At 40.1% G+C, this 72,089-nt stretch overlaps 2 protein-coding genes across 3 annotated transcripts in view; one reads left to right on the top strand and one right to left on the bottom strand.

Annotated features, from left to right (window-relative positions):
• tbc1d24 (TBC1 domain family, member 24) overlaps nucleotides 1-11,520 on the bottom strand; it is a 12,722-nt gene extending 1,202 nt beyond the window's left edge. The window contains exons 1-6 of one of the 2 annotated variants that reach the window (XM_034193183.1): nucleotides 11,501-11,520; nucleotides 6,692-7,771; nucleotides 4,552-4,710; nucleotides 2,986-3,049; nucleotides 958-1,053; nucleotides 1-121 (exon numbers count right to left, since the gene is read on the bottom strand). The exon at nucleotides 1-121 is cut by the window's left edge and continues 126 nt beyond it. In XM_034193183.1, the coding sequence (XP_034049074.1) occupies nucleotides 1-121; nucleotides 958-1,053; nucleotides 2,986-3,049; nucleotides 4,552-4,710; nucleotides 6,692-7,668 (1,417 nt within the window). In that variant the 5' untranslated portion in view covers nucleotides 7,669-7,771; nucleotides 11,501-11,520. Of the gene's footprint in view, nucleotides 122-957; nucleotides 1,054-2,985; nucleotides 3,050-4,551; nucleotides 4,711-6,691; nucleotides 7,772-11,347; nucleotides 11,423-11,500 lie in introns of those variants that run through there. The other variant, XM_034193184.1, reaches the window with a different exon arrangement.
• A 4,749-nt stretch (nucleotides 11,521-16,269) lies between these two features.
• Nucleotides 16,270-56,372, top strand: LOC117530940 (alpha-1,6-mannosylglycoprotein 6-beta-N-acetylglucosaminyltransferase B-like). The gene is made up of 17 exons (XM_034193905.1): nucleotides 16,270-16,295; nucleotides 20,744-20,856; nucleotides 28,909-29,038; nucleotides 32,329-32,474; nucleotides 37,057-37,121; nucleotides 39,058-39,231; nucleotides 39,360-39,527; nucleotides 40,673-40,842; nucleotides 41,000-41,131; nucleotides 45,477-45,610; nucleotides 48,864-48,994; nucleotides 49,185-49,340; nucleotides 49,434-49,580; nucleotides 49,733-49,849; nucleotides 55,374-55,448; nucleotides 55,902-56,062; nucleotides 56,178-56,372. The coding sequence occupies exons 1-17, from the start codon at nucleotides 16,270-16,272 to the stop codon at nucleotides 56,368-56,370; spliced, it is 2,238 nt and encodes a 745-aa protein (XP_034049796.1). The 3' UTR covers nucleotides 56,371-56,372.
• Nucleotides 56,373-72,089: the final 15,717 nt, after the last annotated feature.

Genomic DNA, 72,089 nt, shown 5'->3' with positions numbered 1-72,089 from the left:
TGCTGTTAGCGCTTTGGCCTTCGGAGGAGGCCGCGTCCTCCTGGCCCTGGGCCTTGATGGAGGAGGCGAGCTCGGGATGACGAATCACCACCCACTCATAGCGCTCCATCTCAGGTTTTAGCTAGTGAGGGAAACAAAGCCGGAACAGTTCAATCAGGTAAATTATATGCAACTAGAAGCTTGGTGCATGGATCACAGTGTCACTGAACCGTTAGCCATTCGTTTTTTGCTGTTGTTTGCATTTTGTTAAATGGACAAAAATGGTTTTTGTATGTTCAAATAATATGAGAAACGCTGACTAAAACACAATCTGTGAGCTGAAAATTACTTTTCAAATTGGGCAGTGTTACTAACAGTATGACACCCAACAGTGGTGGAAATATTCAGATTTCAAATTCATTTTCTGCACTGATGACACAAATCTCTCTGTTTGTGTCTTCTGGTGTCAGCTCCGAGCCCGGTCAGACACTTCTGGATCAGGTTGCATGAGTTTCCGATCTGTGGGTGGTACGAGTGTGTGTGATGACGGTGTTTTGTAGTGAGAAGCCGAAGAACACTCCCGGCTGTAAATCAACAAGAACAGCCAAATTAATAATTCACGTGCAAGACAGACACACAGGACCCGCTTTGTCATTTATGTCAAAATGTTTGTAAACTGAAACTGACAGTGCACTGTGTCACACGCAGGGATTTTCCCTTTAAAAACACGAAACTATTTAGTTCTTCAAATGGGAAGCAGAAAAACCAGTATTGGCCAACTGACTGACACCAATAACTTGCGAAACCAGAGTAGACGACCCCCTCTAGTGGCCATACTGTGATACACATCAATATAGAAATATTTTCCCTGCAGTAATCAACTTGATGTATCCAAATTTATTCTCTTGAGTAAATAACTAAGAAATAAAGGCAGTTTCTTGCACACAAAACAACATAAGGCACAGATAATAAATTCACCCTGAAGACGAAGCACTCCCCCGTGCCAAAGAAGCTCAGTTTGTTGCCTCCTCTCTTACGTTCTTCCCAGTCTGTGGACAGAAATGCTCCGCACGCCTAAGGAAAAAATAACCAACATTGTTGCATCAGTGGGATTTACGTCAGCAGTTTGCTCAACAGCACGTTCTTATGTGTATTTCCTAAACTAAAATAAAAGAGTAAAATTGACAAGAAATTCCATCTGCTGAACAACTGGTGTGAGTGAACTGGAAACATCAGTCTTGTGAAGACCAGGATCTTGTCATAAGACACTTAATGCAATAGAGTTCGGTCCACAGAGTACACAGTCAGAATAAAACCAGGATTTATAATGCAAACTGCAAAAGGCTGCTACAGTTCTTTTTGGATACAGGAAAAATGTATCAACAAGGCATCTACAGTGTCTCACGGTCGCTAGCTACATTTTATGCTCCGTATTGACATCAAGCCAAAATTTTATACTACAGGATCGGCAGGAACAAACTAATCTAAGGTTTGCTCAAACTGTCAGCTCCTTTAAATCTGGGCTAAAAACATTATTATTTACTGAAGCATATTCTTGGATTAAATATTAATTTTAAATTATTTATTTATTTTAGTTTTTAAAGTATAAATTGTTGTTTTACATTTCTCATTGTTGTACTTTTTACTTTGATCAAAGTCTGTTTTTATTTAATGTTCTGTTACTATATTTCGCAATATTTCTTTTTGTTTTTAATCTTGTTTGTTTTTAATGCCTCTGTAAAGCACTTTGAATAATTTTGTGTCGAATTGTGCTATATAAATAAATTTGCCTTGCCTTACCTTACATATTGACGTCAGAGGTCTGATACATTTGTTAGCCCCCGGAGAGCAGAGGTTATGAAGAAACCCTGTTTCAATACATTTCATCTAGTTCCTGAGATATATCCAGTAATGCATTCTATATGATTGCCTGATTTGACTTTGACCTTACATTTATATTGTCTGTTTTGAAACAGGATGGCCCACCGAGTTTATCCACCAACTTTGACTGAAATTGCTCTATGCGTTTTGACGATATTGCCACTGACAGTAAATGACCTCTGATCTGACCTTGACATGACCTATTCTACAAGAGGATGGTTCAAAGACTTTATCCACCCAATTGGAGAGAAATTTCACTTTCCCTTTTGGAGACACTGCCATGGACAGACAGACATGGCCATTCAAATATCTCCTTTCCAATTTGCAGTGAGATTGGTAATAAGCTCGATCTGCTCCAACAAAGTCAGAAGAGCTGAACCACGTAGATTTTGCCCAAGAGCATTGTTTACAACTACACAAGCCATTTATTAAGAATGGCCTCAATTGTTCAAGTCTAAAACAGCCTAAATAGCTGTACATTTATGAAAATTGTTTATTAGAGTAATTATGATGCGACTCCACTTTGGCCAGATTATATGTAATTATTTAATGGCTATTAATGCATGAAATAATTAATAAACATTGAAATAAGCACGATGAAAGAAGCTGAAGATTTGCCATAAAATGACCAACACATATTTATCTTTTCCTTAAATGTCAAGACTCATCTGAGCTGCAATTCACCATAAGAAAATTTTTCAACAATGACAGCTATACAGCTGTGATTCTATTCTATGCATTTTTAAATGACTCCCGGCATCCATTTCTTGAAACAATATGAAACACTTCCATGATACACTCTCCTTCTTATAATGTATGATTATGTGTGGAAAGTTAGCTTTTACATTACACCACAGAAGCAAGAACACTGCTGCCCAACATCACAAATATTAAATAATTCAAAGTTATATCATCTCTCAATAACTTCATTTGGTCTCAGGTGACAAGTTCAGAGTGTTTCTTCTTATAAGCAATTAAAATACAACAAACGTAGGCAGACTATTGTTAAAAAAAAAAAAACTAATGTAACCAGTTGATGAGGTATCAGAACTGTGTTAATGTCAGGTATGTGTCATAAATGGTTTGGTGATTCACAACACAATCTGGTGTGTAGGCGTTGTTTACATCGCCATCTGTGGTCCGGATCAGGAGCAGAGTGGGTTCATAGCCTTCACAATGGGAATAGAACCTGAAAGAAAATGAAAAACTTGATTTATTAAAATATTAATAACATTCAACACTTAATCCAAGTATTAACTGACCATTTGTTTGTTTCTGTTTGGGTTTGCTAAATGTACACACATAATACGGAGGCAACGGTAACAATACAAAACAGACTTTCTGCCTGACAATAGAAACAGAATCACCAGAGGCAGCAATTTAAGCATTAAGAAAATAGTTAATTTTGAACACAATCAGAACCTCTGGGTTCCACACAGGGAAACAAATTTATGTTCAACTTTCACACCATATTTTCTGGACTATAAATTGCACCAAAATATTCGCATCTGCCCCCCCCCCCCCAAAAAAAAGACAAGGGAAAAAAAAAAAAAAAAATCTGAATCACATCCGTATACAAGCTGCATTTATTTCTGAAACATGGTGTTTCCACTTTATGCAACAAGAAGCAAAATAGTTTTAATTGGGGCATTATTTACTTAAAGTGCAAGCATTTCATTAGCAAGCAGAAACTAATGGGCTAATTAACACGAGGCAAAAAGAACTCCTTACCCTGAACAAACAAAAATAGCATTAGAAGTCCCCGGATGCACTAATTGTGTCAATGTGAACATGTACTTATTTATCTCAGTAAATGTAAATTAACTTTTCAAAATGATGATTATGGTTAACCTCGCCTTCACCTAGCTTTCCTCTTCCTTTGCGAAGTCTGCCGAGTGAGGACTAGGGACTCATCCTCCAAGAGCCCCGACCCCTCATTCAAATCAGTGTACAGGATCAACATTCAGTTGCCACTTGGGCAGACGGTGCCATCCTGTGGCCGTAAGGTGATAATGCAGAATATTTTTTTTTGACGTAGCTTTGAAAGACAAGTCGTACGATCAGCCAAACAAGTTTAAAAAGCACACAAAGCATGACTTATAGTCTGGAAAATGTGTCAGCTTAGGTGGAATGGCTACAGCATGTGAGCATCTGTATCTGCTTGTCACCTCAGACTGCAAAACACTCACTTCAGAGAGCCAGACATTATTAATAGCAGCACTCAAACAAATGAGAGAGAGAAAAATTACATACGTCACAATTAAAAAAGCTCAAACTTTGTCTACATAGGGGCAATTCAGTCAAAGGTCAGTGCATACAGAGCGAAAACCCCTCTGAGGCACCACCTTGGAAATACAGTTGATTAAACATTCAGCACAAACGTCCAACGAATGCTACTCTACCTGACAAGAATATGTCTGACAACAGAATCTCATGAAATGTTCTAAAACGGACCAAAAGTTATGAAAATGCCATTTCTACCCTACAGGTGTCTGTGAAGGAAACGCCTCATATAATGACTGAAATTTCAAGACAATAAAAGGTAAATATGCTGACTTCGACACTATGTACTCTGCAGTAAAATCATCGTCATCAAAGCACGTCACAGATAAAAACAGACTTATTCTTCAGCCTTGAGGAGCACCTCGAGGTGCAGAACTGGAATACTGAGATATGGAGTGACTAGTCTACCTGTTCAGGCTGCAGCCGTGGGTGGAGGTGGTGAAAAGGAGCTGTGGTTGGCACAGGGCAAACCTCTCCGGGATCCATGACCAGATGTCTCGCATCTCCTTGGTGCTGACAATTTCGGAGGAGAAGGTGTCAGGGTTAAGTGCCAGCTGCACATTCCGCCTGCAGACGCCAGAGCAAGAAGCACAAGCAGAGACGGAACAGTAAAGGTTAAGTTAGAAAGTGTGACGGCACAGTTAGCAATTAGGTGTGTAACGATACATTGTGTATCTTGATAATCGTATCAAATCGTTTTTTTTTTTTAATTAATGAGTATCATGATACAACTACACTCAACAAAAATATAAACGCAACACTTTTGGTTTTGCTCCCATTTTGTATGAGATGAACTCAAAGATCTAAAACTTTTTCCACATACACAATATCACCATTTCCCTCAAATATTGTTCACAAACCAGTCTAAATCTGTGATAGTGAGCACTTCTCCTTTGCTGAGATAATCCATCCCACCTCACAGGTGTGCCATATCAAGATGCTGATTAGACACCATGATTAGTGCACAGGTGTGCCTTAGACTGCCCACAATAAAAGGCCACTCTGAAAGGTGCAGTTTTATCACACAGCACAATGCCACAGATGTCGCAAGATTTGAGGGAGCGTGCAATTGGCATGCTGACAGCAGGAATGTCAACCAGAGCTGTTGCTCGTGTATTGAATGTTCATTTCTCTACCATAAGCCATCTCCAAAGGCGTTTCAGAGAATTTGGCAGTACATCCAACCAGCCTCACAACCGCAGACCACGTGTAACCACACCAACCCAGGACCTCCACATCCAGCATGTTCACCTCCAAGATCGAATGAGACCAGCCACTCGGACAGCTGCTGAAACAATCGGTTTGCATAACCAAAGAATTTCTGCACAAACTGTCAGAAACCGTCTCAGGGAAGCTCATCTGCATGCTCGTCGTCCTCATCAGGGTCTCGACCTGACTCCAGTTCGTCGTCGTAACCGACTTGAGTGGGCAAATGCTCACATTCGCTGGCGTTTGGCACGTTGGAGAGGTGTTCTCTTCACGGATGAATCCCGGTTCACACTGTCCAGGGCAGATGGCAGACAGCGTGTGTGGCGTCGTGTGGGTGAAGGGTTTTCTGATGTCAATGTTGTGGATCGAGTGGCCCATGGTGGCGGTGGGGTTATGGTATGGGCAGGCGTCTGTTATGGACGAAGAACACAGGTGCATTTTATTGATGGTATTTTGAATGCACAGAGATACCGTGACGAGATCCTGAGGCCCACTGTTGTGCCAGCATCCAAGAACATCACCTCATGTTGCAGCAGGATAATGCACGGCCCCATGTTGCAAGGATCTGTACACAATTCTTGGAAGCTAAAAATGTCCCAGTTCTTGCATGTCCGGCATACTCACCGGACATGTCACCCATTGAGCATGTTTGGGATGCTCTGGACCGGTGTATACGACAGCGTGTACCAGTTCCTTCCAATATCCAGCAACTTCGCACAGCCATTGAAGAGGAGTGGACCAACATTCCACAGGCCACAATTGACAACCTGATCAACTCTATGCAAAGGAGATGTGTTGCACTGCATGAGGCAAATGGTGGTCACACCAGATACTGACTGGTATCCCCCCCCAATAAAACAAAACTGCACCTTTCAGAGTGGCCTTTTATTGTGGACAGTCTAAGGCACACCTGTGCACTAACCATGGTGTCTAATCAGCATCTTGATATGGCACACCTGTGAGGTGGGATGGATTATCTCAGCAAAGGAGAAGTGCTCACTATCACAGATTTAGACTGGTTTGTGAACAATATTTGAGGGAAATGGTGATATTGTGTATGTGGAAAAAGTTTTAGATCTTTGAGTTCATCTCATACAAAATGGGAGCAAAACCAAAAGTGTTGCGTTTATATTTTTGTTGAGTGTAATAACAACTGCATGGAAAAAATGACGACTTCTTGAAGACTAATAGTGTAAGAAACAAAAATAATAATACTTTGTTCTGGGCTCTGGGTTTGATGCTGCATAAACAGCCTGTTAGATGAAGCAGCCAAGTTTCTATATATAGTTTTGAGATATGAAATTAGCACAATTCATCATCTTAAAAAAAAAGACCATACCTCTTCTGTTTGACCGTAATTCCCTTCTGCTGCAGAGACTTCTCATTCGTAAGCTGCAGCAGGGTGATCTCCTTACGGCTGAACAGACGGATGGAGAAGGCCTTGTCTAGTAACTTGTCAGGTGTGATGGTGGAGGCGATGTTCTTCACAAATGTCTGAATATCAAGCCGGACTTTTGCAGAGTCCTGCTGCTGCTCCTGCTGGGCCCCTGCTTTATGTTTACGATAGAACTTGAGCAAGGCTACAGCCACGCGAAACAGAACCTTGTAGCCCTCCACCAGGTAAACATCCAGCACTCTGACAACATGGCTGAAGGGAAGGTCACCCAGCACCCAACGCTGCCAGTCGGAGTAGACTTCCATTACATCCTGGGCTGTGGCCACGATCAGTTTGTGGGCAGCAGAGCAGTATTTATTGGCCAGGTCTCCAAATGTCATGCTGCTGGACTCATAAGCAAGGAAAGTCTGGTCCAGCAGTCGTTTACCTGGCTCATTGCAGGACAATATACGGCTGACGTGCTCAAAACATTGAGCTTCATCGCTACTGAAATGCAGGAGTAACGCTGTGATGGCTGGCAGCGACGGACAGTGAGAGATATCTGGAAACTGTCCAGCTACACAGTTGATGATCTGATGGACTGAGCCCACTGCCTCTGATTTTAGGCAGTAGCGCGGCACAGGACTTCCATCCACAAACTCTGGTAACGGGACAAGGGACGAGGGCTTCTTAGTGGCTACATTTCCCATAACGTCACGATATACTTGTGCGTCTGGAGTAACTGAGCGACAGGGAATGGCTTTGATGAGCTGCTGGTACACTTGTGCCCGTAATTTGTGATTGTTGGCCCAGTGGCCCTGACGAGCCATCAGTTTGAACTCTTTCAGGTCCTTACAGTCAACCTTGGAGGGTCCAGTGATCTTGGCCAAGTCCCCCATCTGGGTCCAGTTCACAAATCTACCATACTCTTCCTCGGCCATGGTGCTGGGAATTTACAAGACACCCAGAGTGGGAAGAGACAAAAACACTCTGGGGATTCACCAACCCTCCAAAGACTTGTTTATTAGCCTCCCATTGTGACTACTGCAGAAACAGAAAAACGCATTGCATTGCAACATTACTTACAATGCAATGGATTCATACAAACACACAAAAAATGCGCAGTTACATGAAGAGATGTATTACACTCAGCATGTTTAAGATTTAAGAGCTACACAGTGAAATCTCATGCAGAGGAGACCTGCATTCAGTTAGCACTTAATGGCATACCGCCGTCAATCTCTTACAGAGACTAAACATATCCATTAACTAAGGAGTTTATATAAACATGCAATTAGTAGACATGTTTATAAATACAGTACATTTCCGTAAGAACTGACTACAAACAAGTGCTCTGTCCATCCCTAAAAACAGCACTAACCAATTTCACTAATCAGATTTTTTTTTTTTTTAAACCCAGTAAAGAGAAGCACGTACAAACAAACAAATCAAGCAATGCCATTCCTGAGTGAACGGTAAACTGGCTGCCTTAGGGAAGCCACAAAACAACTTCAGACAACCTTTGATGGATAAATATATCTTGTCAGACAGACTTAAATAGCTCCACTAAGCCTGATAATAAACCCAGTACACGGTAATGCGTCATCAGCACAAATAAAAATCTGGTTGTGGCGAAAGCTTGACATACAATCGTTATTTCAAGTTGGAGTTTTCCTAAATACCTTTTATTAAAGCAGATACTAACAATGTGTCAGCCTGATTTCCTATACTTTGCCAAGAGGCCACATGATGAAACACGACCAAAGACCAACTGCAATATTCTGATAGTTGTAAAAAGAAAAATCATGTGACACACTTTTTTTCAAGTCACATGGCAATAAATTATATTAAACACACTTGGCATGTCTGCAGATTTATTTGAAGATATGTTTACTAAAACTGTCATCATTTTTTTACTGTGTTGGTGAAATGTACAATCACTAACTTGGCAAGATGGGGTAGGCAGCAAGGTGTTAAATGTCATAATTAGTATAAGATTGAAATATTGGGGAACTCTTGCACTATTTGCTGACATTTTAAACTTTGTGTACAATAATTTAACAGTAAAATCCACTTTTACTCATCTTATAAATGCAGGTTTTACAACTGCTTTGCTCAGTAAAGCTCAAACCCAGTCCAACAGCAAAAGATTTTACAGTCAACATTTTTGTTACATCTGTCCAGCAAGCTGTGTTCCCATTAACTGTTATAGAACAAAGTTCAAAGAAATAAATAAACATATAGCGTTAATGTTGTAGCTAATAACTTTCACCATGGGTCTGCCTTCTTATAAGTTAGAAATCACAGAAAAGTAAAGCGATATACATATATTTTGATTATGCAACTTTTCACATGTACCATGATGTGAGGCATCATTGTAAAGCACTTTGAATGTCTGCATCAGAAAGAAAATTACAGAGGAAATGTTGACAAATTCATTTTCAATCAAGTAATTTCAAATTCTATGAGTCTACTGTGACTTCTTCATAATCAGCAAGTCGCTCACTTACTGCTGCCACCTTAGCGGTTACATTCAATTAGGTACTTTATTGCCCACGTTGCACATGAATCTTGCATTACACGACCTTAAAAAAAATCGATTACCAACAGACTGAACATATAGTACAGCGGACAATGTTTTGAAGTAAGAACAACCAGCTGTGTTGCTGACCTAAGCACTACTACCACATTGGGATGTGGGTAAACACTGGAAGTTCTGCTTTCAAAATTTAAAGAGGAAGATTTACAATTTCTGTCAACCACATATTGAAGTGTTTTTAATGATTGATCAGTTAAGACAGAAATATGAAAAACTTAAAATATGAAGAACTAACAAAAACAAATTGATATTTTCCCCACATACAGATGTACTTCTGGTGACCAAGTCCAGGATGTCACTGAAAGCCTAAAATGCAAGGATATATTCATAACTACTTAATTTTGGGCTTATGAAAAGCATAGTTTGAACAACTGACACCACTTTATTTCCTTTTTAGAAATTTGTGGGAAGAGAGATTTTACTCATTCTATATTTTGATATTACGCATAATACAACGTCGCACTATGGTATAGCACACGCCTGCAAAACTGTTGGAAAATTTCTCATTTGGCACCAAATGCAAACAAATTTTGTGGTTGCAGTAGCAAAAAGTAAAAAAAACAAAAACAAAAAAAACATTAGTTTACCATTCCTGTCCACATCAATTTTTTTTTTTTTTTTTTGGCAAATTTCATTGATGGTGACACAACTGGTGCAATAAGTGGCATGTCCGCTAGGTGGCAAGTATACTTTGGCCGAAGACAGCCGAAGTTTACTGAACTGGGACCAGAATTTGCCGCTTGTTGCCACTGACAACCACACACATGAGGACGATGCCATTTATCGTGATACAATGTGCCGATAAGGCCAAGAAGCTGAAGCCATGGTATGGCGTGAGCGTCCCCCCCCCCCAAGAAAACCATGAGTGATATTTACAGCCAGTACGCATGTGGTATGCTGGACGATGGATGTAGCTTGGACGCCAAGTACAACGGTTGCAACGTGTTTTTCCTCGTCTGCTTCTTCTCAGTAGTTCCGGCCACTTGGTCTGACCGACCTCCTAGAGTAGTTGGACTACATTCCTATTTTTGTAGATTTTAATCAATTTTAATCAAACATTGCAACTTCTAAATTTAACTACATTGTTCTGTTTCTAAGAAGAAAAAAATCCACATTTTTTCTGATGTCAAAAATGATAAATTTTTTTTTTATGGGGTCTTAGTGAAACAGCCACTGCACTGCCAGGAGAGAATGCATTTTAGCATTTTTACAAATGATGTCATCTACAAAATGTAGAGCATGAATATACTTGTGAATTATAACTTTAACTACCTGTTCACTTCAAGCTGTGTGTCCTTCGCTAGAAAAAAAGTATTGAACAAAAGTTAACATTTGCAGTTAGCCTGGGTGACAGCCACTTAAAATTTGGTGATATTATGTATGGAATACTAACATTGAAAATCTGAATCTATCATTCTGTAGACATGAACCGAAATGCTTTCAAAGATTTTCTGTGAACAGAGCCATAATGTCTTATAGATGACACCAGAACACCAAACGCAACTGTCTACAACACTCAGAGGATTGGCTACAAATATTTTAATGACTGTAAAAAAAGTAAACTTGTCCTTTAAGGATAATGTGGGGGAAAAATATAGACAATGTCAATCCTAACATGATTAAGCTCATTTACACTCAGCTGGCACTTAACATATTTTCCCTCATTCCTCCCTGCAAGGACTGTCTGAACATCCATCCTGGTTCCCGCCCCACAGTTTGGGAACCACTGACTGCATAGGGTTGCAAATGTAAATCATGTTAGCTACATAACCTGTAATTAATTACACAGACAGCTCAACAAATGCACGGAACATACTGGACAGCTTCTGTTAAATAGGCTGCCGATTACTTGCCGGGTAAACATATGTAAAGTTATGTAAGTCGTGTTAATGTCATATTACTGTCTGAGTAAATCTGATCCACCTTTTTCCGTTCACGCTTACCAAATTAGCATTAGCTAAGCCGCTCCAAACGGTGCCAGCAGGAATGTAGCCGCACCAGCTAGCAAAGCTGTTAGCAACCAGAAAATAATTAGCTTCACAGTCTTTCGAGTGCTCCGTTGACGAGGAAAAATGTTGGTTTAAATTTCAATAAACGTGGTGCGTTTCCATCGTGAGTCAGACGTTACAGTTAGCGACGGGAAAAAATAACTAACAAACTGTAGTGGTCTTCACCTGATATGAGACGTCGTGACATTCGAAGCAGTCTTCGTGTGAAACCGCTTCGCGCATGCGCAATGTCTCCAGAGTCAGCGGACTCCACTGAGGTGGGTCAAAATTACAGAAATAACCAGTAAAATTATGCACAGAATCCGTCGTGGTGAAATTATTCTTAACGGATAAATTAAATTTAAACACAAAATTTTAAGGTGTGATATTTATCATCACAGTAGATTAATTCAGAAAAAAAAATCACTCATTTTTAATTTATGTCTATGGTATATATATATATATATATATATATATATATATATATATATATATATATATATATAAAATAAAAAGTCCCTCCGGTTGCTCCCTTGTTTTCATCACAGCAGATCCAAGGAGGACCTGCATGTTGATTTGGCACAAGTTTTACACCGGATGCCCCTCCTGACATAACTCCACATTGCATTGAGAAATGTGAAAGGGGTGGAATTTGAACCGGTGTCGCCGAACGAACGGTCCCCCCTAAAAATCAGTCCACCCTGCCTTCACTGCGCATGCGTCATTAGCCGCGGTTGATGGATTATCACCTCATTTCTGCTTCAAACTGCACTCCAGTCATCATCTATCTCAGCGACAGATTTCTGAAGCTTTTGTACAACAATCATTTCCACATAAATTCAGCATTATTTCATCATAAAAGACAGAGGAAGTGATCATAGCGCCGCAGCTACACGAGCTGCTAGCTGATGCGTTCACTGCACATCAGTCATTTATTAAAATGTCCCAAAAAGGTGTAGATTTCCAAATCAGAAAGAAACTAGAACAATTATTACCACCAATGTGTCATTAAAAGTTAATTAAATACCATTATAACACAGGTTTTGCAATTTACTTCATAAAACCAGTTTTGTTTGTTTTTTAACATCTCTTGATTGACTAAGGGAAGCCAAACTTGGGGCTTGTGGGCCACGTTTGGCCCAGATTCCATTTTATTTGACTTGTCATGTTGCCCAGAATGATGTTTAGCGTGAAAGAGTTTTTTTTTTTTTTTTGCTGCCAATGATAGTTTTTTAGGGATTGCTGCCAAAATTTTACATGCAGAAGTGGTGTTTCTGTGATGCTCAGTATGCTTCAGTTTCCTCTGACCCCCATCCTCACCATCCTTTTTAAAAAAAAATAAATAAACACTGCCATCTAGTGGGCTAAAAAACATCCAAATCCTTCACAAAGCCTTGTTTAGCCATCACTACATGTCATTAAAGAATGTTATGCAAGGTCTGTCTGCAAGCATTTTTTGATGTGTAACTTAAATGTTGTAATCATGCTATTTAATGAAGATTTGTTAGTGTGTTGTCATTTTTGGGGAACTTTTCAAGAATAAGTGAAATGTTTATTTTTCATTCCAAAAGTGGATAATATAGCCATTTTCAACTTCATTTTCCAAAGCATTTTGCACGCATGTTCTGTAAGGCGTCTTTCCTTTGAACTATGTTATGCAAAAAGAAGCATATGGATGTTTGCAGTCTGCAAATGAATAAAACACTGCAAGGAGATTACACAGACATCTTGTTATGATATTGAAATGTAGTTTTAGATTTCAAATGTTTTTTTGTACAAAATATAAGGTAATGTTTCTTGACTATGGACAGACTGAGCATCAGGTCACATCTGATTTGCCTTGTTTACACCCAGAGTTGCTCTTTCACATGAGTAATGCGCTGAGACATGACAGGAAGTGTCCTCAGAAGAGCAACAAACCGGGTTTTGTTCTACTCAAAGAAACAGGCCAACCACATGACAGTTATTATAGATAATCAAATAATACAATGAGTCAGGGTAAAATCATTTTCTATTTCTTTTTGTCCTTAAATATAGCTGATCTTTTATATGTCCTTTTAAAATAAATTTATTCCTAATATCATAGTATAGAGTAGAGTAGAGCAATATACAGTAGTATTCAGAATAATAGTAGTGCTATGTGACTAAAAAGATTAATCCAGGTTTTGAGTATATTTCTTATTGTTACATGGGAAACAAGGTACCAGTAGATTCAGTAGATTCTAACAAATCCAACAAGATCAAGCATTCATGATATGCACACTCTTAAGGCTATGAAATTGGGCTATTAGTTAACAAAAAGTAGAAAAGGGGGTGTTCACAATAATAGTAGTGTGGCATTCAGTCAGTGAGTTCGACAATTTTGTGGAACAAACAGGTGTGAATCAGGTGTCCCCTATTTAAGGATGAAGCCAGCACCTGTTGAACACGCTTTTCTCTTTGAAAGCCTGAGGAAAATGGGACATTCAAGACATTGTTCAGAAGAACAGCATAGTTTGATTAAAAAGTTGATTGGAGAGGAGAAAACTGTAAGTGCTGTGACAGTTAGAAGACACCTGTGTGAAGCTAATTTATTTGCAAGAATCCCCACAAAGTCCCTCTGTTAAATAAAAGACATGTGCAGAAGAGGTTACAATTTGCCAAAGAACACATCAACTGGCCTAAAGAGAAACGGAGGAATATTTTGTGGACTGATGAGAGTAAAATTGTTCTTTTTGGGTCCAAGGGCCGCAGACAGTTTGTGAGACGACCCCCAAACTGAAGACAGTGAAGCATGGTGGTGCAAGCATCATGATATGGGCATGTTTCTCTTACTATGGTGTTGGGCCTATATATTGCATACCAGGTATCATGGATCAGTTTGGATATGTCACAATACTTGTTGAGGTCATGTTGCCTTATGCTGAAGAGGACATGCCCTTGAAATGGGTGTTTCAACAAGACAACGACCCCAAGCACACTAGTAAACGAGCAAAATCTTGGTTCCAAACCAAACCTTGCAGATGTGAAGAAATCATGAAAAACTGTGTTTATACAACTAAATGCTAGTTTAGTGATTCACAGGATTGCTAAAAAAGCAGTTTGAACATAACAGTTTTGAGTTTGTAGTGTCAACAGCAGATGCTACTATTATTGTGAAAACCCCCTTTTCTACTTTTTTTTTTTTTTACTAATAGCCCAATTTCATCGCCTTAATAGTGTGCATATCATGAATTCTTGGTCTTGTTGGATTTGTGAGAATCTACTAAATCTACTGGTACCTTGTTTCCCATGTAACAATAAGAAATATACTCAAAACCTGGATTAATATTTTTAGTCACATAGCACTACTATTATTCTGAACACTACTGTAGCTTGAAGCACAGATTTGGAATTGGATCCTGGTCTATGTATTGGTAGTCCAACTCCTATCCCGTTGAGCCAATTGCTCTACCTAAAGTAGGTTGTGCCCATTTACTCACAATGCTACCACCCCCAATAAGATAAAGATTTCATATCATATCGCTTAAGGCAGGCTGATCTAATCCAGGAACTACAATATATTGACATCCTTTTTCATTTATGTGTCATCTTCTGCAGTGAAATAAAATTGACAGATCTCTCTTCAGCCAGATCATGTCTGTGAATGTTTGTCGATTATATGTTTAAAGGCATGTGAACGTTGAAAGATTATGAAAGCTGAAGTTGATGAAATATAGGACAAAAGTCAGCTGACTATGATGTAAGTGTGACAGAGAGAAACAGATGGACGTAAAGCCAGTAAGACATTAGGTCACAGCTTACGGAGATCAAATCACGTTTGCGTAGTGTGTGCCATGTCTCCAGTGACTAAACCCGCCCACACTCTCCTACAAATAATAATGTAGCAGTAATAATAATGTTTCAATTCAATTTTATTTATAAAAAATCTCAACATAAGTTGCATGTTGCATGCAGTTGACGTTTCATAAGAGCATATTCCAACATTTGCAGACCAGGCTCAGTTTGGTGACCACCCGCTCCAGCCATCACAACAACAATATACAAATAAAATAGAAAAAAAATTCAACAGAATCACAACAAGGTGCAACAACTTTGCATATTTTAATAGCTCATTCAATAAATACAGGATGCAATGGAGTATTTTCTTATTCCCTGCAGATTGCATCTAGTATTATAATTACTGTTGTTATTCTCTTTAGATGTACATTTGTACTTTGTATTATCCTCTTTGCCTTTTTTTGTACCAAATGTGTGCACCATTGGAGCAACTTAAATGAACTCCCTGGGTGAGCATCAGTTCAACAACCAAGGCTTAAGTCTCTCCAGCGATAATGAAAGAAACTGTGTCACCCAATCGCGCGGGCTCTATTGTATCCGTGAAAGGCTCTGGCGGCACTCTGGGTATTGTTTTTTAAAAAGGGGAGTCAGGTTACCATGACAACCACAGGATGTCTACTCATAGGTCTCAAGAGAGCCAGAAAAGATTCGTCCAAGGAAGAAGAGAAATAGAGCAAAAGGAAGCAAGATAATTTCCAGCTTCAACTTTGTTTTTCTTCTTTAGTTTGTATATTTTGAAGGTAGGATGGTTGTTAGTGGGCTGGGACAAAGACCCAAGGAGGTGAGGATGTGTTTGCATGTGCGGCTTCCTACTTTCTCGCTTGTCTTGTTCAATGAACTTGTTCAACAAAAACACAAGGGTAATAAGTTCTGTTCCAGTTCTGAAATAGAAATGCAATCTGTACACACCTATAAACAGCCCCAGCAGATAGTCTGGCAAGAAAATTGTTGTTTAAATTAAGAGCTTGTGGTCATATCCATATATGAGAGAATAAATTGTATTTCTATGTTGCAATTGCGTAGTGTATGTTTTTATCTACACAATATATAACTAAGCTAGTCATCAAGCATGTTTCATTGAATTTGCGATGATTTTTTCTTGACAGTAAGATCCAACATCCTGCCAACAAGCAGTCATGCACTTTGCACTTCGTCCACGCAGGTAAAGCTCAGCCTCATAACATCAGTGCAAGTCAGCAGCATGGAATAATGTGATATTAGTGCAGAAATTATTTATTAAAATTTGTTCCAGTTTTGATTTTGCAATCACTGCAGTGTGCAGAGCTTGATGCAGTGCATGCTGAATTTTTTTTATTTTTACCCAAGGCCATCAAATATGGCCATTGGGTATTGTGAAGACTGCGCATGTCCGTCTGTCTGTCACAGACCTTGGACAAGTTCAAAGATGGCTAACCTTGACTTATTTTAAGAGGTTAAAAAGTCACGTTTTTTCATTCTGTTCCATTTTTGTTTTGAGTGACAAGGCTGACAGCCAATCTGACTCGAGTGGCACCATGATGTTCATGGTGGGTCTCTGTAAAAACGCATGATTTACGAGGTCTGTTAGAAAAGTATCCGACCTTATTATTTTTTTCAAAAACCATATGGATTTGAATCACGTGTGATTACATCAGACATGCTTGAACTCTCGTGGGCATGCGAGAGTTTTTTCACGCCTGTCGGTTATGTCATTCGCCTGTGGGCAGTCTTTGAGTGAGGAGTCGCCCACCCTCTCGTCGATTTTTCATTGTTTATGAATGGCTCAGAGACTGCTGCTTTGTTTGATCAAAATTTTTTCAAAACCTGTAAGGCACAGCTGAGTGGACACCATTCGATAAATTCAGCTGTTTTTCGGTAAAAATTTTAATGGCTGATGAGAGATTTTGGTCTGGTAGTGTCACTTTAAGGATGGCCCACGGCACCTGACGGCGATCTGCGGTTCGAGGCGGCAGCGTCTCGCCGTTTCAAGTTGAAAACTTCCACATTTCAGGTTCTGTTGACCCAGTAAGTCGTCAGAGAACAGAGAACTTTCAGAAGAAGTCGGCATGAGGAGTTTATTCGGACATTCCATTGTTAACGGTCATTTTGTAATGAAAGAACGTGTGGGCAGAGTCGCATGTCAGGCCGGACCCGACCACGGGGGGTCGCGACAGGAAAAACACCTCCGTTGGAAACCTTAACGGACAAGTTGGAACATGCCCAAGCTGTTAAACAATTTCTCAGTTACTCACTTGTTGAAAGCCATCAAAAGACGCCTGAATTTTACAAATGGTTTTCAACACGGGGGGTGTTTTTCCTGTCGCGGCGCACACAGATTCGCCGAGTCGTCACGGAAGCGACTCGGCGAATTTGCGTGCACGTCTTTCATTAAAAAATGTCCTTAAACAGTGGAATGTCCTCATAAAGTCCTCATGCCGGCCTCTTCTGAATCTTCTCTGTTCTCTCACGACGTCCTGGGTGAATTAAGCCTTAAATTAGGATGTTTTCAGGTCGAAACAGGCCGATGACGGCGCCTGGAAGCGCTGTGCGACGTCCCGCTCCGTGGTAAGGCCTTACAGCGACAGAAACACCTCATAATCTCTCATCAGCCGTTAAACTTTTCACTGAAAACCAGCTAAATTTCTCGAATAGTGTCCACTCGAATATTCCTCACAGGTCCAGAAAAAATTTTGATAAAGCAACGCGCGCCGTCTCGAGCAGCGTGTGAAACAAAGGAATTCAGCCGAGAGGGCTGAACCACATCTCACTCAAGGCCTGCCCACAGGGAAATGACATCACCGATATGCGTGAAAAAACTCATGCATGCGCACGAGGGTTCAAGCATGATTGGTGTAATCGCACGTCATTCAAATCCATATAGTTAAAAAAAAATAAAAGTGTCGGTTTCTTATCTAATAGACCTCGTATGTGTTTATATAACATGTTTCTCATATATTTTGTAAAAGCTAGCGAGAAATAAAGACTTCTAAAACTGAAAACGCTAGTTTTGGAACCCGACAACACTTCTGAAGTGATTTACAAAACATTTCGTGAATGTTAGCATGTTGACATGACAGGCTAGCTGCAAACTGTCTCATTTGTGTTTAAGTGTAAACTCTTTGTCATATATTATGTAAAAACTAGTGAGAAATAAACACTTCTAAAACTGAAAACGCTAGTTTTGGAACCCGACAACACTTCTGAAGTGACTTACAAGACATTTTGTGGATGTTAGCTTGTTGACATGACAGACTAGCTGCAAACCGTCTCATTTGTGTTTAAGTGTAACCTCTTTGTCATATATTATGTAAAAGCTAGTGAGAAATAAACACTTCAAAAAATGAAAACACTTTCTGTAACATGATAACACCTCTGGAGTGATTTACAAGACATTTCACGGACGTCAGTGTGCTTAACTTCCGCTAACCCAAAGTTAACTTCTGCTCTCGTCACACGCTCATAAACATAAATATTGTTAATGACTGATTGATTGATTGATTGAGGAGTTTTATTGAACATGTACAAATTATAAATAAGGATCTTAATTAATGTAAATAACAGTAAATGTATAATTCATTTCATATATATATGTGTGTGTGTGCGTGTGTGTCTGTGTGTGTGTGTCTATACACACACACGCACACTTTGCACTGGGATACCAATTAAACAACTGAAAATTATAAAGAAGACAATGCTCATACAGCCGAGAGTGTTTTAGCATTGCGTTTTATATATATATATATATATAGACACACACACACACACACACACTGCAATTTGCAAAATCTTGGGCAAATGCAGTTTTCCCACCATGAAAATAACACTGTACCACTGGTGTTGACAGCTAAGACATCTGAGTGCCACTCCTCTGGAACTGTCAGAAGGACATTTTGCAGAGTATATACCCAATGTGTTGCTGGATAGTCCTGTTTGAACATGATTTCTTTCGTGTGGGCCACAGCTGTGCTACCTTTCCATGTATTTCCTTAAGCAATGACATATGATGTGATGAGTACTGCGACAAGTTTGTTGAAAAGCACATAAAATGATTGGTCTAAAAATGAATCTTGAAGTTTACTGGCACTAGGAGAGCCTTGAAACTGTTGTTGCATGTGCTCGAGTCTGGCTGTGCTGTGCAGCATGTCTTTGAATAACGGTTGGTGCATTTATTGGGCTGATAAAAGTGAGAGCAACATGTGTCTTCCTCAGTGCAACTGAATCTAGCAGCCCTTGTGAGGAAAAATGTGCCACAGGCGTAGCTACAGGGGTGATTTTAAGTTGAAACCCCTCCAGGAGTATTCAACAGTTATGGACAGAACAATGGTTTTTGTTCGTTTTTGCACTTTGGACTAAATGAGCAGTTGATTCTGTGCTTTAAAATGTCACAACAGTAAATAAAAGAATTGCTTCAGGCAGTGAGTCACCATTTTATAATGCATGAAACAGTAAATTGACTAATTGCTTCACAATTTATTTATTTAGAATTTGAAACTGTAAAGCATTATTTCAAAAACTGATGCACTTAACACTAAATTAAACAATTAGTTCATAAAGTGATTCAGTGTTCTGAAACTTTTTAGCATGCTCGCACGCACGCACACACACACACACACACACACACACACACACACACACACACACACGCATGCACGCACGCACATACACGCTTCAAAATGCTTCAAAAATTGCATCACAACATTTTTTTCAGAACTTGAAACAATAAAGCAGTTATTTAAAAAACAGCAACAACAACAAAAACAAAGAATTGTTCAGAAAGTGCTTCCTTGAGACACTAAACAAAACAGTTGGTTCTACAGTTGGTAGATTCAGTGGTTTGAAACTTTATTACTGTACACTGAAATAATAAAGCCCCAGAAAACGCTTCAGACAATAAATGAACAAATTGCTTGACAAAATTTTTTTTCTTTTGCAGAACTTGAAAATGTAAAGTATTTGTTGAAAAAATAATGTGTTAAACATTAAATGTATCAATTGCTTCAGAAAATGAGTCATTGTTTTGAATTGTTTGAGACACTAAATGAAACAATTGCTTCTGAAAGTGATTCAGTGCTTATAAACATCTTAATACAGAAGAATGGAGAAAAACAAGCCTTAGAAAATGATTCATTGTTCAGAAAAGCTTGAAAAATGTAATGAAGCAGTTGCTTTTAAAAGTGACTCACCCTTTGTAGACACTGGAAAGATGTAGGGGGCAGTCGGCCCGGTGTAAATGAGTTCATGGTTACACCCATGATGCCATAAATTATAATTTATTTTGACACACCAGAGTTTTTAACTTAAGGACATGGAACAGTTTGTATCACATTCTCACAGTACAAGTGGTGAAAAGCACAAACAGGCAATATATATTTTTTTATTAAACAAGATCTGCTGTTAAAAAATTAAATTAACAGGTTTAAATGGTTACATATGACAAATTAAAGTGTTTAATTTTTTTGTTGTGTGTGGTGTCTGAGCTTTACACTTTGCCAAGCAAGTTTAAAATGGCTAATCTGTAGTGACATGTCGTGGGAAGTGCTGCAGTGTTGTTTCACCTGTCTCACTCACACTGGTATGAGCTGAACTGTTAAACTGTGAAAATATTGATCTTCTTTTTGTGCACTCTAACAGATGCCTGGTGCTGTGTCTCGGTCTGTCAGTGTTCACTTTGCTGCTGCAGAGCTTCTTGGTTCCCCTGGAGATGACCAGGGATGAACCTGCAGGGAAATCACCTGAGGAGCAGGGTAACGGTCTCACTCACACAAATAGTGCAGCAGATAAGTGAATATTTACAGAGGAATCCTTCAAATGGTGATGCGAACACTAAATTTGGCACAAATACTCCTTAGACATTACTCCTTTGAAAAAGCAGAGTGTCCACTTGAATTTTCAATTGACAGGTAGGGGTCAATTGAAGACTTACCCAGGGGTCAAAATCTAAAAATGCTCCAATCACATTGAAGTGTATTCCATATTATTTATCTGATCATACAGATTCCAAAAATCAAATCAAATCAATTTTATTTATATAGCGCCAAATCACAACAAACAGTTGCCCCAAGGCTCTTTATATTGTAAGGCAAGGCCATACAATAATTACGGAAAAATCCCAACGGTCAAAACGACCCCCTGTGAGCAAGCACTTGGTGACAGTGGGAAGGAAAAACTCCCTTTTAACAGGAAGAAACCTCCAGCAGAACCAGGCTCAGGGAGGGGCAGTCTTCTGCTGGGACTGGTTGGGGCTGAGGGAGAGAACCAGGAAAAAGACATGCTGTGGAGGGGAGCAGAGATCAATCACTAATGATTAAATGCAGAGTGGTGCATACAGAGCAAAAAGAGAAAGAAACACTCAGTGCATCATGGGAACCCCCCCAGCAGTCTACGTCTATAGCAGCTAACTAAGGGATGGTTCAGGGTCACCTGATCCAGCCCTAACTATAAGCTTTAGCAAAAGGAAAGTTTAAGCCTATCTTAAAAGTAGAGAGGGTGTCTGTCTCCCGGATCTGAATGGGGAGCTGGTTCCACAGGAGAGGAGCCTGAAAGCTGAAGGCTCTGCCTCCCATTCTACTCTTACAAACCCTAGGAACAACAAGTAAGCCTGCAGTCTGAGAGCGAAGCGCTCTATTGGGGTGATATGGTACTATGAGGTCCCTAAGATAAGATTTGACCTGATTATTCAAAACCTTATAAGTAAGAAGAAGAATTTTAAATTCTATTCTAGAATTAACAGGAAGCCAATGAAGAGAGGCCAATATGGGTGAGATATGCTCTCTCCTTCTAGTCCCCGTTAGTACTCTAGCTGCAGCATTTTGAATTAACTGAAGGCTTTTCAGGGAACTTTTAGGACAACCTGATAATAATGAATTACAATAGTCCAGCCTAGAGGAAATAAATGCATGAATTAGTTTGTCAGCATCACTCTGAGACAAGACCTTTCTAATTTTAGGTAGAGTAAAAAAGGTATAGTTTGGACCATCTATGACTGAATTCTATGGAGTTATGGGGTAAAAATAGCAAAAATGGTGAGAAAGGTCTTTTTCGGTTTGGACAGGGGTCAAAAGTTACAGTTGCAGCAAGTTTGGTATAAAGTGGTTCAAATTATTGGTTGAGCTAATAGGATTAATAAATGGAATAGTTTTGACTGTGTTGAGAGGTTGGTCTGCAAAGTAAAGGTTAAACAATGTGTCCATTGGATTCTATGACATTTAACGTATGTGACCCCGTAACATAACTAAGCATGATACATAATGCAAACTATTCCTTTATAAACCCTATTAACTCAACCAATAATTTGCATTAATGTTTTGCAAAATTAGAGCAACTTTAACTTTTGACCCCTGTACAAACTGTGATTGACCTTTGTCACCATTCTTGTTGTTTTTACCCCATAGCTCCATAACATTCAGTCACAGATAGTCCAAACTATACCTTTTTGTAATCTCTGTGATCAGACAAATAATGTGGTATAGTTTTCAATATGATGGAGCATCTTTTAATTATCACCCCTGTGTAATTCTTAAGTTGACCCTTATTCGTCTGCCTATTGAAAATTCAAGTGGACACCCTGCCTTTTCAAAAGGGTAAGGTGTGTTTGTGCCAAATTTGGTGCTTGCATCACCATTTGAAGGATTTTTTTTTCAGTTATCCCCTGCACTTAAAGGAACTGAACGGAGTGACTCATAACCACAGCTGTGTGTAAAATTCCTCAGGTTGCACTCAGACGGCCAAAGAGGCAAAATGACAGAACACAAAGCCATAAGACACAGATGTAAAAGTTTCAGAAGCACTTTACCAATGTATATGGTGTTAGAAAGGCAGCAGACTGCATATTTTAGTCAGCCAAATGGAAAAACAGGCAAAGGTCAGGCAGCTTGATAGCTGGGTTTCAAAAGTTAACCAAAACTCAGTCATAAAACAAGGCAGAGAGCGTGTTAGACGAGTGGTATATATACTGTGAATGATAAGGTGATTGATGGCAGGAGTGCTGATAGGTGACTCAGGCACTTAGGAATAAGTGTGCAGAATGACAAACAGGAGCAGATAACCTCAGGGAGGGAAAGCAATTAGTGATGCATACAACACTCATTTAAAAAAGGGAAAAAAACAAGTATTCCGGAGAGTCATTAAATCACAACTATAAAATTAACAGCACAAGCATGACTAGATTTTAACCTAAAATTTTAAAACAACTCCCACATTCACACATTGGTGGTGGTAAGCTGCTAGTGTAGCCACAGCTGCCCTGGGGCAAACTGATGGAAGCATGGCTGCCATTCTCCCCCTATGGCCCCTCCGACCACTGCCTCATTCATATACAGGCAAGGTGGGTTAAGTGTCTTACCCAAGGACACAAGGGCAATATGCCGACCCTTCGGTCACATGACCTACCAACTGAGCTATTGCCGCCACGGTCATTACTGTCTTTATAAACTTAAGCTAACAATGTGAAATTTGAGTAACAGTGATTAGGAACAGAGTAAGTGTCCAAGTGTTTTAGTATTTAAAACAATGGGAATTTTGTGGAACAAGATGAAATTTTCAGCATAGGTCCAGAAAAATATGTAGAATCACATATTAAGTCCTCAAAAATCCCCCTTGTATTTTTCTTCTCCCCCCCCATAAAAAAAATACAAGATGGCACCCAGATGACCTCTATTTTACAAATTTGTAAAACATATCTATGCATCTAAATGAAAGTATGAAACCATGTGAAACTCTTTCAAATTATTATGTAGAGGTTTGGAGTGTTTGAAATGTCAGATGATGGAATCCAAAGTGACTGCTATATATATATATATATATATATATATATATATATATATATATATATATATATATATATATATATATATGTATGTATATATATATATATACATATATATATATATATATATATATACGAGGTCTCTTAGATAATAAACCGACCCTTTTATTTTTTTTTTAACTATATGGATTTGAATGACATGCGATTACACCAATCATGCTTGAACCCTCGTGCGCATGCATGAGTTTTTTCACGCATGTCGGTGATGTCATTTCCCTGTGGGCAGGCCTTGAGTGAGATGTGGTCCCGCCCTCTCGGCTGAATTCCTTTGTTTCACACGCTGCTCGAGACGGCGCGCGTTGCTTTATCAACATTTTTTCTGGACCTGTGAGGAATATCCGAGTGGACACTATTCGAGAAATTAAGTTGGTTTTCGGTGAAAAGTTTAACGGCTGATGAGAGATTATGGGGTGTTTTTGTCGGTGTAAGGACTTCCCACGGAGCTGGACGTCCTGCAGCGCTTCCAGGCGCCGTCGTCGGCCTGTTTCGACCTGAAAACATCCTAATTTAAGGCTTAATTCACCCAGGACGTCGTGAGAGAACAGAGAAGATTCAGAAGAGGCCGGCATGAGGACTTTATGCGGACATTCCACTGTTTAAGGACATTTTTTAATGAAAGACGTGCGCGCAAATTCACCGAGTCGTTTCCGTGACGACTCGGCAAATCTGTGTGTGCCGCGACAGGAAAAACACCTCCGTGTTGAAAACCATTTGTAAAATTCAGGCGGCTTTTGATGGCTTTCAACAAGTGAGTAACTGAGAAATTGTTTAACAGCTTGGGCATGTTCCAACTTGCCCGTTAAGGTTTCCAACACGGAGGTGTTTTTCCTGTCACGACCCCCCGCGGTCGGGTCCGGCCCGACATGCGACTCTGCCCGCACGTTCTTTCATTACAAAATGTCCGTTAACAATGGAATGTCCGAATAAACTCCTCATGCCGACTTCTTCTGAAAGTTCTCTGTTCTCTGACGACTTACTGGGTCAACAGAGCCTGAAATGTGGAAGTTTTCAACTTGAAACGGCAAGACGCTGCCACCTCGAAGCGCAGATCGCCGTCAGGCACCGTGGGCCGTCCTTACGGCGACACTACCAGACCAAAATCTCTCATCAGCCGTTAAAATTTAAAACCAGCTGAATTTATCGAATGGTGTCCACTCAGTTGTGCCTTACAGTTTTGAAAAAATTTTGATCAAACAAAGCAGCAGTCTCTGAGCCATTCCTAAACAATGAAAAAATCGACGAGAGGGTGGGCCACTCCTCACTCAAAGACTGCCCACAGGCAAATGACGTAACCGACAGGCGTGAAAAAACTCTCACATGCCCATGAGGGTTCAAGTATGTCTGATGTAATCACACGTGATTCAAATCCATATGGTTTTTGAAAAAAATAATAAGGTCGGATACTTTTCTAATAGACCTCGTATATACGAGGGCTGTCCGTAAAGTATAGGTCCTTTTTATTTTTTTCAAAAACTATATGGATTTCATTCATATGTTTTACGTCAGACATGCTTGCACCCTCGTGCGCATGCGTGAGTTTTTCCATGCCTGTCGGTGACGTCATCGCCTGTGAGCACTCCTTGTGGGAGGAGTCGTCCAGCCCCTCGTCGGAATTCCTTTGTCTGAGAAGTTGCTGAGAGACTGGCGCTTTGTTTGATCAAAATTTTTTCTAAACCTGTGAGACACATCGAAGTGGACATGGTTCGAAAAATTAAGCTGGTTTTCAGTGAAAAGTTTAACAGCTGATGAGAGATTTTGAGGTGATTCTGTCGCTTTAAGGACTTTTCACGGTGCGAGACGTCGCGCAGCGCTCTCAGGCAGCGTCATCAGCCTGTTTCAAGCTTAAAACCTCCACATTTCAGGCTCTATTGATCCAGGACGTCGTGAGAGAACAGAGAAGTTTCAGAAGAAGTCGGTTTCAGCATTTTATCCGGATATTCCACTGTTAAAGGAGATTTTTTTAATGAAAGTCGGGACGCAGCCGACGCGGTGTGGCGGCACAGGAAAAACACCTCCCTGTTGATAACCATTTGTAAAATCCAGGCGGCTTTTGATGGCTTTCAGTGGAGTGAGTATATGAGAAATTGTTTATCAGCTGGAGATGTTCCAACTTTTCCTCAAGTCTTCCAACAGAGGTGTTTTTCCTGTGGCGGAGCGTCGCGGCGGCTGCGAGCCGACGCTGCAATCCGCCCGCACGTCTTTGATTAAAAAAAATCTCCTTTAACAGTGGAATATCTGGATAAAATGCTGAAACCGACTTCTTCTATTCTTCTACTATTTGAATCCAAATAACCACAGCAGTTTTGTTGTTTGTTTGTATCTTTGTTTTTAACAAAAATAACTTGCATATTGATATGTCAAAACAAGGTCATTGAGGATAAATTTCTATGACGCACTCCACATCTTGTTTCCACCACCCTTCACATTGAATTTCTCATGCTTTAAACATATATTTTGTCACTTAAATCTGGTTCCTACCTTTCCAGAAGCAAATATATGGAAGACAAAAACAAACAAAAAAGCCAAACTGAAACAGTCGGCCATTTTTGACCCCATCTTGGGCTTTAAAGAAACCAAAAGGGGTTTTTTGAGGACTTAATTAGCTTTTGATCTTACTCTTTTTTTTTTGCCTGATCCTGAAAATTTCAGCTTGTTCTGCAAAATTTCCAGTTTTTGCCATTTTTGAGCTAATGCACTTGAACTGTAAATTGAAGGAAAATATTCAACATTGTACTGTAATTTGAGCAGCGTTTCTTTAGTCTGCCTGTTTCCATACTCCTCGCAGGAGCTTTGTCTGATTTCCATCAAAGTTGAAATGTGGATAACAGTAAACCCCAGAATTACTTTTAAAGGACAAATGTCATTGGAGTGAAAGGTCAAAATTTGGATTTTCAACTCTGATGTTCAACAAATGTGCCACACATAGAGAGCCGGGTTTTGAAATTAACCATCCATCCTTCCATCTTCTACCGCTTAGTCCAATTAAGGGTCGCGGGGGGCTGGAGCCTATCCCAGCAGTAACATCAAATTTGCTGAAGGTCAATCACTGAGACCGATGTTGTGTTGTGTCTGCCTGTCTGTTTGTTGTCCTACTTCTCCCACATCCTTTTGCAAACAAAATTATATTGTGACACTAAGCACCCAGAAGGGTAATGTGGCTTTTTTTTTTTTTTTCCAATGATCATCCACAGAGTTATGCCTGTAGAGTAAATTTATTCAGAAATGTCATATTTTGAGTAGGTCAGATCTGACGTTGTTAGATCAAGAATTGTACACAATTGGCGGTGGGTCTTCCAATTTGTCTGCCAGTTGTGGGTTTGTGGCCAAGTCACACCCATGTTCAGCTAAACTGTCTGGATAAACTGTTTTGCTAAATGAGGCTATGTGAGAGGGCAGTTTGGTGAGGATGTTTTGGGGGAAAAGTTTCCTCCCGGTTTAGAGGAAGAGAAAAAAATGTCAACACACTCCTCTAAAGTGTGTTTTGCTATACAGTCTGCATTCCTTCAGTGGCTCCCACTGAATAAATTTGCATATTCTGGTTCTGCTGCCGTCGGGGTCTTAATGTACAAACCATTCTGACTCAACAATACATGTTGTGACCATATGAATTCAGACCCAAAGTTGACCCAACAACAACCTCACAACTTTTGTGACACACTTGAACAATGTGGGTACTGACGAATCTGAATAGTTTTCAGAATGTCAACAAAATGTCTTCATCCATTTAGCCACAAATGCATAGACAATGGTTTTGAGTCCACAGAGTAACTCACTGATGCATCTCAACCGCAGACCCACAACGTCTTGGCGCTTTGAGAGACCCACCGTGAGTTGTGTACAAACAGCCACCCAGCAAAGTTTGTGTTGGGAAATAGACCACGCGGGGGAAGATGTTGGTTAGTGCACCCCACAAGTCCCACCAGGGTTCAATAATTACTGATCAGGCACTGTGGAAAACATTACCGTATGATCACTTACAAAACCCTTTACTTTTGTTGCAGAGCTCAGTGTTGTTTTAATATTGGAATAATTTTGCTTGTTCTTGTTTTAGGACAAAGGTGCACCTGTGTTCTTGTAATGCTGGCTGCTTTTAGAAAAGAAACAAGCATGGGCACTCAAAGAGTGCAACACCCAAGTTGTAGATGTTTGACACAGAGTCATGCAAATTATTTCCTTGTGACTCTGTGTTACCATAATATATGGGTGTATGTGTGGTCTTGACATTTGATCAAGTATGTCCAAAATTGAACCACTTAATTCTTGACTCATCCCTGAGCACATGTGGTCATGAGGTCACTGGACAGAGGTGTTTGGTGATGCAGGAGAATGAAGGTCCAAGTCTTTAAGGTCCTAGTCCTTTCTGTGATATTGTGTGGTTGTATGAGTTGGACGCTACCCAGTGCCGTAAGGTGATCATCGTCTTTGGCACTTTCTTTGGAGTATCCTTGGATACCAATGGAATGACATTTGTCAAATGAACTGTTACTTAGGGAAACTCAGATGAGGTGCATCACTCATGAGGTAGTGTCAGCTACAATGTTTTGGACATGTGGTGTGTTTCTCTGCGCATGATCCAGCATGCAAGTGCCTCAGTGTTGAGGACATCGGCGACTGGAGAAGGCCAAGGGGAGCCTATGCTTCACCTGGCTGTGGAAAGATACATGGTTATATTTGAGAAGTGGGGCTGGACCAGATGTCTGTCTGGGTGCTTGCCATACCAGGACCCTTCTCTTAGATGAGTTGATGACCAAGTCTGGAGAGTCCCATCCATCATTTTGTTGTTACCCAAACATGGGTTTGCCAAAGGTGCCACCCCACACTTTGGTGGACAGGAGCTTCCACATTCCCTCGGTACAATAAGGTACCAACGTTTCCAACAACAGTACTACGTATATTTAGCATTCGATCATAATTACAGTATATGGTGTAGGGTGTGATACAGTGATGACATGTTTTCTGCTGTATGTCACAGGTCCACGTGGCCTAGGCTTACGTAGGATGGCTGTCCGGTTACAGGCTTTGAGTTCTCAGGTGCAGAGACTGAGCAGAGAGAGTGATGCCGCTCATCTCACCAGAGATGATTTCAATCTACTCCTACAGAGGTATTCTGCTCTAAACCAAACTGATCTATCATTTCCATCTCAACATTTTGAAAGTGGAGATTTTCAACCTTTGTTTACAACCAAGTATAAATTAATTCTTTTAGAATTGCTCAACTTGTTTTAACACTGCGTGAAAGTTGATTTACTCCCATATGAATGTAATTCAATAAGAAAAGAATAATTCTGATCAGGGAATCTTCATATATTGTTTATATGACTGTAATAAAAATACTCAGATCAATGACCATATTTTTGTGTTGTACAAAGAAATCTATTGGTTATTTGGCATGCACTTCCATTGTTGCCTTGAAATTTTAGTTAAAAAATGGAACATTTTTCCATTTTCGCTATTCAAATTGCAGTAGCAGAGATTTTAATTTAATTATTTTATTTTATTTTAATTTATTTTATTTTGTATTTTAATAAAGATAGCAGCAGAATCACACCACATTGTTTTTTAAAATATGTCTGATTCTGAAAAGACTCAGTAAAAGGGGCAGATGGTTCATCTACATTATGGAATAACTCATTCTATTTGTTTCTAGCCATTGAAACAGTTAAAGATAAAAAAACAAACAAAAAAAACCTCTTAGACAGTGCATCCGGAAAGTATTCACAGGACTTCAATTTTTTGCACATTTTCTTTTTATGTTACAGCCTTATTCCAAATCGGATGAAATTCATTATTTTCCTCAAGTTCTATACACAATACTCGAAAATTTATTAAACATAGAAAAACAAAAAAATACATGTACATAAGTATTCACAACTTTTACCATGAACCTTATAATTGAGCTTGGGTGCATCCTGTTTCCACTGATCATCCTTGAAATGTTTCTACCTCTTAATTGGAGTCCACCTGGGTTAAATTCAGTTGATTGGACATGATTTGGAAAGACACACACACCTGTCTATATACTCAACAAAAATATAAACGCAACACTTTTGGTTTTGCTCCCATTTTGTATGAGATGAACTCAAAGATCTAAAACTTTTTCCACATACACAATATCACCATTTCCCTCAAATATTGTTCACAAACCAGTCTAAATCTGTGATAGTGAGCACTTCTCCTTTGCTGAGATAATCCATCCCACCTCACAGGTGTGCCATACCAAGATGCTGATTAGACACCATGATTAGTGCACAGGTGTGCCTTAGACTGCCCACAATAAAAGGCCACTCTGAAAGGTGCAGTTTTATCACACAGCACAATGCCACAGATGTCGCAAGATTTGAGGGAGCGTGTGCAATTGGCATGCTGACAGCAGGAATGTCAACCAGAGCTGTTGCTCGTGTATTGAATGTTAATTTCTCTACCATAAGCCGTCTCCAAAGGCGTTTCAGAGAATTTGGCAGTACATCCAACCAGCCTCACAGCCGCAGACCACGTGTAACCACACCAGCCCAGGACCTCCACATCCAGCATGTTCACCTCCAAGATCGTCTGAGACCAGCCACTCGGACAGCTGCTGAAACAATCGGTTTGCATAACCAAAGAAATTCTGCACAAACTGTCAGAAACCATCTCAGGGAAGCTCATCTGCATGCTCGTCGTCCTCATCGGGGTCTCGACCTGACTCCAGTTCGTCGTCGTAACCGATTTGAGTGGGCAAATGCTCACATTCGCTGGCGTTTGGTACGTTGGAGAGGTGTTCTCTTCACGGATGATGCAAAGGAGATGTGTTGCACTGCATGAGGCAAATGGTGGTTACACCAGATACTGACTGGTATCCCCCCCAATAAAACAAAACTGCACCTTTCAGAGTGGCCTTTTATTGTGGACAGTCTAAGGCACACCTGTGCACTAATCATGGTGTCTAATCAGCATCCTGATATGGCACACCTGTGAGGTGGGATGGATTATCTCAGCAAAGGAGAAGTGCTCACTTGTGAACAATATTTGAGGGAAATGGTGATATTGTGTATGTGGAAAAAGTTTTAGATCTTTGAGTTCATCTCATACAAAATGGGAGCAAAACCAAAAGTGTTGCGTTTATATTTTTGTTGAGTATATAAGGTCCCACAGTTGACAGTGCCTGTCAGTGCACAAACCAAGCATGAAGTCAAAGGAATTGTCTGTAGACCTCCAAGACAGGATTGTCTCGAGGCACAAATCTGGGGAAGGGTACAGAAACATTTCTGCTACTTTAAAGGTCCCAATGAGCACAGTGGTCTCCATCATCCCTATATGGAAGAAGTTCAGATCCATCGGGACTCTTCCTAGAGCTGGCCACGCATTTAAACAGATGGATCGAGGGAGAAGCACCTTAATCAGGGAGGCAACCAAGAGCCTGATGGTCAGAGCTCCAGCATTCCTCTGTGGAAAGAGGAGAACCTTCCAGAAGGACAACCATCTCTGCAGCAAGCCACCAATCAGGCCTGTATGGTAGAGTGGCCAGATAGAAGATAGGTGTGCCAAGCTTGTGGCATCATATTCAAGAAGACTTGAGGCTGTAATTGCAGCCAAAGGTACATCAACAAAGTATTGAACAAAGGGTGTGAATACTTATGTACATGTGATTTCTTAGTTTTTTTATTTTTAATAAATTTGCAAAAAACAAACAAACAAAACATTAATTTTGTCATTATGGGGTGTTGTAAGTAGAATTTTGAGGGAAAAAATTACTTTATTCCATTCTGGAAAAAGGCTGTAACATAACAAAATGCTGAAAAAGTTAAACGCTGTGAATGGTTTTCCGATGCACTGTAAAAGCCCGGGTTCTACCATTGAAACATAACTTATTTTGAAGTTGAGTTTTATCACATCTTTTTAAGGTGGCAGTTGAACATAATTTTTAAGTAGAATCCCCTTGATATTTTTTTGTGTAATAGATTCATTCCTTAAAAGAAACAGAGAAACCAATTTTTTTAAATTTTATTTAGAATATTGTTTTGACATTTCTGATTAAATTTTCTGTTGATCCAGAGATGAAGGAAAACAAAATATAAAATGCTATATGTTTCATAATTTTAACAAACCTTTACACAGAACTAGTAAGACCCTTTGGCTGCTCCTCTGTTTTCATTCAGGGTCACCACAGCAGATCCAAGGTGGATCTGCATGTTGATTTGGCACCGGATGTCCTTCCTGACGCAACTCCACATTACATGGAGAAATTTGGCAGGGGTGGGGTTTGAACCAGACTACAGTGCTTTAATTACTACCCCCTCCCCGCTTAAATAAAACTTTTAAGGTTTTAAAGCAGCAAGTCTAAGATTAATTTCATGTTTGCTGTGGTAAACAGCTAAAACAAGCAAACAGAAAACTATGTTTGATACTTTTTCAGCCTCAGACAGAACCAACAAGACTTGTCCCATTTGGTGGAGCGGGAGCTGAAGAGAGTGTCTCAGAGACTTGACCAGCTAAGTCAACATCATCACCACCGCCATCAGTTTGACACACCACCACCACACAGCGACACCAGACACACAGGTAAGCACACACTCTGATCCTTTACCTGATATTAGTGGACCAAGTGGACAACCACATGACTGCTTTTGAGAGGTGGTGATGGATTAGTTGTCTGCCTGGGTGATCACCATCCACGACCCAGGGTGGTTGTGTAGTGTGGTGAGGTGGTGACGTATGGCACCAGCCTTTACACCCTTTGACTGCTGGGATAGGCTCCAGCTCCCCTGTGACCCTTTATTGGCGTAAGTGGGCATAGAAAATGAATGAATGAATGAATAAGAGCTGAGGAGACTGAACCTAAAATTGTAGGCAGCGAGTACCATAGATGAATCTTAAAGTTAAATAATTTATTCAGTGGGTAAAGATGAATCAGGTGAACAAACGGGTGGAAATCACAACCACAAAAGATCACAAAATGGGATGAAAATGTACAAAACACTTTGGGACTGACTGACGGCAAACTGAAAGACACAGACTGATAAAGACTGACAGACAAGACAGGACACAGGCATGTGATTATAAATGTACAGTGGTGGGCACAGTTCCTCTAATCCACTAATTATCGAAGCACATGTTTTCATTATCGGATTAGCTTTTCAGATAACTTTGAAAACCAACAGCAGTCTAATTATCTTCCAGTAAATTTTGGTCCGATAAATTTTAGACTGCTAACATATTTTTGCAGGCGTGGTAAACAAAGCTTAACAGTTATAAATATTTAGGAAGTCTAAAATCAGTTGGGTACCTACCCGTTAAATATTTTATAGTCGATGTGCAGTTCTATCTTCTGCAAACAGAGAAGAGTTTCTTCCAGAAGAAACCACTCTATTCTCTGCAGACAAAGGAGAACTGGTCACGGAAAAGAAAAAGCTCATTTCTTTTGATTACATACTGATACGCTGGCAATAGCACCCAAGTCATCCAGAGGCATACAGTTTTAACTTATGGTTAAAATTTTAACCAAACGAATTTCGAACAAGTTATTTAAAGCAACGTCACGTCTGAAGTTTTATGAAGTGAAAATATCAGATATATGTTTTAGTTTTAAAGTAATGCACTAATTTTGAAGGTTTTAGTGTGGATATGCTGTGTCCAGGTGCATTATGGGTAATCTCAGTACATTCACGACAAAAGAAATGCATTTGAGACACTCTGATCAGGCTCCACACGGTCAACTCTTTGTATATTGTGCCTAAAACTCTTGTGAATACAGTATATTCTCTGGGTGCGTGCGTGTGTGCGTGCGTGCGTGCATGCGTGCATGCATGCAGACGGACGGACTCGTTGTTTGGGTCTGTAGTCGCCTTTGATGCTACCAGAAGCGATTGTGGTGTTAAAACTCAAAATCAGCTTGTTGTAAGTGTATTAGAAGCAATACTGAAAGTTATTGATTAGCTGTAGCTTCCGATAAATTTTTGGGTGGTTTATCGGTTTAGCTTTATAAAAGATAACTTTTTAGTTAGGTGATTAGCTGTTATTGAAGCTAACTTTTTGGTTAGCTGTGCCCACCACCACAAATGTAGAAAAGGTGTGCAAACAGCACAGACAGAGGACCACATAACCCCACCTTTGGACATGAGAGGGAGCCAGAGACCAGGGGAGCGGGATACAGGAGCGCGAGAAGCATTGTGAGGAACACATCATAAACCCCACCATAAACCCCCAAAATAACCGAACAAAACCACAAAATCCACAAATTGGCAAGTATTATATAGGTGAAACCACAGCGTTTGTTTTGCAGCTCTAGCTTGCTTTTTGAAAAATAAGACAGGTTTATTAAAGGAAGAAGTAAGAAGAGGAATCATTGGTTGCTCCATTATATGCTGTCTACAGATTTGCCAGTGATGGCAAACAAGTTTGAGAAGCTTCATTTTTATGAAATGGAGGGTCGCTTACCACAATAGAAGGCAAAGGAGGATGAAACCCCATCCCCAAAGAAGTGAAAAAAATAATGTTATTCTGCCCTTTATAAGTTCAGCTGAGTAACGTGATTTTTGTGCACTGCCCTAGAGCGCCCTGTGGCGGTTGGTTAGTGATTGTGTTTTGTTGATCTTGGAAGAAAAGAAAATCCAAGATGGTGGTAGCTGTTCATGCGCTGAGCCGATGCTAAACTTCATAACGTTGACAAGATTTGTCCGTAAGTATTGGGATAGGAAGGAATAATAATTTGCTTTTTGTTCTGTGTAAAATATGTACAAATCTGTATATTTATGCTGAGCTGTGAGCAGGCTATTGTGCTAGCCTACATGTGTTAGAATCTAACAAGCTAGTTTGCTATGTTAGATAGCTAATACCATTTGTATATTTTGTATTCTCTTCAGTTTTATGACGGCCTAAAGAGGGCAATGGTCAAAGGCCATTCTACAAATAAACCAGCACAAAAATTATATGTCTGATTATTTGAAGCGCGTTAACTCGCTGTCTAGCTGGTGAAAATGAGATACTTCAGCGTGAGGACAGCACAAATGTCATAAGAGGCGATGGAATATTGCAATCTTCAACCTTACCACTAGATGACACTAAATTCTACACACTGTAGCTTTAAATGTGGATTGTCCACATCATTGTCCAAACTAAAACAGGTATTAGGGTTTCTTCCAGTTATAATATTCTTTTCCAGGCCGGTTAATGCAAATAAATGCACTCAAGCTTCCGACATACTGCCAACATCAACATCTTGTCAACTACAGGCTTTTCAGTGGTTGATACCTTGAGCCAAATGCACGGCTCGTCGCCTCAGTCGAGGTTATACACTCAATGAAATTCACAAGCTGTAGTAATGGAGGGTGAGAATAAGGGGTTAAAGGTCAGTGAGTACAGGTGGTTAAGAGGGCCAAAGTTTAACGAGTCCGACAGAGTCGGCGCCGATCAGCGGGGTGTGGGGAGGAAAACATTTGCATATCCGAAACGACCCTCCGGAGAGGTGTCAGATTAGAATCAGGGTTAGGTGCGCGACGGGTTGTACGGATGAGTGCGCTGAATGCCACGCTGCATGGTTGCTTCGCTCTCTGGGAAAGGGAATCCATAAACCTCGGGCCACACAGACACCCGTCGGCGCAGATGTGAGTGTGTGCGCTGTATTTGCACACACCTAGCTCTGTCACTCTCACATTACCTCACCTCCATAAACTACCACTGGATTACCCAGGAGGCCTTTCACCAACTTGTCTACTCAATCTCTTGTTTTTGCAGATGGAGCCCCCCCCCCACCTCTTACTTTAGCTCTGTCGTACCAGTTGTTGGACATTTACACCTTAACAAGTTTTCTTATCTTTTTTCTTTCTTTTCCATTTTGCTAGGTTGTTTTACGCAGTTACAGACTGTGTGTTTTGGCTAGCGGTAGCACCATAAACGCTAGCGTTTTGTAGAAGGCAGGTGGGTCAGGTGTGTGTATGTTCTTTCCAGTTGATTGACGTTGGCTGGAAATGGTGGGGGCTTACGGGAAACAGTCTCTAAGAACACACGACCTCCAGTCTCATGCCTCTTACACACACACACACACACACACACACACACACACACACACACACACACACACACACGGCAGCACTATACATCGCGCTAATGGCTGCTTGTGTGTGTTTCAGCGGAGAAATTGTATGTCAAAGTTATTAACGCCGGTTCCTTATCAATTTGTGAAAATATACAGAACATCGAGATTAGCTTCTTGTATCATATCTACGGAAGCGTACTGCATTCATTTGATAATTTTTTGTTTTTTTTTTGGTTTGTTTTTCGGAGTAATTATTTGTGTTTTTTCTGAGTAATTTATTTTTTGTCTGTTTTTTTGGAATAATTATTTCTGTTTTTCTGAGTAATTTATTTTTTGTCTGTTTTTTGGGAAAAATTATTTCTGTTTACTGAGTTTTTCTGTTTTTCAGAGTAATTTATTTTTATGGATGGATTTTTTTGAGTAATTTTTTCCTGATTTTCTGAATATTTTTTTCTTCTGTTTTCAGAGCAATTTTTTTTCTAAGTTTAGAGAGCATTTGAAGACACATTCATTTATTGAGAGCTCGATTTGGTAACAAACATGACATTGTTCAGTTTAATCAAGTTTTACTTTGATCTGGGTTTAAGACACTGGGAGATTGTCCTGTCTTTAAGTCATATAGATGGTATTATCAATAGTTTGTCAACTATACGCAGGTACCTGAAAAACAGAACAACAACAACAACAAAAATAACTCTGAAAAACAGGAAAATAAACTGGAAAAAATAGTGAAAAAAAAAGGAAAAAATGGTCAAAAAACAGAAAAAAGTAAAAACAACAACAACAACAACAACAACAAAACAAACCTAAAAATAAATTACTCAGAAAAACAAACCAAAAAAATAAACAGAAATAATTATTCCGAAAAACAGACAAAAAATAAATTACTCAGAAAAACACAAATAATTACTCCGAAAAAAGCCAAAAAATAAATTTATCAAGTGAATGCAATACTCTTTCGTACATATCATATGGAATGAGTCATGAAAATATATTGCCTTTTTGTATTAACTCTACAATGTAGTTTTTGTTACAAATCATGGTTTTGAATAATAACACACTCCAAAATGGATTTCTAAAGAAAACTGATGACTGATGTTTTATCCATAGGGCCCAATGAGAAGTGTGAGGTTCCGATGGTTCCTGCATATCTACTGTGCGCTGCGAAAGTAGAGGTGAGAAAACGGAGCTGATTCTGACTTTTAAAGGGAAAAAAAAATCAAGTTCAAACAAGGTGTCCAAATCATTTTCTGCCCCTATCAAAGAGATCAGGGCCCGGTTTCATAAACCAGTCTAATCTTTCAGTCTGCTAAACTTATTTAGTCCACTAAGGCTAGTCGCCCAACATTAGCTGTATAATCTCCATTTCACATAGACGGCTAAACTTGTAGATTAGCCATCTAACATTAGTCGACAGTTTTCACAGGCATAAGTGACCTTGCGTGTGCCGTTGCCAAAAAATGCCTCCGATGCGTGAGAGTTTTGTTTACTTCTGGGTTGGTCGTCTGCTACAAACATGGCCGAGTCCACTGCACCAGAGGAGAAGCGCTTCCTGAAATAGGCCGTAAACATCTCCAATGGATTATTCCGGTCCCGGAACACCTGCTCCTGCCACAAGTCTCTCCTTCCTTCCTGCTCCATCAAGTGGTGGTACACGTTAGCCGCCATTTTTTTTTAGTAAGACACTGAAATTTTGTCGACTAAAAGAAGATTAGCCTTCTTTTGTAGCAAGCTAAAAACTTTAGTTGGTGAACATGAAACTTGAGCGATCTAAGCGCTTTGTGCAATGACTAAGGTTAAAAGATTAGCCCATTAAGTGAGTTCAGTCAACTAAACAAGATTAAACCGCTGTGTGAAACCAGGCTTTTTTGATCTCTCAAAAGGTCATTAAAAGACTTCAGTCAAATTTAAAGGAGAGCTAGGCTTTGGGTCACGGAAGAGCCCTTTAAAATTTGGTGCATATCTGGATCAAGCATTTGCCTTTCATAATTATCATGATCCTGATTACTAGCATCCTGATTGTAGATGTAAAGTTCAGCAATCAGTGTAAAAGATAAATGCAAGATCAAGGCTGAAAGATTAGAATTAAAGGCCAGAAATCAGGATCAAAGAATGTTAGAGAAAGTTCAGAGGTTCATTGTCAAAGATGAGTGATCAGGATCAAAGGTCAGCAATCAGGATCTAAGAGTCTTAGAGAACAATCAAAGGCTCGGCACCAAAACTGTGTGATCAGGATCAAAGTTCAGCACTCAGGATCAAACATGAGTGATCAGGATCAAAGTTCAGCACTCAGGATCAAAGATGATCCTGTATATTCGTTTTGTGAATTGTTCTGTAATGTATGTCTGTAGTATGGCTCAAGCAGAGGGTCACCCCTTTGAGTCTGGTCTGCTTGAGGTTTCTTCCTCAGAGGGAGTTTTTCCTTACCACTGCTGCTCTGAGGGTTAGTAAGCTTAGACCTTACTTGTGTGACGTGCCTTGAGGCACCTCTATTGTGATTTGGCACTATATGAATGAAAATGAATTGAAAAATTCAAATTGAAAATGAGTGATCAGTGTCAAATGTCAGCAACTGGGATCAATGAATGTTACAGAAAGATCAAAGGTTCAGAGTCAAAGATGAGCTCTCAGGATCAAAGACCAGCAATCAAAATGAAAGGTGAGCAATCAGGCTCAAACAATGTGAGAGAAAGATTCAAGTTTCAGGGTCAAAGTTCAGCGTTCAGGATCAAAGATCTGCATTAATGATCATATGTAAGTAATCAGGATAAAAGAAGAGATCAAAGAATTAACTCTCTCACAATGAAAAAAGAGATAAAAGGAGAATGTTAACAGAGACACAGACACAGGATTGTTTGGTTTTGGCCGAGGTACTCACTTTTAACTCATATAATCAAAAATCAGATGGTACTTAAAGAATGCATCAGTACCTTTGCCAAGACCCAACAGTACTCTGTTTAGGTACATTAAAAATTTGAATGTCCTCATAACATGGATGATCAATGAACAACATTATAAAATCTGAATGAAATGTTAATTAAAAATTATCCTGGATGTGCATCTGGCTCAAAGTCTTATCAACTCTTCACCATATTTTGTCTTTTCTACCAGTTTCTGCAGGCACGATGGCAGTCAGACCCTTGCTATGCCTTTTATGGGGTGGATGGCACCACTTGCTCTATATTGAATTATCTCAGCCAAATAGAAGACTTTTGTCCCCCCCGTCCCGGAAGGAACCAGTCTGCGCTGCCGTGGCACCAGAAACGTCACTCATACACTGGGAAGGTACCGTCACATCTGAGCCGCTGATACATTCTCAAACTGTTTCTCTCATAATGTATTAAAGAGTTACTGTATTTTCCATCAGGTTTATGTGTTTTGCAGCATCATACTGTATTTTTCACCACCCACAGGCTGAGATACGTACAACTCTAAGTCCACTATATGACATCATGAGCAACAGCGCCAGCCCTGCAATAAAATTCATGAGGTCCAGAGTAGAGAGGATGTCTGAACAGTGGATACAGGCTGCACTGAGGATGAGACCGAATAACAAGATGGCAGGATCGCCTCCGATGAGGGTATAAAAGCAACGTCAGCTCTGTCAGCACTGAAGGCTTTTGTTTTTTTGTTTTTTTTAACATTGACAGCAAGCTAATGTAGTTCATTCAGCAGGTTGCATAGGTCGTTCTCAGATACATCTGTGACCTGTGTCACAGAAATGCTAAACAGCCATTTTCAGGTATGAATTTAGTTTATAGCAGAAGAACTTCTAAATGTATAGTCATAGAACTGTGCAAAGTTGGGAATGTTTAACATTGTATACATGACTATAACAGGTAAATATAACTGATTCTCCACAAGGTTGCTCCCTTGTTTTCACTCGGGGTCGCCACAGCAGATCCAGGGTGGATCTGCATGTTGATTTTGGCACACATTTTACACTGGATGCGCTTTCTGACGCAACTCCAAATTACATGGAGACACGTGGAAGGGGTGGGATTTAAACCCGGGATCTTCCGTACTGAAACCAAGCACACTAACCACTTGGCCACCACTCCTGCTTAAGTTGATAGTATGTGAATACTCTTAATTTATTTCTTCTTTTTGGTAGATTAAGCAAATATAGAGCTCATGTGGGTAATTTTATACTCAGCTGAGTTGAAGAAGTCAAGTTTAGTCAAATAGTACCCATGGGAATGAAGACATGACAATTGTCAATGACCTTGATCTTCACCCAAATGATTGAGCTGTGGCTGTCCTGCCATGGTAATTCTGGAATCCAACTAAGTGTGTGCCACATTTGGTCCAAACTGGGTTGAAAATCAAATTCCTTGACCTTTGACAAAATTTATTCTTTAAGGGAAATTTCACGGTCAAACTTCATTGACATGCAAAAGAAAGTAGGTCAACAAACTTGATGTTAGCCCTACAGTTGACCTTTGATAAATTTGATCATGCAGTTTAATTTAAGAACCCACGTCCATATGGGGGCCACGTTTGTTGCAAATCTGTGTGAAAAAACTCACATTATGGCCTTTAGCTCAGTGACCTTGTCCTTTGTTGACTCGTCACCCACCAAGTTTAGCGGAAATCGACCAAAGGATCTGGGAGGAGTCTGAGAACAAAGACAAACAAACCCAAATTTTTGCTGAAATTATAGTTTCATTTCATCCTCAGGTAAATGGACCATGGTGTTAAAACATTTGTACCATTGGTCCTTTAGGTGCTGCTCTATCCCGGTGCCCTGACTGGCAGTGTTGGCCAACATTTCGAAGCCATGGTGGAGAGAGGAGGTCCTCTCGGAGAGCTGGTCCAGTGGGCAGACCTGGGTGCCTGTCTGACCATCTTGGGTCACAACCTGACCCTCAGCACCTCACAGCACCACCTCCACAGGTTCCCAGTAGATACCTCTAGATGTTTCTGTTTACCATCACAGCTGGTCTGTGCTTGCTGCAGAGGAAAGAATGCGACATGATGTTGATGAAGTTTGTAACACCTTGTCTCTGACCTGACAAACTGCACCTTTGTGTGTTTGTTGTGACTGCTGCAGCCTGATAGGAGCCGCTCCAGGCCGAGGGAGCTGCCCAATACAGAAACCCCTGACATTTGACCTCATCTATACTGACTACCATGGCCTCGCTCACCTTCAAGGAAGCATGGGTCTAGCTTTTCTGCATTACCAGTACGACCATTTTAACGAAAAGGAAAAATGAACACAAAACATGTACTTGCATGATTCCTGCACAGGGTTATCTTTAGTTTCAAATACTGTTTTACCATAATATTTTATGGTTGCACATTTTTCATAACTATATGGTGTTAAAACACATATTGCACCATTTTTAGTCAATTTAACACTTTTATTAAGTGTAGGTGACATGTTTTAATGAATATTTAAGTCTAAAATTAAACAGCAGTTTGAAATGTATCCTTTCTTGGTGCACAGTTCTTGAAGAGATAAATATTTGGATTTTGAACTGCGCTCCACTACAAAACCAGGAACTTCCCGGTGAGTGCCGACATCGGAGAAGAAGGAGCAGGTGGCGTCAGCACGAGAACCATTATCTTAGTAGTCCCATTAACTTCTGGATTTTTACAGGATACTGACAGCCCCCGATTCCACCGAGTGGTTCCGGTCGGAGCTGCACCATGTTTTCGGTTTCAGAATGGTTAATTTTCACCATGACGTGTGCACATTTGCACGTTGTCCGTGGCTGCTCCACTTGACAGAAGAGACAAAACGGAGTATTTTCAGATTATTTTATTGTTTTGTGGATCATGGGATAATGTCGTCGCGTGCAGACTGAGACGTTATGAGCACATGAGGCGCTGCGAATCTTTTTCTTGCAGCATAAAGCGGCTCGTTAACAACAGCCGCAATAACGGGTTACAGACGGCGCAGGAACCTGGCACCAAAGTCCCGTGTGACAAATGGACTTTTCTTCAACCAGGACAGAAAGAATTAAATTATTTTCAGATGTCATTTTGTAAAGGTGGAAAAGTTTAAAGATGATCTCACTGAAACGAACAGGTAAGACTATATTATTTACGCCTGTGTATGGTTTTAATATTTAATAATAACATGTTACTCTATTACCTGCAGTACATTAAATGTATTCAAGAAAGAAACAATATTTATTTTAAAAATAGCTGATATTTTCAGTCCCTTGTGTAATTTTTCAGATTTGAAATTGTTTCTAAGGTAAGGTTAGACCTTATGTTGTGTGGGCCGCCAGAAGAGGAGGTACTGCTGGCCCACCACCAGAGGGCGCCCTGCCTGAAGTGCGGGCTTCAGGCACGAGAGGGCGGTGCCGCCACGGACACAGCCGGGAGATGACGTCTGGTCTTTATGGAGTGGGATGATGAAGTGTAGATGGGTGACAGCTGTCAAGAGATAATGAGTGACAGCTGTCACCCATCTACACTTCATCATCCCATTCCATAAAGACCGGACGTCATCTCCACCTCGTTGCCGAGATATCGTCTACCTTAGGAGGTAACCTTCTCAGCCTGCATATCCAGATAAGTGGTTACACAGACGCTGCACGAGTGTGTGTTAGAGGTGGAGGTGGAATTCCCACCGTTGTTGTTACTGGGTGTTCACACACCCACATCTGATTGTCTCTGCTCCTCGCCAGCAGTACCAGATCCGACACGCGGAGACAGTGGCCACCTGGGGTGTTCGGGATTTGGCGGCTCCAGTATTCTCCAGGTTCGGTGGTGGAGGAAATCGTGTGGTTCCGGTTCTTCTCAGGACAGACGTCCTCTATCCTCGAGCCTGCCCACACGTCACCTTTGTTAATTGACTATTGTACATATTCTGTAATCTGCTGTGTTTGGTTGTGCTTTTCACAACAGTAAAGTGTTCATATTTGACTCTTTCATTGTCCGTTCATTTACGCCCCCTGTTGTGGGTCCGTGTCACTACACTTTCACAACACCTTACCTGTGTGAAGCGCCTTGAGGCAACTCTGTTGTGATTTGGCGCTATATAAAGGAAAATAAATTGAAAATTGAAATTGAAATTTCTAAGGAAAAAAAATCCACACTTCCTCATCACTTTTTTTCTGATGTTACAGATAGTAAAGCTATATATATATATTTTTTTATCAGTTCATGACAACCAAAGAGCTGGAAAAAAAAACAGTTTATCACCTCCACCCATGAAGAAATTGCCTGCATTATTTATTTATTTATTTATTTATTCATAATCACCATTCTGTGTTCTGAACTCTGCCAATATCGTCACTGTTGTCAGACTGAAGGTTTTCCTCCAAAGTTTATTGTCATCTAAATAAGGCTCAAAACTACGGTGGTGTTTTAGGGCCACATTGAATTTTATTTTATTTTTTTTTTAGACTTTGAGAATAAAGTCATAATATTACGAGAATAAAGTCGTAATTTTATGTAAATAAAGTCGTAATTGTATGTAAATAAAGTCGTAATTTTACGAGAAAAAATTCGTAATTGTGAAAGAGGAAAAAATGTTGTGTGGGCCGCTGAAGAGGAGGTACTGCTGGCCCACGTGTCACGTCACTTTCACAACAAAAAAGCTTGATTCTGGAAATGAAAACATTGACAGCACACAAAACAGCCTCGTGACTCTCTGTTGTGCCGCATCCATGTCAGACTTCTATAAAATGGTTTTGCTTCTTCATAAACTCAAGTTTGAGGCACTGTTTAGTTAACTACTTCTAAGGCTGTTTCCAAAAAAAAAAAAATCCTTCTAGATCTGCTTCCACATGATAGCGTTAGCCGACGTTAGCTGTGTGTCAACCGGGACACTTGTTTTTTCTCATAAAATACGACTTTATTGTTGAAATATTACGACTTTATTCTCGTAATATTACGACTTTATTCTCAAAGTCTAAAAAAAACAACAACAACAAAAAAACATCAATGTGGCCCTAAAACGCCGGCATACAAAACTATAACTGTCTCCCACAGCTGCTTCAGAATCACCTTCAGACTGGACTTAAAAAAAAAGCTCCACACTAGAAAAAAAAGTCGGTAAACAGCTCGACCTCCGCCATGTTTACAATTGATTTGGGCTTGAATCAGCAGGTGCCGTTCTCCTGATGACGTAGCAACAATATAGCCGCGGCTAAGTGCTGAAATAGACAGGCTTCAGACAGCAGTTGTTTATCCTTCACCTGTGCACTTATCCTCGCCTTTTATTGTTCGGAATTTCTTAAAATATCACCATTTCATAATTTTTAGTGATTATTTGTGCACATTTTTTGGTGTCACCTACACTTTAATTTAACACTGTCTTATATTGTTGCACAGCTTGTAAGATGGGGGTCTCAAACTGGAGGCATATGGGCTACATAAGGCCAAAAGACAAGTTGGCTTATTATGCGTAATTTAATACGGCTAATGTAATAATGTTCTTTCTCCACAGGAAACTCTAAAATGTGTGCACTTACACAATATATTACAGTAAACCACTGTGTTTCATGTGAAATCCTATTTGCAAACATTACTATTTAATCAGTCTTGTGCGTCATATTGCATTATATGTAGCATATGGCTCCGGTCAAGCTTCCATTTATACACTAAATATTGTGTTTTGGATTAAAACAAAGTTTTTAATGATGTCACAGGTATGTGATAAAATTGCAGTACAGCTACCCAAAAGCAAATAATTGCAAAAATAAATTCAGTTGTTTTATCATGATTTACTTCTATCTTTCAAGATCAATACAACTTGGGAAAAGCTGATGTGACCCATGGTGAAATACTCGTATCAGCTGCAATATTGATGCATTGGATAGACAGCAAACTGGACTAGACTCTAAACACAGATGCTGTGTATAAGAAAGGTCAGAGCTGACTGTACTTCCTCAGGAGGCTCAGATCTTTCAATGTCTGCAAAAATATGTTGCAGATGTTTTATCACTCGGTGGTCTCCAGCATCGTCTTCTCCGCTGTAGTGTGCTGGGGCAGCAGGCTGAAGGCAGCAGACATGAACAGACTCAACAAGCTCATCAGGAGAGCTGGTTCTGTCCTGGGGTTTGAGCTGGAGTCTGTGGTGGAGGCGTCAGAGAGGAGGATGCTGAGGAAACTGCTCAGCATCCTGGACAACACCTCCCACCTCCTGCATGCAACACTGATGTCCTGTCATAGTACCTTCAGCCATAGACTGAGACCAGCGAGGTGCACCACAGAACATCACAGGAGGGGTTTCCTACCTGTGGCAATCAGACTGTATAATTCCCCCCCCCTTTCTGCAGGATTATTCAGAATTATTCAGTTATTCAGAGCTATGTGCAATATTGTCAAACATCTTGTGCAAATGTCTTCCAGTCATTTTGTATAAATTTGTTGTGCTTATTGTAAAACAAACAAACAAACACCCCCCCCCCCCCCAAAAAAAAACAAACAAAAAAAACAAAACAAAAATTGTTCACTGTTTACTGTTTCTGTAATCTGGCAAAATAATTTCCTTTGGGATAAATAAAGTTGATCGTATCTTAACATGGAATAAACCACAAATATATAATGTGTATTTTTACTTGTTCTAGGTGCCGCTTCAGAATCGTGGACTCATTTGGGACGGAACCAGCCTTTAATTTAGGGGATTATGCCAGCAGTCATGGATATAAAACCCTGTGGGGCAGCTGGGGCCTCCAACCTCTGCAGTACATGACAATGTTCCGTAAGTTTTCATACTATATTTTGTTATATTTCTATACACTGAGCTACTTGCTCTATAAGGCAATTTTCCACGCAGTGATCTAACCCCGACTTGTGTTACAGCCCACATGATGTCTAAAATATAACATTTTGAACAAGCACACTGACATATTCTATGTGGTGGAACATAAAAATTACCCAGACATAGAAGCTAACACGTTTACATCTTTGCGTCAACAGCAGTGGTCCTTCACATACACCTTTCCAAGTGTACTCAAAGAGAGATGAAGGATTAATAGCTGAGGTTAAATAAACTAAGCGCCCAGACAGCCTTTATTCCTACACCTCCCCGTCATCTTTCCCAGCCTGCCGGGAGACGGAGACAAGCTGGAAGTACCGGGCCAAGAGCCGCTCTCCATCCCTCAGCCTGGAACATTGTTTATTTGTCCTGCTGAGGGCGGAGAGAGGGATGCCTGTTAGATGATGATGGGGAAAGGAGAGAAAGAAACAAAACAGAGATTGGCGAGAATCACTGAAAGAAACGTTTCTGTTTTGGCAGGTTTCAGGATGACAGAAAACCTGAGCTGGAAATGAACAGAAACCAAGAAACCTCATTCTGTCAGACCTTTCCATCAAACCCCATCACGCTGCACGTTTTGCCTTTTGATCGTCTTGTCTTTGCGTATCTGCGATAATCACATAGCCAAGTGTGATGAACTGTGCGCCCTGACAGGTGTTAGAGACAAGCACCGTGGAGAATACAGCCAGGAGGAAATGGTGAAGGAGGAGACACTTTTTCAGAGCGGTTTAAACAAGAACCTTCACAGAGGAGTGAATAACACAAACACAGAACTCAAAGTGATGCTTCCACACACACACACACACACACACACACACACACACACACACACACACACACACACACACACACACACACACACACACACACACACACACACATATACCAACGCGTTCTCATCGCTCTTAAGTAAACAGTCGTTTCGTGTCAAATGGCAGCAGGGCGGCAACAGCATGTTGAAGGCCGCAGGGGAATCGTACTAGATTCTCTCTTTTTGTGTCTTTGTCCAGTTTCCACCAAACATGGTTTGTGGATAAATGTCAACCACAGAATTGCTCTTAAATTGTTAGTTTTGGCAAAGCGCAGGGTTACTAGAGTGTTGGCACAGATACGAAGGTGGACTTTGTAATTGCTCAAGAGAGATCACATTTGTCAATCATTGGGCTCAAAGGTCAAAATCTACATTTTTCACTCATATTTGCACTAAACATGGCACACATACCCCATGCAGGTAGGTTCTGGAATTGCCCAGCAAGGTCAAACTTGCCAAAGGTCAGTCACTCGGCCAAAGGCCATATTTGGCTATCTCTTCTTCTTCAAGATCCTTTTGCTGAATTCTACCAAACTTATGTGTATAAAGGTGAACCCAAAATTTTTGGCAAAGGTCAAAGCCAAGGAATTCGATTTTTAACCCTGTTTTGACCAAATGTGGCACACGTTAAGGTGTGTTCTAGAACTGCCCTGGCAAAGTCTGCCAGAGGGCAATTATTTGGGTCATATGGCCATAGCACTGACTGTCGTCATGTCATGGATATCATTACCTAGTTTATCCATTTGTTTTCTTTGCATTTCTTTTACTTGGATCGACTACTGGGCAATTCTACGATAATGGAATTACAATGACCCAAAATTTGGCCATATTTTAGCTTGCTATTATAAATTTGCTCTGACTGTAATTCTATTACTGTAGAATTACCCAGATGCACTCCTTTATTGCCAGTAACATTTTTCCACAAAAGTGTGCAAATGTTTGTCATCGTATCTAATGAGAGAAATGTGTGAGTGAACAAAGGAGGTATTCAAGCTGAACTGATTGACTGTGTCTATTTTATTATTCATATTTTGGAAGGACTGGCCAAGAAGCAATGCGCATTTTAATTGTTGCATTGTGAAATCCATTGGAATAAGTAGTTTCTGGAAGAAATATTAAGCTTTTGTCAGGACACATTGAAGTACTCCAAAAACAGTGTACCATATGCACTACCTGTAAAGGACCAAGCACAGAAGACCCCAGCGCAGAGAACCATTATGGAAGGCAGGCAAAAACAGATGTATTGTCTACAGGGATTAATACACAGATTAAATCAGCAGACACATGGGCTTGGTCATGAAACAGGCAGAGGTCAGGCACATGGGTGATCAGTCCAACAGGCAACAGTCTTTCTGAGGTTACTCAAAATGCAAGCAATGGGTCAGTGCACATAGATTTATCATACGAGGCAAATAAATCCAAGACAGCAGGCAAAAAGTCAGGAAGTCCATATTGGCACTAAAGGTCTGTAACAGACTTGTTAAAGCACTGGAAATCCCTGGTAATAGGGCGACGCAGTCTCGTTTGGGGGCGGGCGCTAAAGGGGTAAAATATGACGCATATGCTGTAATTTCTCCACTTCTGGGGTAAAAACCATGGCATTTTCAATGGGGTTTTGGGCAAATTACATGCAAACAGTAAAAATGCTAAGAAAAAGTGACGATGCGGTGGGAAAGTGAACATGGGTTGCAGTTTGCTTATGATCCAGAGCACAAATGTGTCGAGGCGGTTTTGCAGGCGAGAGAACGGAGCTACTCTGGTTAGCTGTGTAGGCTAAACTTACCGACACGTCTCCTACCTCCTCGCCTTTTCTTCTCCAGCAGGAACTGAAAAAAAAACTTTTCGCAACTGCTTCGGTGATTGCAGCTGAAAACAAAACAGTACACCATTTATCTGTGTGAGGTTATGTTGTGTATGTATTAAATGGAGGTCCCCGAGAGGGTTCAAACGAGACTATGGTCTCCTATTAGAACTTGAGAAACCAAGAATGAACTTAGACAAGCTGGTGATGAGGGAACACTCTAATGGCAGTAATGGCAACCAAACAATCAAACGTGTAAGTGCATGGACAGATAAAACTGGAAGCCCAGAAACAGGAAGTTATGTTATGTGAAACGAACACAGGAGAAATCACTCACTCATCTTCAATTGCTTATCCGGGACCGGGTCGCGGGGCACAAGAGAAATGTCCAAGGAAAAGTGCCAGAGAATATTTACCACAGGAGAAAAATAGCCAGATAACATAGAGAATATTAATAATAGATAGATAGATAGCCAAAATGTAACCCAAGATACTCCCCACTATATTGGAACTCTTAACTGTTAACGCTTTGACTCGGTGCTTGTTGCCTGTACTTACTGTCCATTTGTGAATATGGGTTTTAGCTCATACCCCTGATAACTCCTTCCTGGGCTTTGTCACTGAAGACACAATGAAGGACAAGGAGCTGGAGCCAGACACATACACAAAAGATCGGATAGCAGTAGTCTACGGCAAACAGGACTACATGTGGCAGGTAAAGATCAAAATAACATACAATGGATTTTGACATCTATATACATAAAAAGATGATGTTTAAGCCACATATCAAGAGTATGTTTCTCTGTTGATGGTTGTCATATAACAGGTGAGATGATAGTCAATGAAATGTTATGTGTTGTGTCTTCTTTGTGTTTATTCTGTACACTGTATCTGCAATGGACCAGGGTAAATCTGAATATGTGGAGGTAGTCAGTGAGGAACTGGAGACACATGCTACAGTCTACCATCCTCCTGGGCAAACCTCTAACTTACCCAGCTTTGTCATCAACCACGGTCTTCTGTCTCAGACGCACTTCCTACGACTTCTCCAGAAATCTAAGGTCAGATGAGAAGAACATCCCTAAACTGACGGAACTCCATCATTCTATCATTGTGATACACATTACACAGCCTGCCGTGCTTCTTCTCTTCAGGTCTTTGTCGGTCTTGGTTTCCCCTATGAGGGTCCAGCTCCCATTGAGGCGGTCGCTCTGGGTTGTATCTTCCTCCAACCACGATTTGACCCCCCACACACCGCGGACAACAATTACTTCTACAAAGGAAAGCCCACGACAAGAAAGGTAGCTGGAGAAATGGAGCTGTGACGGATTGTGACAATTTATTCATAATATACTGAATATTAATTTGTTGGAATATACAATTATTGACCTTAAATTTTATATGGAGGATTTACTGAAGATCTAGAAAACAGCTAATAACGTTTGACTGTCAGATCTCTTCACAGCACCCATATGCCGAAGAATTCATTGGTAAACCTTACGTTTGGACTGTGGACATGACCAACAGGACTGATATACGAGAGACAGTCAGGACAATTTTACACACAAAGGTAATTCATAGAGAAACAACAACAACAAAACCAGGATGACTGTTACACATGCACGTTACGATTAAATAGTCCTGTTGTTTGGCTTTTCCCATGTTGCTCACGGTTGTCACAGCAGATCCAACATGGATCTGGATGTTGATTTTTTGACTTTTATGGTTGATGCTCTTCCTGATGCAACTCCAGATGTACTCGAAGAATGGAATACAGGTGTTCTCACACTGTGAACCTTCTCATTTGGAGGCAAGCACACCAACTGCTGGCATCACTGTGCTGCCATCAATATATTAAAAGCGAAGTGGCCTCTGTGTACGTGTATGCGTGCATGCTTGTGTGTACCTTCGAACACAGAGAAACTGGGGAGAGGTGACTTTTACCATTTGGTATTCTTATGCATTTTGGGTCAAGGATGGTTGCTAGCAAAACGGAATGTTGATAGTACCAATATATTTGGAGAAATTATGGATATTATGTAACAGCAGTGAACAATGGACGTTGTTAATTATGGACCATTCCAGCTCATTATAGAAACTTTATGTAATTTATTACCACACTTGAAAAAATATCAGCTACACAGTAAATTTTGCAGAGTAAAATATTCTCCCGGATAACATTTTGATTTGGTCCCAGTCCAAATAGAGTTAAATACACTCTATTATAGAGTGAAATCAGCTCTACTTGTCAAATCAAGCTTTTCAACTCCAATAAGTTGATTTTACACTGTGATAAAATTGATTTAGTGCCATGACAGATAATATTTAACTCTGTTTGGACTGAGACCAAATGTTATCGAGGCAGAGTATATTTTACTCTGCAAAATTTACTGTGTACCTATTTTATAAACGCTACCCAACCTAGAACCCATGGATTCCCATAGGCAATGCCCTACTTTATCATTAAATAATCAGAAGATTCCCCCCCAGGAGAATTTTTGGACTTTTGCTATGGTTTTAATTTGGTGTCCAAGTATTGCCAACATTCAAAACAGATACAGTTGTGCTCAAAAGTTTACATACCCTGGCAGAATTTTTGCTTTGTTGACCATTTTTCAGAGAATATGAATGACAACACAAAAACTTTTTTTCACTCATGGTTAGTGGTTGGGTGAAGCCATTTATTGTCAAACAACTGTCTTTCCTCTTTTTAAATCAAAATGACAAGAGAACTACCCAAATAGCTGTCACAGGTTTGCACCTGGGCTCCGCTGTGCAGTGGGTGACCCCTCTGCACCACACCAGCACCCTCAGCACTGCCATCCTCCAAAGACAAGACCCTATGGGTGCTCTCCGGGGTTTCTTCTTCTCCAGAGACAAGACTCCCTAAGGCTTTCCCTGATTCCCTTCAGAGTGCAAACAACCTTCCGATGGATGGCCGCTGCCGAGGTGCTCCTACGGAGTGCAGAAACAAGAACTTTGCTTTTTGGGTTTTAGCTTTGTGAGGTATTTTTATGGCAGATGAAGTGCTTATCCTGCTGCCAACTCCCCTAACCTGTGGGCGGGAGGGCCACCCACTGTTTCTGGATGCAGAGCCCATGCCCGGCATACACACAAATAAAATAAATACAGCACCACATGGCAACAATAAGAGATACATCAAATGCATCAAATGTTTAAATAAAACACATAAAAGCATGTTGTTGTCCTTTCGTCTCCTCCCATTTGTTTGGGGTTGCCACAGCAGATATAGCCCCATTGGAATTTGGCACAAGTTCTACGCCGGATGCCCCTGGTGTTCCGAAGAGGTCTCCCATCCTAGTACTAATCAGGCCCCACACTGCTTAACTTCTGAGATCTGACAGGATCTTACACAGAGCAGAGTGGCTGCAAAACACATAAAAGCATAAAACATAAGAAAACATAAAAGTGTGATGGCTGATGACTCATAAGGACTTCACGTGCCATTTGACATGTCTTGTTTTTCATTCTGCTGGGTGTCATGCCACCCTCTGCGCCCATAAAAGTGGGAGTACCCGTGTTTCCGGCCGAATGGTCCCCCCTGAAAAACAGTCCACCCCTTGCCTTCACTACGCAAGCATCACTTCTGAACATCAGTAGTGATTCACCGATTATCACCACGTTTCTGCTTCAAACTGCACACCAGTCTTCAGCTACTCAACAAAAATATAAACGCAACACTTTTGGTTTTGCTCCCATTTTGTATGAGATGAACTCAAAGATCTAAAACTTTTTCCACATACACAATATCACCATTTCCCTCAAATATTGTTCACAAACCAGTCTAAATCTGTGATAGTGAGCACTTCTCCTTTGCTGAGATAATCCATCCCACCTCACAGGTGTGCCATACCAAGATGCTGATTAGACACCATGATTAGTGCACAGGTGTGCCTTGGACTGCCCACAATAAAAGGCCACTCTGAAAGGTGCAGTTTTGTTTTATTGGGGGGGGATACCAGTCAGTATCTGGTGTGACCACCATTTGCCTCATGCAGTGCAACACATCTCCTTCGCATCATCTGTGAAGAGAACACCTCTCCAACATGCCAAACGCCAGCGAATGTGAGCATTTGCCCACTCAAGTCGGTTACGATGACAAACTGGAGTCAGGTCGAGACCCCGATGAGGACGACGAGCATGCAGATGAGCTTCCCTGAGATGGTTTCTGACAGTTTGTGCAGAAATTCTTTGGTTATGCAAACCGATTGTTTCAGCAGCTGTCCGAGTGGCTGGTCTCAGACGATCTTGGAGGTGAACATGCTGGATGTGGAGGTCCTGGGCTGGTGTGGTTACACGTGGTCTGCGGTTGTGAGGCTGGTTGGATGTACTGCCAAATTCTCTGAAACGACTTTGGAGACGGCTTATGGTAGAGACATGAACATTCAATACACGAGCAACAGCTCTGGTTGACATTCCTGCTGTCAGCATGCCAACTGCACGCTCCCTCAAATCTTGCGACATCTGTGGCATTGTGCTGTGTGATAAAACTGCACCTTTCAGAGTGGCCTTTTATTGTGGGCAGTCTAAGGCACACCTGTGCACTAATCATGGTGTCTAATCAACATCTTGATATGGCACACCTGTGAGGTGGGATGGATTATCTCAGCAAAGGAGAAGTGCTCATTATTACAGATTTAGACTGGTTTGTGAACAATATTTGAGAGAAATGGTGATATTGTGTATGTGGAAAAAGATTTCGATCTTTGAGTTCATCTCATACAAAATGGGAGCAAAACCAAAAGTGTTGCATTTATATTTTTGTTGAGTGTATCTCAGTGACAAATCACTGAAGCTTTTGTACAACAATCATTTCCACATAAATATAGCATTATTTCATAATTAAAGACGGGGGAGGGATCAGAGGGCCACTGAGTCTGACTCTCTGAGTCTCACTCTCTACACCCAAAGAGATCAGTGAGAATAATGTGATTATTAACCATCAGATGACAAAGTAAAACCTCTTAAATCACTGTAAGATGCCTCCCCCCCCCCCCCCCCCCCCCTTGAACTACAGTTGTATGCAAAAGTTTGTGCACCCCTGATAAATTTCATGATTTTCCTTTATAAATCATTGGTTGTCTGGATCAGAAATTTCAGTTAAATATATCATATAGCAGACAAACACAGTGATATTTGAGAAATTAAATGAAGTTTCTAGTAGTTACAGAAAGTGTGCAATAATTATTTAAACAAAATTGGGCAGGTGCATGAATTTGGGCACCCTTGTCATTTTATTGATTTGAATACATTTAGCACTAATTACTGGAACACAAAATTGGTTTGGTAAGCTTATTGACAATTGACCTCCTTACACAGGTGAATCCAATCATGAGAAAGGGTATTTACAAATTTGCAAATGTTCCCCCTCTTTGCATCTCTTCTAATGAGTGGCAACATGGGAGCCTCTAAACAACTCTCAAATGACCTGAAAACAAAGATGATTCAAGATCATGGTTTAGAGGAAGGATACAAAAAGCTATCTCAGAGATTTCAGCTGTCAGTTTCCACTGTGAGGAACATAGTGGGGAAATGGAAGACCACAGGCACAGTACTAGTTAAGGCCCAAAGTGGCAGGCCAAGAAAAATCTCAGATAATCTGCAGCGAAAGATGGTGGGAACAGTCATAGTCAAGCCACAGACCTGCTCCAAAGACCTACAACATGATCTTGCTGCAGATAGTGTCTCTGTGCATCGTTCAACTATACAAGACACTTTGCACAAGGGGATGCTGTAATGCAGAGGAAGCCTTTTCTGCATACATGTCACAAACAGAGTCGCTTGAGGTATGCTAAAGCGCATTTGGACAAGCCAGCTTTATTTTGCAATAAGGTGCTGTGGACTGATGAAACTAAAACTGAGTTATCTGGACATAACAAAGGGCGGTATGCATGGCTGATAAAGAACACAGCATTACAATAAAAACACTTGCTACCTACAGTAAAATTTAGATGTGGTTCCATCATGCTGTAGGTCTGTGTGGCCAGTGCAGGTACTGGAAATCTTGTTAAAGTTGAGGGTCATATGGATTCCAGTCAATATCAGCAGATTCTTGAGAACAATGTTCAAGAATCAGAGACAAAGTTGAAGTTGCACTGGGGCTGGATATTACAACAAGACAATGACCCTAAACACTGCTCAAAATCTACTAAGGCATTCATGCAGAGGAACGAGTACAATGTTCTGGAATGGCCATCTCAGTCCCCAGACCTGAATATTATTGAAAATCTGTGGTGTGATTTTAAGGGGTCTGTCCATGCTCGGAAACCAACAAACCTGAGACGTTTGTAAAGAAGAATGGTCCAAAATACCTTCAATAAAGTTGTGCTCGTGCTGGATCTTTCAACAAGACAACGACCCTAAACACTGCTCGAAATCTACTAAGGCATTCATGCAGAGGAACAAGTATAACATTCTGGAATGGCTATCTTAGTCCCCAGACCTAAATATTATTGAAAATATGTGGTGTGATTTTAAATGGGCTGTCCATGCTTGGAAACCAACAACTCTGTCTGAACTGGAGATGCTTTGTAAAGAAGAATGGTCCAAAATACCTTCAACCAGAATACAGACACTCATTGGAAGCAATAGGAAGTGTTTAGGGGCTGTTATTTCTGCAAAAGGAAGATCTACTTAATATTGATGTTTTTTCTGTTGGGGTGCCCACATTTATGCACCTGCCTAATTTTGTTTAAAGAATTATTGAACACTTTCTATAAATCTTGTAAACTTAATTTCACTTCTTAAATATCACTGTGTTTGTCTGCTATATGATATATTTAACTGAAATTGCTGATCCAAACAACCAATGATTTATCAAGGAAAATCATGGAAATCATCAGGGGTGCCCAAACTTTTACATACAACTGTATCTCAATTTCAGTCTCATTTCCGTATTGCTTATACAGCCTACTTCTGCTTCTACTCACCTAGACTAAGTGTGGATCCTTGTTGAAAGCATCTCTCAGATTCAACCATCTCAGCTGACATCAATTCATGTTGTCCGACACACATGAAGTCTCACTGATGGTGGGAGGTGTATTCTCATGAAAATGCAGGTCTATTTTTTGCAGGTGAAGCCTTTCATCCCACGAGAGTTCACCTGTGAGGGCATGCTGGAGAGGGTTCAGAGTTATGTTACTCACCAGGTACACGCACAGTTGGGGCAGAACTGTTTCCCCTGAAAAAATATCTTTTACGCTGTTCTGTTATTGTAAAGTGTGTTTTAAAAACTTTTCTTAAAATGAATAACCAAGGGTGGTCTGTCATTGCCTATTGATTGCCTATATTTTGGTAGGAAAAAGGTCCTAAATTAGGTATAATTAGTGGTGCAAGTAGAGTTGTAGAATATTGTGAGTAATAAGGAAAGTTTTAAACATGTTTAAAAATGTCTGGATAAATTGTGATTCCAAAAACGTGAACAAAACCATTTTCCTCAATTTTGAAATCAGGGTCAAAAAAAATTGGCAAGCAATGGGAGACCACCACCAGTACACACCTTTCCACCAGTTTATTCTTATCACATGGAAGTAATTTATTTATTGGGTCAATCCTTCATCACCGCCAACCTTCTGTGTCTTTGATTTCTCAAATCTGTCTAGAACTTCTGCAGTAAATCTCTCCCCTCTTGGCCACCTGAAACTGCTTTAAGGGTGCACCTGGGTCCACTGGGTCAGTCGTGTGTGCGTGTGTGCCGGCGCTCCTCCCTCGTGTGTGAGCCTGCTCTGTTTCATCAGCTCAACAGTCTGGCTGCATTCATCAGGTGACAAATCCACATGTCCAGCTCGTGCTAAAAGTTATGCTCCATGTTCTACTTTTCCTTCACCTCGAGATGAACGCTATATCGAAAGATGTCTCACGCTTTTTCGATTTTCTAGACTTGGGCTAAGTTGCTCCAACATGTGGCAGGAAGTCAACCACCTGTTCCCAGCATACAGTCCTTGGGGTCGCAATTGCAGCCTTCAACAAGAGCCACTGCTGTTTAGCTGTGCCGGTGCCGACCCTTCCCTCCGCAGGTTGTGTCCCTGCAGAACTCACCTACCTGGACAGGTGGCGCTATGCCCAGACTGACTCAGTGCAACATTATGAAGGTGACTCAGGAAATAGCAATAAAAGCAACACGATGAAGGACTGACTAAAGAACCATGTACCGTATTATAAAGATAAACATTTGATCTTGACCAAAGAGAGAACACATTTATTTTTGGATGCCATTCCGAAGCTAAAAACTTCAAAAAGAAACTCCAGCAGTTTATTTTGTCATATGCTTTGTCAGGTGAGTTGAAAATACCTGTAATAAATCAGTATTCTGACTCTTCACTGTGGTTGTGCCAAGTATAGATACAGTGAGGCAAATAAGTATTTTAGTCCATGGGCCAAGCAGGTGTTCGGTACCACGTAAGGTGATGAAAATGACACTTAGAATCCAGCCTCAGTGTACCATGGCCTACACAAAAATGTATTACAGCCATCCTAGGATGGTAGTTATAGCCAGGTCGGGGTCAATGAAGAATCACACAGATGTCAAAATGTAAAAATGCTTCCATCATGTTGAAAACTATATCACATGATTTGTCTGATATTAATGATTCCAAAAAGTTATAGTTTGGACTATCTATGACTGAATCTTCTGGAGTTATGAGGTAAAAACAGCAAAAATGGTGACAAAGGTCAATTTCAGTTTGTACAGGGGTCAAAAGTTAAAGTTGCTCCAATTTCGGTAAAAAATTATGCAAATTGTTGGTTGAAATAAAAGGATTAATACATGGAATAGTTCTGACTGTGCTAAATGTTTGGTCTCCAAAGTCAAGGTCAAACAAGGTCGACATCATTGGATTCTATGACATATGTTACCCTGTAACATGATAACTAAGCATGACAGATGGTACAAACTATTCCTTTTTAAAACCCTATTAACCCAAACAATAATTTTACTGCAGCTACCACCCTGGGATGGTTATCATACATATTTGTGTCGGCCACGCCACACTGAGGCTGGATTCTAAGTGTCGTTTGGTCACCTTACGTGGTACCGATTAGGTCAAAATTGATGACTGGCTCATAGACTGTTTGAGCGACTGTTGATTTTTCATGTTTTTCCACCTACAAAGAATGGGGAGGTCTGTAATATTTTTTTTATCGTAGGTACACTTCAACTGTGAGAGACAGAATCTAAAAAACAAAATTCAGAAAATCACATTGCATGATTTTTAAATAATTAATTTGCATTTTAATGCATGAAATAAGTATTTGATCACCTACTAACCAGCAAGAATTCTGGCTGTCAACAGTGTATCAAATACTTATTTGCCTCACTGTATATGGATATGTGAATGTATGGTAAGTGATGTTTGCTTTTGAGTACATTTCCAAGATGACACTTTTCTTTATGACCGTTACTTTATGACAACCCATGAACTTCTCACTGCAAATACCGGCCTGGACCTCAGACCAGAGTGGATGACAGATGGGCGTAATTATCTGAACAAACAATATAGACGCTTTTGGGAGGTCATAGCCATGAAACACTGATTTCCAAGGTTCTTTACAGTGGAAGGAGTCATTTTGGGCAATATCAGAATAATACCATTCTGACATTTCAAATCAGTGAATCCCTATTTTTGACATGAAGGAAAACCTGGTCATTTTTTAGGCTTTAAGTCACGATGCATAATTTAAAAGACAACAAATGGGAAAATAATTACTGAATAATAAATGAATTACCATATTTTCCTGCACATAAATCGCACCTGTCAAAAAAAAGTGAAAAAACTAGCATATTTTTTCAGTATTAACAGCTGTTTAATTTGGGATTTTTGTGCATTGTTGTCTTGTACTTTTATGACTTACATTTATTCTTATATTATTGGAATTTATTTTGTTCTCTGCTTTGATTCCTGGGAAAGCCTGATATAAATAGTTACTATAATTATTGTTATTTATAACAAATGCATGACTCTTTGATTTATAAATCGCACCGAGTTGCGCCACCTCCCAAACTAGTCAAAAAAAAACCCCACAAACAAACAAAAAACAGAAATATAATGTTCTCATAAAATCCTGAAATTGTTACCCCACAACAATTAAGTTTTAATGAAGTTGCCTGAGATATTTATTTGTTTAGTCTTTTTGTTTTGTATATTTAGAAGCTTTTCGTTATTTTTGTTGCAGCTTTGCTTTGTGATTATTTGTTCGGTCGCGTCTTGACGTACATCAGCTTGCTGATGATGAATATAATGTGATGCCTTTAAATCCTTATCTTCTTCCATCAGCACAGGCAATACCACTTTGTTTTTCAAACACACATTTTAAGCAAGAAAAAGTCAGTAAAGCCAGAATAAATGATGTTTTCTGGAATCATTTCCCTGGAAATCACACTGTAAAGTGATTTTAATAACAGATGACTCACTTTGCCCCACGTTTTCGCCTTTTATCCAATAACATTCCTTGACTACTTCATGATATAAAGATTCTTATAGTCCCTAAGGGCATTCCCGCCCCGACATGAACACACATTAAGAAAAACACACTGTATGATTCAACGTTTCCCTTTCAGAAGCCCCAGAAGGTGAGACAGGCTCATCCTATCATCAGCTTCTTTGTTCTCGCATTCATCAAGATACACATCCTGGGGTGTAATCGGTGGAGTGTCAGGTTTTGTGAGAAAATAAATAACAACTTTGGTCCAAATTACATCCCGTAATCAGAGGCGTAAGCGATGGGGTGGCGTTACTAACATGATGCAGCTGTTGGCTGAGGTGGCTCCAACAATGGCAGCAAGCTGCCAAACTGGACAGATATGAGGTTTATCCTGGAAAAGTCACGCTTGTGAATGTTAATTGGCAGAAAGGGAGACCTTCTCAGCCCTGATGCACTCCATTTGACCAGAATATATTGTCACTCAGGGATCAGACTGCTCAGCACTGTTTGATGTGGTGATTGACAGCTAAATGGCTGTGAAACGGGCCATGAAAGCAACGCTGGCGATGATGGCATTTGGCTCTGTCAAATGTGACTTTTGCTTAATTGGGTGAATATTCCAAATGGGATAAAAATGAGCTTTCTTATGTCAAAAAGGTGTTTGGAATAAAAGAAAATAAAAGTTTGTTGCAGTGGGGTGGCTCTGAAATATAATTTTGGAACATAATGTGTCATTCCTGGGTGAGTCATGTTAATTGATATCAGTTACATTTATTATGGCATATAAAAGCTGTCATTTACATCCCAGGGGGCTGATCCCAGAGGTTCAAACTGAGGGCTCAAAAACAGCACAGCCCACGGAGCAAATGTGTAAATGTGGACAAAGGATTTAGTGTTCTGTACGACTGCCTATGCTGACCTCATGCTGAATCGAGCTGAATAAGAGTGTAAAAACGGACAAAATCCATATGAGTGTCAGGTGATTTATTCATGAAGTGCTTTGAGAAGACAGAAATGTGGATCCTGCAGCTCATCCATTCCCAAACTTAAGAAAGCCGCAGCCCAGTATGAAATATGAAAACCTTCTGCAGCCCACCCAAACTTTTAACCATAATTTTGATTGACACACGAGACTAAGATAATGTATTTAAGTATATAACAAGAGCAATCTCAGATTTCTGACGTCCGCCAAGGGTTGACGAGGACAATAAAAGATATGTGATTCACATTGTGACCCGGACTGTACCTGAAATCCTGATCCAGAATCCAGACCCAGACAACCTCCAAAATTCAGTGGAGTCTTCCGTGGCCTAATATCTATCTGTGGTGCAAATTTGGTTAGAATCTGTGAAGTAGTTTTGACATAATCCTTAAAAGACTATATAAAGTGAAATCTTGATCTAGAATCCAGATGTGGATCAGCTCAAAAATTTAATCAGAATCACAAATGAATATATTGCCAAGTTCTCACATACAAGGAATTTGATCTAGTGTCATTGGTGAATAAACAACAATAAAAGAAAAGGAAAAACAAAAATCAAACAAACAAATAAAAATACTTCTGTAAGAAGTAAAGGAGTCAAATGTGGTGAAAATTTCATCAAAATCGTGCAGTACTTTTGACATAATCCTGCTAACAGACAAACAGACAGACAAATAAATAAATGAGTAAACACAGATGATTTTATTACATCCTTGCCACATACAGTAGCAGAAAGCACAGGATAGAAGAAGAAGTCAGCTGCTGTTAGCGTAGCATGACTTTCCTGTTCGGAACTGGAACAAAATTAAAGTATTTTTTTAAATTTAGCATTTATTTAAAAATATGAAATTAACAGTAATTTATTTATGTTTAATAACCTCAGGGTCTACATGGAGTACCTTCAGGGCCCACTGGGGGCACAGTCCATACTTTGGGAATCACTGCTGTAGCTACATTTAGCCTTACATATCAAAGCAGCTGGATCACAGAAGAATTAAGCAAAATATGATTAGCTTTGTTCATTTTGGTATTTGGTTTGATTGAAGTACCCCCCAAAAAACTGTTTAAAAGAACCATACAAGTCATTTAGCATGTGTTAGCCTAGCAGGTAGCTCTCCATTGATTCATTTTAATTAAAATGTACACACTAATGATTACTATGTACATTTTAATTAATATTTTTACAGACCAATCTCTGTATGAGCACATTTGTATAAAATACTGCAACTACAACCAACTCGCTGTCTAACAAGCTAGCTAGATATAGAAACTAGCATGCACTTAAGGTTTTAGTAAACAGTTTATTGAGTCAGATACAGTAACTAGACAACAAGCTAGCTATTGTATCTCAATAAATCCATAAACGTCTTTGTTTGTTGCTAATAAATGTGAAAATTGTGGAAATATTTGAGGGTTTATTTATGCCATTAAATGCCTTGTCAGGCATGTCTCTTTTTTGACGAATGAGGTTTAAAAACTGGCTGGAGGTACTTGATAGATGTCTAATAGTCTTCTATAATCATAATTTTACTGTTGTGGAGTGAAAATATTTTAGTGTTTAATAGTCAGGTGTTGCTAGCTTTCATTGGACTCAGTGCACACCGATGATTAGACAGTTAGAAAATATCGTATGATTGATGGTGGAGAAAGGAAAACCCAGAGAGAGGAAACCTGAACCTTTGTGGGGGTCAGCCAGACACCACGGAGCGTTCATGTTCCAGTTGGAGTTCAATAATGTTTATCTGTGTGCGTTTTAATTTTACATGGGAGAGAGCCACACAGGGACTCCTTCTTCGACCTTTTAACAAGGACACGTGGTGGCAACTCAAACTGGACTGCCAAGAATAACGTGGAATTTTTAAGAGAAAGCAAGATGGGGGGACTTTTAATTAAACTTGAATGTGTTTCAGCTCAAGTATCAGGATTTATTCATTAAAATCTATTTCATCATAAAAAGCTGAAAAGCACTAAGTTACGTGATTAGCCACGTCTGTTTGTATAGACAATAACTCATATCGTAGTAGACGATTTCTGACAGCATTTTATGAGAAGGTATTCTTTGGGTTAAGAATGACTTTATTACATTTTTAGTGCCATCAGCATCTGCTTCAAAAGAAGAAGAAGAAGAAGAATATTACCATTTTTGCTTAGGTTGCGATAAATGCTCTCTGAGTGCCGTTTTAATTTGCTAAAAGTTGTGGTAACTAGTGGTAACCCTCCTCTTAGCGTCTTAATTAACAACAATATTTTGAAATTTCTGAAAATTGAATACATAATTAAAAGGGTCATATTATTTTAATGTTTGTTTTTTAAAAAAAGACCAGCAAATCACATCTTTTCTTAAACTCAGATGGACGTTAAGACTGTATGTGCTATAGCGATCTGACATTTGACCCCATTGATCTTGACCCAAATGACTGACCTGGCTGATCTTAACAGGGAATGTTGTAATCATCCAAAGTATACACCAATATGTACAACCACAATTCCAATGAAGTTGGGACATTGTGTAAAATATAAATAAAAACAGAATACAATGATCTGCAAATCCTCTTCAACCTATATTCAATTGAATACACCACAAAGACAAGATATTTAATGTTCAAACTGATATACTTTAATGTTTTTGTGCAAATATTTGCTCATTTTGAAATGGATGCTTGGAACACATTTCAAAAAAGTTGGGACAGGGCAACAAAAGACTGGGAATGTTGATGAATGCTCAAAGAACACCTAATTGGAAACAGGTGAGTGTCATGGTTGGGTATAAAAGGAGCATCCCCAAAAGATTCAGCCATTCACAGGCAAAGATGGGGCAAGGATCATCACTTTGTGTACAACTGCGTGAAAAAATAGTCCAACAGTTTAAGAACAATGTTTCTCAACGTTCAATTGCAACGAATTTAGGGATTCCATCATCTACAGTCCATAATATAATCAGAAGATTCAGAGAATTTCTACACATAAGCGGCAAGGCCGAAAGCCAACAGAATCATTGGAAGTGGTAAACATACCACTGTCCCAGCTTTTTTGAAACGTGTTGTAGGCATCCATTTCAAAATGAGCAAAAACACACACAAAAACAATAAAGTTTATCAGTTTGAACATTAAATATCTTGTCTGTGTGGTGTATTCAATTGAATATAAGTTGAAAAGGATTTGCAGATCATTGTATTCTGTTTTATTTACATTTTACACAACGTTTGGAATTGGGGTTTTAGACCTCGGTTTGGTTCCCAGTCTCTATCTATGGACAAGACATTTCACCTGCATCATCTCAGTCCACCCAGCTGTAAATAGATACAAGCCTTGGCTGTGGAAGTAACCTGTGTCGGACTGGTGTTCCATTTAACGGGAGTGGTAGTGTCGTATTCGCTTCATGCGACAGTATTTTGGGTAAGCACTGGTGTTGTGTTAAGTTTTGCTCCCTATTGAGATGTGCAACTTTATGGTTTTACGCATGAGTTGACCCATATTTCTGAGATGTTTCTATTCCCATAAATCCAAGCAACTCTGTGAAGTACCTTTGTAAGTATGCATTTGTAAAAAATATAATAATGTATTAAAATATGCTCCTCATGTTCTAACAGTGCACAAGGAGTGAGTGGAGGTGAAAAAAAGTGTCACCAGTCACCAATGATTGCCCATTGCTGTTTGTTCTCACATTGGCAATTCTAGAAATAACTTACTTATGTGTGCCTAGTTTGGTGGTGATTGGAGTTAAAAAAATTGACTTTTGACCAAATGACCTTGACCTTTAATAAAACAACCTCTTTAAGGGCAGTTCTGGGGTTGACCATGATTCATATATCACATTTGGTGGAAATCCAGCAAAGGACCAGGAGGACGTAGGGAAAAAACAGATAGACAAACCAAAATTTTGAGATATGACCCCATTGATCTTGACCTTCACCAAAAACAAAACAAAATAAAAAAAATGGCATTTCTGGGGTCAGCATTCATCCACATGCCAGGTTTGGTGGGAATTTGCCAAAGGAGCTGGGAAAAGAATGGGGGGGGGGAACAAACAAATAAATATTTTGACCTTTGAACCCAATGGTCTTGACCTTTGCCAAAATTAATCCTTCAAGGGCAATTCTGAGATCTCTCTCTCTCTCTTCATCCACATACACGATTTCGTGGAAGCCTGCCAAAGGACCTTAGAGGAGTAAGGGAACAGACAAAAGGTTTCTCAAATTAGAGATTTGATGATGCAGTAGCAGGTGACACCCTAAAGGGGGCAGTATGGTTAAGCAAAACGACATGTACATTTCATTTCATTCCAAATCTGTGCAACCTGCTTAGAAAACGTGAAGCAACGTTAAGACAGACAAGAAACAGAGTATTTTATTAAATTCCTAAAATGGAGACACTGTAGAACAAATATAGAAGCACTCTTGCTTTTAATTTTTCCTTTTCTTTTTTTTTTTTGTTTTGGTGCAAGTAATTTTTCAATTATTCCACCCATCACACTTGGGGAAAAAAGGGGGAGAAGAGGGGGTGCAAGAGCTGCTTAACTACCAAAAGAAAGCAGCCGCTTTTACTGAAACTTGTTATTGGCCTGCCAAGATTACAATGAACAACAACAACCTTCCTCCCTGGAAGCCAATAAAATGCCCACAACAAACATTTGGCGCGCCTGCAGCGCTGTTAGAAGCCGCAGAGGTTGGCCTTAATGATACGTGGTAACTATTACAGCCTATTAAAGCCAATGAAGAAACGAGAGGACCGAGGAGGCAAAAAGCTTCTTTCACAAGTTGTTTCCAGACCCACTGTAGGTGTGGGAGCCGCTCGAGTTGTTTTCACACGTGCTGTTGCTTCCACCAGCACCACTCACTTACGCTCCAGTGGCCGTGGGGTCGCGGGGGTCAGCGTAGGCCTTTTCCTGATTCCCCCCCCCCTCATGTCAGCATCCCAGCGATCTCGCCACACCTGAGTGACTCGGAGACAGACACAAGCCAACGTTTGGCGTGTTTTGTGCATGCGCGTCCAGGATGCGGTTAATTCCATTGTCTGTATGCATGTATTCAACAGGAAGCGTTTTGTGACCTTTAGGGCGACAGAAGACGTCATTCATGCGTGTGAGCCGCAGCTGCTGCTGCAGCGATCCCAGTGTGACGTCGGAAATTATTTCTAAAACAAGCACATTTTGAAGTTCTAAAATTCAAGGTGTCCTAATTTCCCTCAGATGTTCGTTAAATGGCTTAAAGCTGTGTAGGTGACATCGCCAGCCTTCAACAATATCTTACATTTAAGAAAAGTCGAGAGCTGATTCCTTATCTGTTTTTTCCCCTCCAGCATGGGTTCATTTACATATTAATGATGATGAAAATTCATATTTTGATAACTTAATGACACCGCATGTTACACTCTTGATGAACACCCTCCAGTGAGATTTTCTTGCGTATATTTGTGCAGTAGATGAATTTATGAGTGTTTAATGTGATTGTTGCATATGTTTAGAGAATAATGATGAAATAATACATCGAAGACACTTGATACCTACACCACAGGTACTCTGTGAGCAGTATATGATCTGATTTTAGATTGATTATTGAAATATTTATATTGTAATCAGGATGAAGTCATTTCTCTTGTCAACACAATAACTCAATAATAAATAGAAGAAACTTGATACCTACACCGCAATTACCCTGTGGGTAGTATGAGCTGATTTCAAATTAGTTGTTGCATATATTTAATATTTATGTCGCAATGAAGATGAAGTAATTTCTCTTGTGAACATGAAAATTCAATATTAAACTGCTGTAATCAACCTGCTGTAATTTTATTGTTATTTAAAATTTTAATTACTTATTATTATTATTATTATTATAATTATATTTTTATTAGCCTTTTGCCCAGTTTTGTACAGCACATTGGTCGACTGATGTCATTATAAATGTCCTTTAGAAATAAAGTTTAAGTTGAATTGAGTTTGAGATTAAACTATAGACAATTGATACTTACACCATAGGTACCCAGTGGGCAATATATACTCTGGTTTTAGATTGGCATGCATTTAATATTTACATATATTATATTATATTAAATATTACATTATATTAAACACTTGATGCTGCTACCATAGGTACCCCAAGGGGCATATATGAGGTGATTTATTACAAATATTAAATATTTACATAATGATGAGGATGATGTTCTTTGTGTTATGAACATGATAACTTATTAAAATTCAATCTAGGCATCAGATGAGTCTGTTAGATTTTCGGGTTTTTAAGCATGTATTTGCACACAATTTATCAATTTCGATAATAGGGAGTAAGTGATTTTTAAAGCAATTGTCAGTGACTTTGTATTCAGAAGACACTTTGTATTCAGAAGACACAAATACTAATTATGGTGTTTTTTTTTAAACATAAATAGTGACCATAGTTGAAAAAATGCAAGATAAGAGATTTCATATTAAAAATGTATACATTGTATGCTGTGTTGACACAGTTAAGGGTATGCTAATGTGCATGTTGATTTACAAACACTGCATTTTTATCAAAATTATGGGGTGTGTAAAACTTGGCAAGGCATTATACAAGTTAAATGTTTTTTTCTGTTTACACAGTACACCTGGAAAGTATTCACAGTGCTTCACTTTTTCCACATTTTGTTATGATACAGCCTTATTCCAAAATGGAGTAAATTTATTTTTTTTCCCCTCAAAATTCTGCTCACAACACCCCATAATGACAACATGAAAAAAGTTTTTTTTTGTTTTAATTTTTGCAAATTTATTAAAAAAAAAAAAAAAAAACTAAGGAATCACATGTACATAAGTATTCACACCCTTTGCTCAATACTTTGTTGATGCACCTTTGGCAGCAATTACAGTCTCAAGTCTTATGAATATGATGCCACAAGCTTGGTGCACTTATCTTTGGGCAATTTTGTCCATTCCTCTTTGCAGCACTTCTCAAGATCCATCAGGTTGGATGGGGAGCATCGGTGCACAGCCATTTCCAGTTCTCTCCAGAGATGTTCAATCGGATTCAGGTCTGGGCTCTGGCCGGGCCACTCAAGGACATTCACAGAGTTGAAGCCACTTCTTTGATATCTTGGCTGTGTGTTTAGGGTCATTGTCCTGCTGTAAGATGAACCGTCGCCCCAGTCGAAGGTCAGGAGCGCTCTGGAGCAGGTTTTCATCCAGGATGTCTCTGTACATTGCTGCATTCATCTTTTCCTCAATCCTGACTAGTCTCCCAGTTCCTGCTGCTGAAAAAAAAATCCATCACAGCATGATGTTGCCACCACCATGCTTCACTGTAGGGATTAGTGGATTAGTGGATTGCTGCAGAGATGATTGTCCTTCTTGAAGGTTCTCGTCTCTCCACAGAGGAATGATGGAGCTCTGACAGGGTGACCATTAGGTTCTTGGTCACCTTCCTGACTAAGGCCCTTCTCCCCCGATCACTCCGTTTATATGGGTGGCCAGCTCTAGGAAGAGCCCTGGTAAATGTGAACTTCTTCCATTTAAGGATGATGGAGGTCACTGTGCTCATTGGGACCTTAAAAGTAATAGAAATGTTTCTGTACCCTTCCCCAGATTTGTGCCTTGAAATAATCTTGTCTTGGAGGTCTACAGACAATTTCTTTGACTTCATGCTTGGTTTGTGCTCTGACATGCACTGTCAACTATGGGACCTTATAGGTAGACAGGTGTGTATCTTACCAGATCATGTCCAATCAACTGAATTTACCCCAGGTGGACTCCAATCAAGCTGCAGAAACATCTCAAGGATGATCAGTGGAAAGAGGATGCACCTGAGCCCAATTCTGAGCTTTGTGGCAAAGGCTGTTCATACTTATGTACATGTGATTTTTTTTTTCCAGAAATTTGCAAAAATCTAAAACAAAAACAAAAAAACAGGAGGGACCCAGGGTATATAGGGAGAAGGATGCTGAGGATGGAGCCACCAGGCAGGAGGAGAAGAGGGAGGCCAAAGAGGAGGTTCATGGATGTGCTGAGGGAGGACATGCAGGTTGTTGGTGTGACAAAGGAGGATCCAGAGGACAGGATGAGACGGAAACGATCGATCTGTTGTGGTGCCCCCTAACGGGAGCAGCGGAGAGAAGAAGTGAAGAATTTTGAGAGAGAAAAAAAGAATTTCATCTATTTTGGATTAAGGCTGTAACATAAAATATGGAAAAAGTGAAGCACTGTGAATACTTTTTCCGGATGCACCGTACACGATCTGTTTTTTTTCCAAATCGTCTGAACCAAAACGTTTCATCCTCTGTCACTCCATCCCTCCAGAGAAATTATAAGCACAGAGAAAGTTGTGAAGAAACACAAAGCTACTAGCTAATGCCTGTTTGCCTCAACAAAGACGTTGCCACCTTTCATCCTACACCTCTGAATTGCCTTCATTTTCTGGGGCCCATAAATTGGCCCTTATTGTCCCGTAAATAGCTCCTTTTGGGGTGGGATTTATAGTGAGGGGTGGCAGTGGGATGTACGTGGGGGTATAAAAGCCACCTTTTGAAGTTGTCTGCTAACGGCCTGCTCACACACTGCTATCGTGTGATTCTCTCACACACACAGGCACATTAAAAGATATTAAAGTTTGTGTTCTGTTTTCATTCAGGCTATGGGATGTAACAGCCAAGCAGGGTGGTTCATGTTAAGCTGTGCCACTTCCTTTGCTGTAATTAAAGCCACCCATGCAGGGGGTGTCTGAACGTTCTGCTGTAACCCCCCCCCGATTGTGACCTTTTAAAAAGAGAGGAAGAGGGTTTTTTTGTTAGAGAAGCTGAGAAATAAGTTATAATAACACATGGCTGCAGTGCATTTGATGTGGTATTTCAGCAGATTTATTCAATACCCACTAACATTATGCAGTACGCTTACACAGAACACTCGCCGAGTGCACATTTACACCAAGGCTCAGTTTGGCATTAAAGAAATTTACATCACCTCGACTTGAATGTTTCACAAGCTTGATCTGCACGAACATTGAGTTGTTGGATCTTGGTCAATGGATACGTAAAACTGGTAGGTTTCATCAAGATCTGCTTCGAGACATTTGTCAAAATTAATTATCCTCTTCTCATTAGGCCCTGCTCACTCGCAACATCATGGCACCATTTCAAAAGCAGCATATCTATGCTCTGCTTCGCTTCAAATACGCACTAAGTCTATTTTTGAGGGATGTGCCATGTGGGATGGCTTCTGAGCAGCCAATCAGGTTGAACTTTCCACATGAATGCATATATTTTCCTCTGATTTTCATCTGCTCAAATCAGTGTTTTCTTCTGAACAACAGACAATTTTGCGTATAACAACAACAACAACAACAACAATAACTAGAGCACCGCGCTTGCAGAATGCAAACCTTCACCAACACTAGTTTCCAATTCCACAAATTTTTACCTTGGAAAAAATTTTCAAGGTCAAAGTCCTATTAGAAGTGGGTTTTCATAAATGAATTAGATGTGATCAAATGTCAAGAGTATGTGTTTAGTTCATCCACATGAATCAAAGTATTTTTGTGGTGGTGTCAGGTTTTTTTTTCAAACTTTTTCAGTTTCTGAACTCTTTTTCAGATAATTTTCACAGAACACTGGTTATCTCTGCTATGCACAATTTGTTGTTGCTTTTTGGCACTTGGTTTCCACCTGATAACTGGAAGATACACAAACAGGCATAAAATTGGAACCTCCATCGTGTTTTGGTGGTGTAGATAAATCCATAACAGAAAAATAAAAGTGACTGAGGCACTTTCGATTGAGATATAATGCAAAATGTACACGAAATGGTCTTTTCAATATTAAATATCTACAAAATTCACAATCTGGAGCAGATCGGGATCAAACATTTTCAGGCAATACTGAGTGTCAGTCTGTACCTCACTTTCAAATATGAGAGAGACTGGGGCACGTTTGATTAAGATGTAATGTAAAATATACATTAAATGGGGTTTTCAATGTTAAATTTAAATAACCACAAAATCTGTAATCTGGATCAGATCTGGATCAAACTTTGTCAGTAGATAAAGGATACCATCCTACATAAAGCTCTCAAATATGAAAGAAATTAAATGTTTTTTGATAGAGTTATGAATTTTTGAAAATTCGTTCCATGTTAAAGGATAGGGATTTTTCCTGACTTTGAGCTTTGATCTTGAAAACTGAATCACTTTTTGCCTATCAGGATATAAATCCTCAGTAAAAATTTCATAACGATATATGAAACACTGTGGGTTACTGCCTGTTCACAAAAATACAAACAAACCGGGGTGAAAACAAAACCTCCGCTGCTTCACCCCAATAGCTCTCATGAACAGATCCTCCTTCTTGGCACCCATCTTCAATACCTGTTTCTAAAAAAACAACAAAAAAAAAACCCCTTCAAATTCATCACTTTCTACCTTTTAAAATTCACCATTGTTATTTCTGGCTCATCCATTTCCCCTCACATAGCAGTTTGGCCAAAAATCTCTAAATCGATTTTTAAAAAAGTAACTTTGCACTTCCCTTCCAATCAACTCACTGTAAAAACATTTAGCGCAAGCACTTCCGGGTCAAATCTTACTTGGAATGACCTTGACCATTTGCACATCCAGCGATTGTGAAGTTGCTTATTGACTGGACTGACTTTAATATACAAAAGTAAGAGTAAATTCATCTCCTCCGGATGGTGACTCAGTATCGGCAGATGGTCTTAAATGTCTTAAAAGGATTGGGGGCAAAAAATAAACAAATTAAAAAAAACCCTACTTGATTGTCACATCTGGGATCGTTAAAGTGATCCATCTGTCTGTCTGTGCAAAAACTTTGACTAAAACAAAGACTGAAGTTACTCTTTTTTAATATTTGTGTCTTCTTCATTGTCCATCACCTTGAATGTCTCCTCGTTCTCCCTTTCAATTTTTCTGCCCACTTCTCTCTCTCGCTATCAGAGGCAGATGAGTCAGGTGATAGTGAAACGGCCAGCTGTGTGTCAGTTACCACGGCGATGACAGCTGGCAGCACAGGTGCACGGGCAACCAGGCTGTCCAGGAATGTCCGCGAGCGAGACAGAGATGCCTGTGACACTGGTATCTGTGTCGGCTCGTGCGTCTGCTTCTCCAGCAGGTGGGATGGCGACCCGGGTGCCCGCGAGGACACAGGTGTGTTAGCGATGGACGGAGCGTGGGAGAAGCCTGGGAACAGACGAGAGACTGTACAGAGGGAGGGAAGCATAGGTAACAGGCTGACCTTTGAACCCGTGAGTCGTTCGAGAAAGATTCAGCGAGTTAAAAACTGAGTTGAGACATGAAATCATAGCAGGAAGCGAAGCTCGTTAGAACCTGGATGACATCAGCTCGTTAAACTGCAGACGGTCACGTAAAACGAGGTTATGAGATGAAGTGTAAAGATAATGAATGAAAGCTCGATCATTACCACACTAGAATTTTGTTTTCTTCACCGTTCCATTGGTGGTTGAAGGCTCATTGAGTCATCACAGCGAAGCGCATTCCTGTGAGACAAGAACAGATGATACAACTCCCCTCCATCCCTTCAAACAAGCTTTCCTTTTCTCTCTCTTTCACACTGTCGTCTTTTCTGGGAACATTCCAATCTACTCCTTTCCACCAACTTCTACCCTTCTCTTCCACCGCCCCCCTCCTGACGGCGAGCCCTCTCTTGAGAGCAGGAGGCCACGGCGCCGTCACTCACCACTTGGTGATAACTGGCACAAAGAGGGCCTTGGCGGGCCCCGACTGCTGCAGAGCGCCACGCACTGCCACTGGGAAGAGAGCAGAGAGACGACTCCCCCTGTCCCAAAACTCTCCAGTTCTCTATCGTCCCCACCTTTTCACCTGATGAAAGCCTTGTCAGTGCGGATTAGGAAGGAGCGGTGTGTGTCGGAGGAGGGAATAGTGGTGATTAAAGCCATGCCGCTGCACCTTTGCATGCCCACCTTTCTTTCATCTTGCTCACTATTTGTCACTTTACATGAGCTTGAGGATTTTTTGGAGTTATGTTCAAGTATCTCAGGGTCTTGATCATGATGAGTGAAGGTAAGATGGAGTGTTAGATTGACAGAAGGATTGGGACCGTCATGGCAAAGAAAGATTTGAGCCTCAAGGTGAAGCCCTTGATTTTCCATTTGATTTACACGCCTATCCTCACCCCATGGTCATGAGCTTCAGGTAATGACCGAAAGAACAAAGTCATGGATACAAATGGAGGATTGGAGGTTCCTCCATTGGGTATCTGGGCTTACACTTGGGGACAGTGACAGATGTTTGAATATCATGGAGGGACTGGGAGTAGAGCTGCTGCTCCTTCATGTCAAAAGGAGCTAGCTGAAGTGGTTTGAGCATCAGGTGAAGATTCCCCCAGGTCATCTCTGTAGGCAGGTCTTCCAGATATGTCCAACTAGGAGTAA

Source organism: Thalassophryne amazonica, chromosome 18 (assembly GCF_902500255.1).
Source record: "Thalassophryne amazonica chromosome 18, fThaAma1.1, whole genome shotgun sequence".
Classification (NCBI taxonomy): Eukaryota; Metazoa; Chordata; class Actinopteri; order Batrachoidiformes; family Batrachoididae; genus Thalassophryne; species Thalassophryne amazonica.
Note: the sequence above shows the minus strand (reverse complement) of the source record. Positions and strands in the feature narration are given on the sequence as shown.

Excerpts from the sequence above, each read along its gene's own strand:
- LOC117530940 (XM_034193905.1), top strand. The coding sequence starts at position 16,270 with ATGCACTTTGCACTTCGTCCACGCAG. Across the intron at positions 49,581-49,732 it reads GAAAGCCCACGACAAGAAAG|ATCTCTTCACAGCACCCATA; the intron begins GTAGCTGGAGAA and ends TTTGACTGTCAG. Across the intron at positions 55,449-55,901 it reads AGAGTTATGTTACTCACCAG|AACTTCTGCAGTAAATCTCT; the intron begins GTACACGCACAG and ends AAATCTGTCTAG.